Source organism: Oreochromis niloticus, linkage group LG4 (assembly GCF_001858045.2).
Source record: "Oreochromis niloticus isolate F11D_XX linkage group LG4, O_niloticus_UMD_NMBU, whole genome shotgun sequence".
NCBI lineage: Eukaryota > Metazoa > Chordata > Actinopteri > Cichliformes > Cichlidae > Oreochromis > Oreochromis niloticus.
The window spans coordinates 13,986,174-14,045,951 of NC_031969.2; the positions used below are offsets into that span (position 1 = coordinate 13,986,174).

At 41.3% G+C, this 59,778-nt stretch overlaps 6 protein-coding genes across 7 annotated transcripts; 4 read left to right on the forward strand and 2 right to left on the reverse strand.

The window, feature by feature from the left end:
- Window positions 1–504: 504 nt before the first annotated feature.
- Window positions 505–6,878, reverse strand: si:ch211-11k18.4 (uncharacterized). Its single transcript, XM_003453988.5, has 12 exons — window positions 6,593–6,878; window positions 5,802–5,913; window positions 4,620–4,713; window positions 4,317–4,371; window positions 3,959–4,099; window positions 3,353–3,513; window positions 2,400–2,498; window positions 2,129–2,274; window positions 1,623–1,794; window positions 1,425–1,537; window positions 1,172–1,256; window positions 505–964 (listed from the first exon to the last, which is right to left on the reverse strand). Exons 1-12 carry the CDS (start codon window positions 6,708–6,710, stop codon window positions 905–907), a joined length of 1,356 nt encoding a protein of 451 aa, XP_003454036.1. The 5' UTR covers window positions 6,711–6,878; the 3' UTR covers window positions 505–904.
- A 1,989-nt stretch (window positions 6,879–8,867) lies between these two features.
- nudt9 (nudix (nucleoside diphosphate linked moiety X)-type motif 9) lies at window positions 8,868–14,329 on the reverse strand. The gene is made up of 8 exons (XM_019358081.2): window positions 13,880–14,329; window positions 13,146–13,421; window positions 12,942–13,031; window positions 12,672–12,758; window positions 12,346–12,457; window positions 12,032–12,178; window positions 11,831–11,915; window positions 8,868–10,581 (listed from the first exon to the last, which is right to left on the reverse strand). The coding sequence occupies exons 1-8, from the start codon at window positions 13,975–13,977 to the stop codon at window positions 10,436–10,438; spliced, it is 1,041 nt and encodes a 346-aa protein (XP_019213626.1). The 5' UTR covers window positions 13,978–14,329; the 3' UTR covers window positions 8,868–10,435.
- Window positions 14,330–15,815: 1,486 nt separating this feature from the next.
- mapk3 (mitogen-activated protein kinase 3) lies at window positions 15,816–28,666 on the forward strand. The gene is made up of 9 exons (XM_003453986.5): window positions 15,816–16,236; window positions 17,440–17,622; window positions 19,895–20,084; window positions 21,495–21,611; window positions 21,738–21,852; window positions 21,938–22,069; window positions 23,866–23,975; window positions 24,423–24,558; window positions 26,232–28,666. The coding sequence occupies exons 1-8, from the start codon at window positions 16,019–16,021 to the stop codon at window positions 24,549–24,551; spliced, it is 1,194 nt and encodes a 397-aa protein (XP_003454034.2). The 5' UTR covers window positions 15,816–16,018; the 3' UTR covers window positions 24,552–24,558; window positions 26,232–28,666.
- Window positions 28,667–34,627: 5,961 nt separating this feature from the next.
- On the forward strand, window positions 34,628–42,355 carry gdpd3a (glycerophosphodiester phosphodiesterase domain containing 3a). Of its 2 annotated transcripts, none has more exons than XM_003454016.5 (10): window positions 34,628–35,190; window positions 35,730–35,772; window positions 35,992–36,127; window positions 37,269–37,314; window positions 38,170–38,288; window positions 38,655–38,744; window positions 38,983–39,116; window positions 39,294–39,353; window positions 39,571–39,622; window positions 41,858–42,355. In XM_003454016.5, the coding sequence occupies exons 1-10, from the start codon at window positions 35,034–35,036 to the stop codon at window positions 41,984–41,986; spliced, it is 966 nt and encodes a 321-aa protein (XP_003454064.1). In that variant the 5' UTR covers window positions 34,628–35,033; the 3' UTR covers window positions 41,987–42,355. The 2 variants fall into 2 exon arrangements, 1 of the variants encoding a protein (XP_003454064.1); XR_002061926.2 differs by having other exon boundaries at window positions 34,629–35,190; window positions 39,571–39,748; window positions 41,858–41,945.
- Window positions 42,356–44,078: 1,723 nt separating this feature from the next.
- ypel3 (yippee-like 3) lies at window positions 44,079–48,516 on the forward strand. The gene is made up of 5 exons (XM_003453985.5): window positions 44,079–44,511; window positions 45,785–45,903; window positions 46,054–46,097; window positions 46,611–46,719; window positions 47,508–48,516. Exons 2-5 carry the CDS (start codon window positions 45,787–45,789, stop codon window positions 47,595–47,597), a joined length of 360 nt encoding a protein of 119 aa, XP_003454033.1. The 5' UTR covers window positions 44,079–44,511; window positions 45,785–45,786; the 3' UTR covers window positions 47,598–48,516.
- A 4,730-nt stretch (window positions 48,517–53,246) lies between these two features.
- On the forward strand, window positions 53,247–59,147 carry atp6v0ca (ATPase H+ transporting V0 subunit ca). The gene is made up of 3 exons (XM_003454015.5): window positions 53,247–53,506; window positions 56,460–56,643; window positions 57,992–59,147. Exons 1-3 carry the CDS (start codon window positions 53,431–53,433, stop codon window positions 58,194–58,196), a joined length of 465 nt encoding a protein of 154 aa, XP_003454063.1. The 5' UTR covers window positions 53,247–53,430; the 3' UTR covers window positions 58,197–59,147.
- Window positions 59,148–59,778: the final 631 nt, after the last annotated feature.

The window sequence follows — 59,778 nt, forward strand, 5'->3', positions numbered from 1 at the left end:
GATGTTTTATAACTGGCACTGTTGTTCACATGCTGACACACAGGTTTTTACAAAAACAAAACATTCAAAACAGAGGCACGACATCATATCCTGACTTCCATCCAATAGAAACTGGGACTGTAAACAGACATCTTCTGTGTCCAAACTTCAAACGCACAAGGAAATACTCAAGTGCATTTTTAAAAAGCTTTAAAACACTGACATGTCACAATATTACATAAAATGCTTAAACCTTACGCTTAAGAAGAAAAGTAAAGAAAAAAAAAGTATAATCCATTACTGTATTTTTATTTATTCAAGTTTAAAACATGTTCACAATGTAGAAAGAAAATACAAAAGGTTTGATTGGTCACAGGTAACACTTCTTACTGCAGCAGCAAGATGCGTGCAGACAACTGGATATTCTACATGAGCCAACCTACACAACCTGCAGACATTCATGATGGGAAATGGATTCATTAATTAACGAGTCAAAAGCACTGTAAAAAACGCTGGTAAAGGTCCTCAGAAACAGTGTCTCATAGAAAGTGACTCACACAAAGCAGTGCTTTAGGTCTCATACAGAAATATTATAAATAGTCTGGAAATGTTTAAATATCTTAAAGTGGTATAAGCCTGAAATCATTTCAGAGAAGAGGCACTGATACATGTGTATAAAATGTTTACGAAGAAGTGATCAGTAACAAAAGCTCATTTCATCTGCAGGTAGTGTGTGGTTTAACCGCTTTTTTTAATATAACAGAGGTAACATCATCTAATGGGTAAAGTGGCTTCACAGTTCACAGCACCACAACTTGGATGGTTCACCACCAAGTGTTCTGCAGAGCACGGAGGCTGGTGTGGAATCTTGGAAAGTGATCGTCTAGTCCTTCGTGACAGTGAAGATATCTGCGTGCATGCGTCCCTACAAGCCCATGTCGTGATCGCTGACACTCTGGCGTAGGTAGTCTTCATACAGCTTTTTCTACAGGAAGAGAATCAACCATTAAAATCCCAAAATAATCCACTTCATGCCAGCAGAAGCAGTCACACTCATACAGGGATGCAAAGATCCAACTTTTTTTCAGTTCTGGCACCCGTACAGATATCTTGGCTTAGGCTTAGTGGGGTTGGAGCAGTCAGCAAACTGATATCTGATCAGTGCATCCTTAACCCCACACATACACACTACCTTTTTGGTCTTGACCACCTCCTGCACGTACTCCAGCTTCTCCTGTAGCTGCCTTTTCTGTTTGGTCGATAGAGTGGGTTGAGTTCTGCAAAGAATTAAAGGGAGGAGTGTGATGAGATTCGCAGTGAACACACATGGCATGCTGACGCTGGAAGAGCTGGGAACAAATAACATGAGGACATGCAAGTGCCTCAGGTGCTGATGGATGAAAATGAAGTCTAAAAGGCTGTGATGACACTGCGAAACTTCCTACCTGAAGGTGAAGCGTGCAATGATGAGCAGGAGGAAGGACAGAAGCACCAGCCCAGCGCAGCCATAAAGCTGCTGCTCCACAGACAGGGACTGAAATATTTTCACCGCGGGCATCTGCAGGACACAAGAGCAGCCTTATGTGAAGACCATATGCAACAGTTTCAACAGCTACGAGTGACGAGCGTGCTTGGCCACTGACCAGGTAGAGGGAGAGTGCCTCTGTACCCTCTTGGCCCAGAGCCGCATCCAGCAGGTCCTGGGACAGAACGCCCAGCAACAGAAACGCCATCAGAGCCAGAGGGACGCTGAAGCCCAGCAGAGTCAGGAAGCAGCTCTTGCAGCGTGCGCGTCGGTTCTCAACAGTGGTCTGCCTGCGTGAACAGATGGTCGAGTTATTCTCCGAAGACAATTCCAAACAAAAATATGACTCACACGTTCCTCTGAACACTCCTACTGAAGGATTCCCGTCAATCTTTATAGTTACACTTTACTTCCTGCTCAATGTATGGCTATTAAAAGTGGTCGTGAACGCACAAACTCTTAAATCAATGTTAAAATTATTGGCCAAAAGGGCACGTGTGCAAGAAAAACACTGTGTCAGGAACCTCCTGCTCTGGCCTTGTGAATAAGGGAGCAGCTGAAAGTAGCCTTTCAGAGGAGGCTGTCAGTGCAGTGTGAATTACAAAGTGAGTGTCACTGTGTTACCTGTCATTAATGAGCTTGTCTGTGACAGCCTCAACAATGAGCTCGCAGTCCCTCTCCAGGGAGTTGAGTGTGTTTTGGACCGTTTGGTTGATAGTTTTCTCGATGGTGCGACAAACCTCCTCGATCTGGTTGATGCAGCGGCTTGGCTGACAGCAGGAAGGCAAACAGAAGATTTTTTTTTTCTAAACAGTAGTCTATACCAACTGGTGACTTTTGTGTGTGCAGAAAGAGTAAGGACGGCAGAAAGATGAGATGAAAGAATCACTTTTACCTTATTTGGATTAGGAATGTAGATGGTGGGCATGTCAAACCCACACTTGTTCAGTCCCGGCCGCTTGCAGAGCTCCTGGACAATCTGCATCATCACCCTCTGAGAGAGCAGTAACAAAAGACACAGGAGTCAGGAGGAGACGGAACAAAGATGGCATTTTTCTGCTACTGATAGGGAGATTATCAACTGTATGTAGTGTTTTTCTGTTATTTAGTCATGTAAACAAAGTTTGAAATGCACCACTCACTTACTCGTGACTACTGTAATTGCACGATGTCGTGTTTAAACAAGTATTCTCTTACTGCAGAATAAGTTAGGAAATCCCTTTCGTTTATGGACAGATCAAAGTGAAATTATTTAGACTGATTCCTTTTTATTTTTGATGAATATTCTACAAATATACTCATCAAGTGCTCTAATTAGCTACAATTTCATCAGCGTAAAACAGACTTTGCAGCAGATGAGGATCAACCACAAAAAGATTTATCAATTTCCTTTTCTATGTAATGTATATAAGCTGGATGGATGTATTGATGGATATTAACAAACTTATTAAGATACAGCTGAACAGGCTGCGTACAGCAACAATTCCCTTTGGCAGAGAATCTGTGTCGCACTCACAGCATTCCCTTGGAAAAAGAAAATGTGGCACTATTACCATGCTGACCTAAACAGTTAAAAGAGCCACCTTTGTGACAAAGAGAATAACCTGAAAGTAATAAAATTGTGTGCTTCAATGCAAGATTAATGAGCGAAAGCATCGCTCAAAAATTTTTCTATACCCAGTGCAGGTATTTTTTTAATTTGCTAGACTGGCAAAACACACCGGGGCAGCATACTTAGAAACTACACTGCAGAGTGTGGGCAGGAATTATCTAATACAAAGAGAATGATGTAACTTTGTTTGTTCAGAGCGTTGACTCTCCTACAGTAGCTGCTGCTGGTATGTGTACCTGTCTGTCCGACTCTCCTCCGGCCTCGTCAGCCTTGCTCAGGTAAAACCGCAGCCGGTCTCCGTGCTTTTCATTCAGGCTCTCCACAATGTTGAGGGTGCGCTTGCACAGAGCCTGACCCATGGGGTCAAAGAAGACCAGAATTAGGTCACAAAGATCACCTGAGAGCGACAGTGAAAAGGAGCATTATTTACTACTGAGGAAACCCTGTGGGTTTATTCACATCGCATTATAAACTGGGTCGTAATCCGAGCAAGTGTGGAATTTCTTTCCACTTCCCTGTTATTTAGTTAAACTAAGAACTTAAACCGCTTAAAGATGTGTCGAAGCAAGCAAAGCTGGCTCACAAAGTTAACCCTACGTAGAGCTTCAGCTCACTATGGCAAATTAAAAGTACTAATAAAGAGATAAACACTTGACTGGTCATTCACTGTGATGGAGAAGCCCACAAACATCTAAATGACTCCAAATTGAATCTGGTTTTAGTTTTGTTTGTTTCAGGTATCTCTGGTTTCACAGAGCTACCGCTGTCCTTCTGCATTACCAAAGGAAGATTGCTTAAAACTACCACAAGACAGCGGCCAAGGTGGAACAGCAGAAACCCACCCAGCCACAGGATGACCTCGTCCACGTCAAATGGATACTTCATATCGCCGTCCACCAAGCCCGGCGAATCAACAAACGTCACCAAGCTGAACCGTTTCTGTCGAGATGTGCAGATCTCTGTGCTCAAGTACTCTGAGACACCTGGGAAAGAATTCAAAAACACAGTTACAGTGAGTGCCTAGCATTAAAAAAAGAAAAAAGCACAATAAGAACAAGGCCACACAGCTACTCTAAAAAGCTTTTTCTTCCCATTTATTCAACTGGGCGCTTTAATCACTGTAATTTGTTGCCACATACAAACGGCAAACTGCCAAAACACTGTCCATAGCAAATCTCTGGTCAATATTAAATCTCTCACCTTTAAACTCCTGCAGAGGTTTGAAGTGTGGATACAGATGAAGGGTGGCATTTCCCTAAAAAAATAAATGAATAAAGCAGAAGTAGATCTGTCACAGATAGTTTGTAAAAAGCATATCAGGTACTCCAAGAACACTGAAACCACCAAAGAGGAACTCATTTCGGTCCACAGTAATAAATCACTGTTACGAGGAGCAGACGGCTGACATTTTAAAGATGAAATGGCTCACGGTGGGAATGAGACGTGCCTTTTGAAAACACCCATAGCCTCGTTTAAAAAGAGAAAATGGACCGCAGCACTTACTGTGAGAGACTCTCTCTTGCGTCCACTTGTAACAAAGCTGAAGCCTTGGGTCTCAATAGCTACTCCAGTGCGCTGGATGTGCTCTTCCACGTACCTGAACAATAAAAACAGAAAGATCTTGATTATTGCTTATCTGAATAGTGTATAAAAAACCATGAATAAGGGGCTAAAGACACTGATAAAGATGGACAGGCTAATTTAGTCAACTCAGATTCAGACACGAGTCAAAAAAAGATCAGAGAACATTTAGAAGTAATCGTAACTCTTTAAATACTGGTAATTTCAGAGGATATACACATGCGCTTTATTCAGTCTGACTGCTGTGCAACTGGGCAATAAATTAAAGGAAAGCCAAAAGGCACCTTGGTCAGGTTTTAGTCTGATGTGGGCCTCCAGTCCCTGTTCCTTGGCATTGAGTTTACAAATCTCTGCAGCTCTGCTAAAGGAGCTCAATCACACTTCCAATAGATATTTCCTTTTGGTGTTTTCCTGATTACAGAGGAGATCAGGGACTTACACACTGATTCAGGTGTTTAACTGGGTCTGCTGACTGTGAAGGCGATAGCATATTATTCACTTCATTTTTGTACTAATCAAACCATTCAGTGTGCACCGATTCCCTGTACATGGGTACATGAAGCACAACATCCCCATCAGGAAAGAAATAGGATGAAGGTGATCGCTCACACCAAGTTCCCTCTAACAGCTGGTTTAAACTTCTGCAAGCCATTGCTGTCATTTCCAGCATTCATGCTTTTGCATAAATGCTGGCAATGATTGCAATGCTTTATATTTGGTTATGCGGTTATGTCCCAGTGTTTTATATGCAGTGGGTGCCACAACGGAAAGACCTGAGACTTTGTCCCTCCTGAGTCCCTACTTCCAATTTTCAGTTTTAAACATATTTGCCCCTCAAGTTCCTCCATTTCTTTTCACATTGCCTAATCTCTATTTTAATAGTTGGGACAATCTCCTTCCAGGAATTTGCTAACATCTATGAGTCCTGACGGTATAGGGTTTCGGAGGGAGTTTGCAGTTACCACGTACCTACGGCATAGATTTAACACAGAAGTATCCTCATCCCAGACACCAGATTTCCATTACTCTGTCAGTTGGATAAGTGGTTAATAATCTGCCACCTACTTGCACATATGCAAATATTTATCCATAACATATATTTACCAGTTGATGAAGGAGCTTTTCCCAGCAGAGTGGTTCCCCATCAGCAGCACAGTGATCTTTTTTCTGGGCGGCAGCAACTTCACACCAACAGATTCGGCCACTGGGATCAACCCTGAATATAACAGACAGCAGGACACAGATGGTTCATTAGCTTCTGTGGGAAAGGAGAAAAATCATGGTGCTGTGTTGGGATGAGCAGATCTAAATGTTAAGTGACATTTGGCATGTAAAGGACAATATCAAAGTTCTCAACTACTTAAAGGAAGCCATTTCGCTAAGTGACAGTCTTCTTTCTCTCACCATTCCCGTTTTTTCACTTGGCATAGTGTCTCGTCATTATCTGTGAGATATATCAGCGAGATGTGTGAGTCAACTGGCAGATCTGTTTTTAAGCTAAAATGTTGCACTTTCTCAATATATGGGATAACCCTGTGCTGCCAATACTGGAGGTACCAGATCCAGAGGTAAACTTATATTAGAAGTTACATCACAGCTATGCAGCTGACTTATTACTAACAAACAGAGTGCCACATCAGTGGGTGACTGATTTAACCAGCATTAACGTTGACAGTCGCATCGTCAGCAAATATCATAAAATCCTCACTAGCTAACTCAGCTAACGGTTAGCTCCCCGTGCTTTTGGAGAAGGCTAACGTTATGTACAAAGTTAGCTAGCTACCCCCCGGGGCAGCAAAGGGTTTGTTTTATCAACTTTAATACCAAACAGGTGAAAGGTGCAGGCATCAGGTGAGATGCTGTCAGTTCCACGAGTTGTACGTCAGCCAACTCACCGCTGTCAGGATCCGTGTACAGTTGATGACAATCCCGCAAGATGCGCTCATCGCAGGACACACCGCCGGTTATCGAGTCTGAGTTTGCAGCACTTCGGCTCTTGATTTTCCCGGACATCGTTACACTCAGTGATGAATTAAAAGTTTCACACAGACTTCAGCAAGCATATGAATTCCACCTCAATGAGCTAGCAACAAACAAAGCCGGTCTGCCTCGTTTGAATCGCCCCGGTCCGTACCTTGGCCACGTCGTCAGCTTGGGCGGCTTTTGTTGCACGGGATTATGGGTAATGAAGTTTGGAATATGGCTGAGGGGAAGAGCCAAACATTTCCTGGTTAGACAGACAGATGTGATATGTAGTTGTTTTTCAGTCAACTTAAATAAACAGCATGTCCACAAATAATAATAATAATAATAATAATAATAATGATTAGGGAAACTTTAAGAATTAAACTAGATTTCCTTGTGTTTAAAACTGCAGCAAGTCATATCTGCAATTTTAAAAACATAAGTAAACGAGTATTTCAAAGCCAAGGACATTTACATTCACACATGCTGCAAATTGAATGTAAAAATAATTAGTAAGCATAATGTAAGTAATGGCATAAAATGACTTTTAAGGAAACATGATCCCTATTTTGTGGGGCTCTCAGTGTGGTAATGTGCAAATTAATGCAGACATGTTAGTGTATTTATGGTCCACACATTTTGGTTGAATTTTTAAAAACACTGTCGACTCACACCAAGAAGGTCCCTGAATTCAATCAAACCATTGTCTTCCTGAACTATGCAAGGTCTTCTCTGAAAAAGACATCTGAGTGGGAGTACGTGTTACTCTAAAAAACTGTATGGGACCTTTCCAGTGTGAAAGCTGTCAGTTTCATGAGCAATTATGCACAAGCCAGATGGTACCTCTACTACTTTTAGTCCAAAGGATGCAGTTTCCATGTTTTCAAGGTGAATTTTAAACTGTAATTAGTCCGACCACAGAAGAGTTTTCCACTTTGCCCCAGTCCATTTTAAGTGAGAATTGGCCCAAAGAAGAAAGCAGTATTTCTGGATCATGTTCATATATGGCTTCTTTTTTGCATAATAGAGCTTTAACCTAAATTTTTGGATAGTCTGGTGAACCGTGTTCACAGACAATGATTTCTTTCTGAAAGAGTTCCTGAGCTCGTTTCATTCAAGAATTATTCAAGAATTATGTCTGTTTTAAATCTAGTGCACTGAAAATCACAGGCATCCAATATTGATTTTTGGCCTTGTCCCTTGCACACAGAGAATTCTCCAGATTTTCACAATCTTTCGATGATATCATGTACTGTCAATGATACAATATTAAAATAATTCACAATTGTACACTGAAGAACATTTTTCTGAATTTACTCCTTAATTTTGTAGATGCAGTTTTTATATAGATTGGTGAAACTTAAAGATGCTTTTCTTAATACAGTCTTTTTATATCCAATCACGACCTGTTGCCACTTAACCTAATTAAATGTTCCTCCAGCTGCTTCTTTTTAGTTCCTCTTACTTTTCCAGTCTTTTGTTGCCCCCATCCTGACTTATTCAGAGGCATGTTGCTACCATCAAATTCAAAACGAGCCAATATTTTACATGAAACAATAAAATGATTTGTTGATATGTTTTCTCTGTTCTGCAGTGAATGAAATACGGGCTTATAAGATTTGAAAATCATTGCATTCTGTTGTTATTTACATTTTATGCAGCATCCCATGTATTTTTTAGAATTGGGGTCATTATTTGGCTATAGAGTTCAGCTCTAGCGCCACCCCTGAACTGGATACGTGGTTATTAAAATGGTTGGAACGTTGCAGGCATTGTTATGCTGGTGGAAAAAGGGATCAGTGCGCATACAACATGGAGTGCACACAGCAATATAGTCTGAGTCAAACACATTTAACTTGTTTAATATATGTGGGAATTTATTTTCACATGAAAAGAATAAAAAGTAAACATGAAACATTGGTGTAAACAATGGCACAAACAAAAACATATGAGGATAACTGTTTCTGGTGTGACTGTGTGAGCTGAAACCAGCTGATGTTGCGCACACAATAGCTACTTTAAAATTGTGCATTAATGAGGAAACCCATACATACAATCAAACTCATGATTTCACAACGACGTACATTTTTAAGTAATGCAGACAAACATTTGAAAAATAATAACAATAATTTAAAAAAAAAAATCAGTGCAAGTTTAATAAGTAAACCCGTGTTAATTTTCCCATTACCCATTACAATAAATTACTTTACAGAACCTGTAACGCTTTAAGACGAGCAATTAATGATACCAATAATTAAAGTGATTGTGCAGAATTTTAGTGCCAAAGTTCTGTAATCCTGCCTTTTACTTACCACAAGACAAAACCAGAGCTTTAAAGCCAAAGACTGGGAGGAATGTCGCCACTTTTGAGAGAGCAACTGGGCAAATCAATATGAGAAATACTCTCCTTTACCACAACATCAAATGTAATTAGTGCTCCTGCTGTAAAAGCTCCTGTATTACTGGAAAGCGGCCTGTGTGCACTGTGAATCTTCTTGAACTGAACTTGCATTTCTATATAATTTTAGGCCTATAGTTCATCATATGCTCAGTAAAGTGAAATTTAAACAGCAGAATCGGCCCAGACATGGGTAAGGTTATGGTCGCAAAGCATATAAAACAGGTTTATAGGATTTGTGGTGCCTCCTGGAACTCTTGGGGCCCTAATTTGATTAAGGTTAAGGCTTGATAAGCCCAACTGATGTCCTCACCAGTTTTGGTACACAGAGGAAAAAGAAATCATATCATACCTTGTGAAATATGGAAAATCATTCTGAAGACAAAGCAGCTGCCACTCCTAACGGGATTTTATGAAACATTATTTTTGTTTGTTGAGAATAGAGGGCCATGAGGGCCAAAAAGAATGAGATAAATAAGATGATTAAATAATTAATGACATTTGTCATTAATTCATTGAAATTGAAAATAATAAAGTTATTACAAAATACTCATTTAAAAGACAGTTTCTTTCATTTAAAACATGTAATAAAAAGAATTAATGTATTTCCAATTTGAACCCATTGTTGACATAATTACTGATGTATTTATTTGATTCATTTTGGCACCCTCCATTCTTGAGTACCTTTAAATAACAGAGGTGTTAGTGTTTGTCTCACACAGATTTTTAAGTTCTTTCAATGCATAATTCATCACTGCCTCCCTGATAAGCATCCCGACCTGTCAGATGACACGTTTTGATGTCTACATTTGGAAAGGCAGCCTGCTGATTGCAAAATGCTGTTTTGCATCCACCGTCTGTTGCCACTCGAAACCATGTCTGCTCCTGCACATCACCATCATCATATCCTCTTCACATGTAAAGATCAAAGCCAGATTCCACTTCTTTATTCTGATTTCTCCCCTTGTCACACTTCCATTCATTTAGTGGCACTGTTATGTTCAGCAGATCATTGTGTTTGGTTAATGCGATACGTGTTAGCATTGAATACATTAGCATAATCTGTGCTTACTCTTGCTCTTACAGGCTTGTCTTTACTATCTTGCAAGCAGTCAGTCAAAGGGTTTAATCTAAATGTACAATAGTTCTCTTTTATTATCTCAAGCAGCATGCTTAGTAGGTTCTTTTAAACTGCAGAGTACATCTATATGAGTTTTAATATAAATTAATATGTGTTAGGGTTTCATTCATCAATCAGTGTGAATAGGTTTACATAAAATGCCATGCTACTTCAGCTGATGAGCCCTCTCAGCACACCAAGGGGCAGTAAGGCTCTTAAGTTTCCTTCTGTGTTAAAGCATTCTTTGGTTTTTGGCTACCAGTGTGCCTTCCTCTCTTTGGCAACAATCTCCAGGAAATGGGAGTGATTCGCATAGAGGGGGAAAGACGAGTCAAGGTCAACCCACTGGACTTGTCCGGCGTCATCACCGGCTTCCAGTGGCAGCTCGCTCACGCTGTTACCTGACGTAAAAACAAAGATATTTGACTTTTTCCCTGCAAAACACCTTGGAAACGTATTCAGAACATAGACTGCAATTAAATGCTGGATGTAACCAGTGTTGGAGTCGTTATTCAAAAAAAAGGAAAAAGAAGAGAGGAATGTATTACACATTACTCATTACTTTTCTTAAAAATAATTGCAGTGCATTACTTAATTACTGAAGAAAGTAATCTGTTACTCTACTTGTTACATTACTTTCACGTTACTCTGTGAAATGACCTGAAACACATCATCACATTATTACCAGCTATCAATATAAACCTTAGACTAAAGTCAACAACACAAATCTCTATGCTATTCAAGACACATGTATGATCTTTTCTAGTGTTTACATATGAACACAAAGCTGACAACAAACAGCAAAGACAGAAACCACCTCAAGAAGACTTCTGCGATTCTACTTTAGAAACATGTACAGGTAGAAATGGAGGTTACAGTGCTGACTGATCACTGCCTTTGTTACCTGTTGAAGTTCAGGGTCTGACTGCTGGGCTGGGGTCAGCATTCACTCAATTTTAACATAACTCTGGCTTTTTCACTAGCTTAGCATTAGCATGATGTATATGCAGATGCTTGCAACTTTACCAACATGCTCTTGTCCTTTTGTGCAATAAAAATAAAACTAATTTCCATATCTTCAATCCTCAAATAATGTGAGTAATAACAATTGAAAATTTAATATAATTACTGAATTTAATGCAGTAACATGTTCTATTATTGCATTACTGAAAAATGTAATGTCATTGTAGTTTTAAGTAACATATTACACCCAACACTGGGCGTAACCACCAAGTCTTAAAAGTGAATCCAATGTGGAAGTCCTTTAAAACCTCCATTTCTTGTTTTCTAATATACAGCAGGGGGCGACTCAAAAAGACGTTTTAGGTTGTTTTAGGTCTTTGCGCCACCTTGTGACTGACAGGTTGCTACTTTATGAATATGCAGTGTCTGAGGGTCAGGGTTCATCACATCTGGTTCCAGAAAACCAAGACAGTGACCGCCAAAATCTTGAGGATGAATCTTCAAAACACGACTTAACGAACCAATGTGTGACATTAAAAATGGCCACATTCATCTTTTATATACAGTATTACGGTACAGTATTTTATATTCATATACATTCATCAACTTTTTCTAATGCTAGAAAAATGCTGACAGGCAGAGATGAAAGAAAAAAGAAGGAATAGCATTCTTCATAATTAATGATACCTAAGTCATCGTGAAAGTTGACAGCAACCGTCTCCATCCAGGAATTGTCAGTGTTTCTGGGATCATCGACATAGCCCTTGTAGACCTGAAGGAGAAAGATCACATGCTGTCAGCCCTCAGAGAAAAAGCCAGATAGTTTTATATGATAGATCCACCTGGTGATTAAAATATGGCAGCAAACACATACGCCACTTTACGAACCATAAATCCTGACGATTTGAAGAGATTAGTGATGCGCTGATGGGTTTTCGCTCTCTCTGCCGGGGAACTAGAGAGCGAGTTCAATGCTTCTTCTGAGAACTCGCGCTGCAGTGTGAGAGAAACCTGCTCGCCTGGATCTACCATGCCCTGCAAAAACAACAGGGCTATAACTTCTTACCTATCTCCAAACCCCTCCCTTCCACGATAATGAAATCTTGTTTTTGCTGCCCTACAGCATTTTTGCAGACACCATATGGCAAGCAAGAATGGTGGGACACCCCTGTATAGACAAAAGAAACATAAAAAACACTTACCCCAGGGATGGCCCACTCCCCACAGTCCTTCCTCATGATTGACACAAACTGCAGAACAGGCTTTTTGGAGTCTGAGTGATGAACCTTTGCCCCTTTGACATCTACCTTCCATCTGTCAGATGGTGAAATGTACATAAATGCAGCCGGTTTTCTTTGAATTCATCAACTTTTAGCTATGATATGAAACTGTTTCAGTTTGAAGTCAGCTTTCAGATGGATATCAAATTACTTGGCACTAATGTGCACTGAGATTTCCACTTTTAAATTATTCATGTGCGCTGTGTGAGTGTGGATAATTGCACTGTGTAAAGCAAAAGAATAGGTACCTGGTGACTATTGGATCTGCTGCATGGTTGGGTCCCCATCGTCCTAGCAACCCTCTGCCTGCCAACCCTGTGCGTCCACAAGGATTTCTATGGGAGTAAAATTATTTATATGGAGTTCTGAGACTTGTAAAAAATGCCTTTAACAATAACAGCTAATGAAACATCTCTGCAGTGTGAACGGTTTGCTAACACTGCAGTTACCAGGGCAAATTCTACTAAACTGGATGTTTTATTAAATACAGGAAAAACCATCTTAGAGGTATAACTTACAGCGGTTTTCCATTTTCCACTTTGTAGCTTCCCTCAAAGCTCGTCCTGTCCACACCACCATCCACAGTGTTAAACTTTGGAGAGAAGGAGCTACAAAACAAGTGTAGAAAAAAATCTATAATGCTTCAAAGATCTGATAACATTACTCACATGGCGCTACCAGAATGTACTTGATAAGCATTAAGGGTGCCATTTGTTGCTCACCCAATATCAGGATCCGCCCAGGCTGGGTTATTTAAAACTGAAGGGGCCGTGTAGCTGACTGGCTCATACTCGGGCCACTTCTGAGTCCAGTCCACCTTGTCATCAGGCACAGACAAGCGCTTGATATTGGACCCTGGATACTGTGGGCATCTGGACTTTACATGAGGCCCTGCTGAAGATGGCATGGTCGAGGACCGGCGGCAGTAACTAGTGTTGACAGCGCTGATGGTTTTACTGGTTGGGAAGGGGTAAGAAGAAGGGCAGGAAACAGCTGGCCTAAAGGAGAGAGAGAAGATAATGTAAGTACTCCACATGCACTTCTTTCTCTCCACATTATGAAAATGCCACTGCCCCTCAATGATGACATGAAATATCTTCTGTCACACGCACATAGATTAAAGGAGTAGGCCGTGCAATCAGTGCAGAGCAGCGGGATTACAGCTGCTGTTACACAGCTGCTTCTGCCGTGTTGAAATCTGTACAGTGATCATTCTGTATAGCTGATCTTCAGTGGCCATGTCTACAATCTCGTGGATATTAACATCTATTTTGATATCAATTGTAAACAAATTGGATTGTGCATATAACCCAAGCCACTGTACAGTACTAAAATTACCTGGTGAGCACTCTTCAGTCTACCCTGAAACTGTAGAAGTAAGGACTTTCTATTTCATTGAGCTTATTAGCTTGATAGCTTCAAGGTAAAGGTTTATAAGTAATGTTCCCCTCCATACCTTACTCCGGAGGTCCAGACGGTATGCGGGAGTCCGAGAAGAGTAAACGCTAAACGAATCGGTCCGACCAAGTGTCGCCGCAGAGGTAAATGTATCATTCCTCTAATCAATCAGTAGCCTAGAAAGCACAACACAACGGAAACCAGGAAGTGCACCGCCCTGCAAGGTGACGTCCACAAAGGGGTGCGCCTACCACGGTGGCGCTCGTTTCCATAGTGATCGGTCGTTTAAAGTTGATTAAAAAAAAAAAAAAAAGATGACCGACAGGTAAATTAATGTCCTGTATTTGACATTTGCAGCTTAATGCAACATAAAAAAAATTAATGAAAATAGTGTTGTTGTTTTTTAATGTTTTGATCGATATCTGCATAATGTGCGAACGTTTGTAAGCTTTCAGAAAACATTTCCGTGTAAGTTCCGGTAAATTGTTAAAAACGCTGAAAGAGAAAAATTACAGAAGGAAGTCAGTTTGACCATACACCAACCTGATGACCCTCTCTGGGTGAGCACTTGGTGACAGTGAGTAGGAAAAATTCGCTTTCAACAGAAAGAAACCTCCTGTAGAGTCAGGCTCGGGGAGGACCAGTCTACTGTATACGACAGGTGTTGTGTCAAAGTAGTTACCCCCGGCAAAAATTGTTTCCCCATCCACGAGAGCGCGCAAAGTGGCTCCGCCACTGGCTCCTCCTACTTTGCGCGCTCTCGTGGATGGGGAAACAATTTTTGCTGGGGGTAACTTCTTTGACACAACACCGGCCAGGTGGTGAAGGGAAAGAGAAGAGAGCCAACACAGCCAAGGTTTAATAATTACTGATGAGTAAATCCAATAGCACAATGCGTCTTAGCGTAACTAAGGGGTGATTCAGGGTCACGTGATCCAGCTCTATAAGCTTTATCAAAAAGGAAGGCTTTTAGCTCTAATTTTGGAAGTAGATATGGTGTCTTTCTCCCAAATCCAAACTGGGTCCTGGTTCCACAGAAGAGAGAATGCTGAGGCTCTGCCTCCTATTCTACTTGTAAATACTCTGGGAACCACAATTAAGCCTAGAGTCTGCGTGCAAAGTGCTCTGTTAGGGTAATGTGGGCCTTTGGTCCTATGCACGATATGATGGGGCCTGACCATATAAGTGGTTGTATGTGAGTAGAAGGGTTTTAAATTCAATTCTGGATTTAACCGGGAGCCAATGAAGAGCAGCAACTCTATGGGAGAAATATGATCTCTTTTCCCCATCTCAGTTAGTACTCTCACTGCAGCAACAGTACTTGAAAGAGACATATGTTTATGATAGATAGATAGATAGATAGATAGATAGATAGATAGATAGATAGATAGATAGATAGATAGATAGATAGATAGATAGATAGATAGATAGATAGATAGAATCTTTTATGCTGTATATTTTTATTATTATTATTCTGGTGTATATGGAAGAAGAAACATCCTGACACTAACACTTGTATATGTTTAAATGTTTAATATTTACCAACAGTAGTTGCCAGCTATATACTGGTAGTATTATTGCTGTTGTAATGTATAAATAATAATGTGATATCTTATGTAATAAACCTGACATACAATAAAGTCTGTGTACATGTAAACAAAAAAGCCTCTCCTGTGACATTATCTTCCCACAGCGTGTTCAAACCACCATTTAAAACCATTTTTATTGTTCTAAAATGTTTAATATACAAAAACATCAAGCCAAAGTTCAAATTCATCAGAAACTATTTAATTTTTTTTCCATAACAGCCAGCATGCAACATATTTCGGCACGCCCACTCGCGGCTGCTGCAAGTTTAATTCTTGTATGGCCGCTTGTTTTGCCCCACTACAGCAGCGGAGTAGGCGGTGCCTGTCGTTTGAAACCAAATGACACGCCGCCGCCCAACGGAGCCATCCTTTTAAATAAATCTAACGCAACTCTTGCACGCGCATTTACGCTGACTGCCGAGACCAAATCCCCGCTCGCGCACGAAATCCATTTACGCTCTAGTAGTAGAGAGGGCCCAGTCGCTGCACCCCGTCAGCCACACAGTCCGTACGATTAAAGCCTCAGACGGCCGTTAAAGAGCAGCTGAAAGCGGCGGCGGGGCCTAGTGACACTCCCTGACAGTCTCGGAGCGGTTTGGAGAGGAAGAATGGCGGATACGAGCAGCACTGCGGCGGTCGCGGCCGAAGCCTCCGACAGCGCCGCCGTCGCTGCTGCTGCTGCTGCTGCGCCTGTTGCGCCCGATGCACCGCCCGTAGCTCCGGTGCCCAGGACTCCAGCCGAGTCCGTGAAGGGACAGATTTTTGACGTGGGCCCCCGCTACACGAACCTGTCGTACATCGGGGAGGGTGCTTACGGAATGGTGTGGTGAGTAGTAGCGCTTGTCATCTCTTGTCGGGCTACCGTAGCGCGAAGCGAACGCGCTAGCTAACATAATCTGTTTATTAGCGAACACTGTGAGCCAGCTCGCTTTAGCGGCTGTATTCTACAAGCGGGGTCGAGTTAATATGTGTTCAGTCACGATGATTGGCACTTAAGACACTGTTGAACCTCTTGAGCAGCCTAGCTTTACGGTGACTCGGGTTAGCCGAGCAGCCACAGGCGTGGCTATGAGCTTTACAGGAAACAAGGTTTGGGGAGTGTTTGCGCAGGACGTAGTTTGCTACTGCAATCAGATCTTCTTCTGCAGGCGGCGTTTGACCGCAGAGGAAAGTTGGTTATCGCTGTAGCCACGTCCGGAACCAGCCTCCACATCGCTCCGATCTCTGTTTTAATTCTGACAGAGCTGCTGCGGAGGATGCGAGTGACATTTGTGAGCCGTGCCGAGGCCTCTCCCTCGTGTTATCGACGTATGAGAGCTGCACCTTTTTGTGTGGACGTGTCGAACCATGTTAGATTCGTTTGATTATCAGTGTCATGTCGCTGCGTTCGCAGCTCGGCCTCATGAACAATCAGATGGCACAGCAGCGAGATGGATGTTGGGCCCACACATCCCACCTCAGCAGGGCGCACACACCGTGCGGCTCTCTGCCAGCTCTGATAGCATAGTGCTATATTGTTTGTGCCATCGTGGTCACGTGACTTTGCTGCTGCTTTCCCTGTTTGTAAACATTGACAGCAATAACTGTTTGGCACACTGACAGCGATCCAAGTGGTCTTGGAGTGTCTGTTAAGCATGCGAAAGCTCCAAAACTTACTTACATCCTCACAATATTTCACTGTGTTGTGCAACAAGAGAATGATCTTTCACTTAGTGTTCCTGATAAAGATGAGTGTCTTTTTTTTTTTTTAATGCAAAACTCACCACAGGAAAGAAACCATCCTCACCTTTTTTTTCCAGCCCTGCCTGCTCCTCATGCATCCTACACCTCCATCGTGCTGACACTGCGCCCACACGCCGGCCTACAGCTACAGTGCTTCTCAACATATTACAGCAAAAAAAAAAAAGCCCATTGCTTGTTGTTAGTAGTGACAGTTTGAAGCGCCCTTATGGAGCTCAGCGTCAGCCCAGTTTGTGATACCGTATCTATGCAGTGTGTAATCTGACCCCTGTCCTGTGCCTCTTCCCAGCTCTGCTCTGGACAACCTGACAAACCAGCGCGTAGCCATCAAGAAAATCAGCCCATTCGAGCACCAGACGTACTGCCAGCGCACGCTGAGGGAAATCAAGATCCTGCTGCGTTTCCACCATGAGAACATCATCGGCATCAACGACATCATCAGGGCACAGCAGCTCGACAACATGAGGGATGTGTATCCTGCTTTTTCCATACGTGTGCAATTTATGGTTAAAAAAAAAAATCAAGCAGGCAGTCTCACTGAGATTGAGATGTTACTTCAGGAGAGCCAAGAACATGGTTACATTAAAACTGGCTCAAGAGTCCATAAAAATCACAGTATTTCATTTGTTTTAAACAGAGTTTAATACCTGAAGCAAGTTCTGCGAGGTTGTTGTTGTTTCAGAGAATATGTGAGATCAAATTTTTACTGTGAAGGAAGTGAGCCATCTTTAAGATGCTGAGAACAATGACTAATATGAAATTTGTGAGTTTATTATGCAGATGCACTGTAGCACACTATTCTTTACTGGATTTAGCCAATGAAGAAGTGATGCAGCATCATGATGGTACAGATGCTGAAGTCAACTGCAGGTTTGTGTGTTTAAAAAGACAAAGTAGGGCTGTTTAATTACAGACGTTTTTTGGCTGTGGGGGGGTGGGGCTGAAGTACAGGTTTAGCCCTCACCTGTAACATTTGTGACTCTCACAGAACTTCAACTTTACTGCACCACCTCTGGTTTTTCTCTCTAAGCTTGTGGCTCGGATGATTCAGCTGTGACTACACGGTTATTAAAACTGTGTGGCTTGTGGTGAATTTAGACCAGACGAGCAAACACGAATTATTAATCCAGCTTTTACTTGCTCTGTGTGTGCAGAGAGTTCAAGTCAGTAGGATGGGTTAAGAAAGGAAACCTGGAAACATTAATGCTGTGGCTGGTAGAGATCAATCAAATCTATAATATCAGATTTGCTTCACAGAGCTAAACATTTTCACCAGATGGCCTCAAGAGTCGGTCATTTGATCACTTTACTCACACGGCTTGAGCTGCTGAATCATTGCTAAGATCTCTGTTATTCAGCCACATTGGGCAGCAGCGGACATCCCCGGGACTCGACACTGACTGAGAACAGTTGCATTGTCTTCTGAAAAAACAGAAAGGAAATGCATGAGTCGCATTTTTTGTGTATCCTGTTGTTTTATCTGCTTGGTTTGCTTTACTTAGTCACGTAGTGTTTATATGAACTCGTGAAAACTTGACTGAGTTTGCTAAGTATAATCAAATCTGTCCGCTGATGGCATCATCATTTAGTTACAATTTTTTGTGTGTAGCTCAGCTGGTTAGTGCACTGTGCACTGTGGGCCTCTTAACCCTTTAACACTCAAGTGTCATTCAGCTTAAGTGGACATATTTTGGACATTTAAATGTTCTCTAAAATGGTTGTGTAGTCACAGTAATGTTAATGAGAGCTGCACCTTATCGTAAAAATCTAGTTGGAAGTATTTTTCTGTCTGTGTTCAGATAGCAAATGATTTGTGTCACAATGATGCAGCAAATATTGCCGTAAAACTCGTCTTCTCTTCTTTCCAAAACAATTTTGTCTTTATCACAAACTGTAACGGAGTTGTGATCATTTTAGGAGCGTTTGTAAAATTCGCTCAATCAGGACTGTGCCCATATCCACCTGTCAGACTTTCCTCTATAAACCTACTGACTGTATATAAAAGAACGGCACCATGACTTCATCTGTTGTCCACATGTGGCCATAAAGCCTCGAGTTGAGCCTTTGTTGGTGAGGAATGCATCTACCTTAGAAACCAAGGGATGCTAACAAACTGCCAGTCACAGTGTAGCCCCGCCTTAAAGTACATCCCTGCTTTTGGGAACTATAATTTATAAAATGAGCATCACATTGTATTAAATAAGACTCAAAACTGAGACTGAGGACATAAACTAATAAGGAGAGTTTATTGTTTTTGGTTTGATTCATTTATGTCAAAGTTATCTGATTTTTTTGGGGGGGAAAAACACGACAGGAAGTCCAACTAGTGTTAATCATCAAAGTTATCCTCTGAAAAGCATAACTGTTTGTATAAACTTGCTGCTGCCCTGTTAATACTTGCCGATCTGGATCTAAAATAGTTGAATGATTAAAATATATATTTATGCAGTGCTGCAAAAGGATACCAAAGTATAATGATATTCAAAATTTTGTAAAGCCACCTGTAGGCTCTTTTGGGCTATGTGCACTCCTGCTAGAGTCTGTAGTCATTTAGGTTTTCTGTTGTTTGATTTGCACAACAAAATGACTCCCCTGACCTGAAAGGTTTACGAAGAAGGGTTCAGCTGATTTTCACTGGATTTGAACCATATTTAGCTGTAGAAAGCATCCACAAAGTGTCCCTGTCCTCCAGCATCAGTAGATACTAGCTGTTGTTGTCCTCCTTGACCCGTGCGTCCTTCCAGCTACATTGTGCAGACCCTGATGGAGACTGACCTGTACAAGCTGCTGAAGAGCCAAAGGCTAAGCAACGACCACGTCTGCTACTTCCTCTACCAGATCCTGCGAGGCCTCAAGTACATTCACTCCGCCAACGTGCTGCACCGGGATCTCAAGCCCTCCAACCTGCTCATCAACACCACCTGCGACCTCAAGGTTAGCTCACATGTGCATGCTGCAATCACCATTTAAAACAACAACAACACAAAATTTTTTCTTGGTGTGGGATAGTGGATTTTACATACTTGATACAGCATATGAAGGCTCTGAGTGTAAATTTGGTCATTTGACATTTATATGCTGCAAAGTCAGTGTTATGTGGCATTTAGGCCATTTATTTCCATGTAATTAAACATAAAAGTAGCATTGTGGGCAACAGCGGTTAAATCAGCCAGTTCTCAAGAAGATTAGAAAAAACTTTGAAGGAATGTTTGAAGGCTCTGCCAGGAAAACCAGGTTGCTACTGTTTTAATGATACAGACTTTGGGCCTTGTAATGTATGCTGTGTTTAGAGCTTAACTGACGGCTGTGTCGCTTCCCAGCTGCAGTGTGGTTTTGTTCCATCCAGGCCACGGCTTCAGACCACATCTGGGTGCTTTATTTTGAAAACTGACCAGATGCCCAAGGCCATTCTTCTCTCTGACTTCCTGTCCTGCTCAATCGGCTCTGTGCGGTGTGATGCGGCGCTCGTCAGAAATAGACCGGGCGCGTATTTTTAGCTAAGCAGAGAACATCTACCAGGAAGCTTCTGAAACGCACCGCAGCACATCTGATGAGAATAACAAGTGTTCACCTCAGGTGGCTTCAGTCAAATTTTGCACTTTAAATGAATTTTAGTATGAAATGACTAGGCTCTCAAGCTTATGCTTCTTATTTTATGGCAGAAAGCTATCCTAAACACACATCTGGTGGTGTCTAAAGTAAGTGAGGATGCAACCACACAGTGTAAACAGTGTTTCTGCGAGTGTATTGGGAATTACAGATAAATGATAGGAATATCTTATCTTTTAAGAATCATAAAGATTTTGAAAGTGCATAAAAAGTGGTGAAAAATAATTTTAAAAAATCAGTAAAACTTGAATACAAGGCAAACAAAATCTCATCCGCAATCTTTTTTTGTTGTTGTTGTTTTTTGTTTTTTTTTAGCCATTTGTTCCAATGTTGCACAGCCTTAGAGTAGTCCGGGTGAACTATGAACCTTCAGCCATCAATCCCTGGATTAGTTGGATCATGTGGGAGGAGTAAGGAACAAAGGCAGCTCGTGTTGCTGTGGTTTTCTGAAGCCTTCCCTTCCAGAGGAATAAATGCATCTAAATGAATGTTCCTGCAGCCAGATACTGCATCTGTTTCCCAACAATGTTACTTACTGTACGTTTCCATATAACAAGACCAAAAATCATTTAAAATAACTGTGTTGCATGCAAAATTAAACAGAGAAGAAAACTACATCTAAATCTAAAATAGCTTTCTGAACATGCTTCACTACTTTCAGACACTGTGGAGTTTTATTCTGGGCCAGCAGGCAGACTGCTGTTTTTGACCTCTGACCCTCTGTGTTGTTGTCAGATCTGTGACTTTGGCCTGGCGCGGATAGCTGACCCAGAGCACGACCACACTGGTTTTTTGACTGAGTATGTGGCTACTCGTTGGTACAGGGCTCCAGAAATCATGCTCAACTCCAAGGTAAGGCTGTGGGTAACTGATGAGGGTTTTTTTTTTTTTTTTTTTTTTTCTTTTTAATTTATTTTGTTTTCGATAAATAAAAGATGAACATTACAGATTAGCTAAGTGCGTGTGTTTGTGTCTCAGGGCTACTCAAAGTCCATTGACATCTGGTCGGTGGGCTGCATCCTGGCTGAGATGTTGTCCAACAAACCCATCTTCCCTGGGAAACACTACTTGGACCAACTCAACCACATACTCGGTGAGACATACTTCTCTCTTATTTCCACATTAGAGATCAGTGATGTTAATGAGCAGCCGTCTTGAGTCTCCTTGTGTTTTTACAGGCATTCTTGGCTCTCCATCTCAAGAAGATCTGAACTGCATCATTAACTTGAAGGCGAGGAACTACTTGCAGTCCCTGCCTGAAAAACCCAAGATCCCGTGGGAAAAGCTGTTCTACAAGGCAGACCCTAAAGGTACTGTGGCATGGTTTATTTGCAGTCCTGGAATACTAGCAAGGAGTAGACATTTATATACTTCAGCATAGCTAAAGATGCAGTGTTTCACTGAATTTATCAAGACATTACCCAACAGAAATGTACGTGAGAGTGTACTTTCTTTATGACACTAAGTCATGCTCGATTAGGCCCATGTGAGAATATAACTGGTAATTTCCCCATGAATTCACAGCTGCTGGGTTTTCTTCTCTGGATATAGTTTTGATTATCAAATAGATAAGGTTCCCCACAGTTTTTACTGATCTAGTAAAAACCTTGAACTAGTAATCAGTTGCTCTTTATGCTGCCTCAGGCAGCTTCCTCACCTAACTGTGTTTTCATTAGTGTGAGTGCATCTAGGGCAGACTATCTCCTGAGCCCTGTACTTCAAATCAAGTTCAGCATAGCCAGATTATCTTTCTATTATCTGGATTAACTTATGTCTGCTACTAAGTTGATGCCTAATTTATGATCTTGCAACTGTTTTGTTTGCGTATGGATTTCGAGAGAGAGAGAGAGAGAGAGGGGTTTGCACCCACCATAAATGTGCTCCAACATCCCAGCTGCACGTAGCTGGTCGGGGATGACCTATGTGTTAGTCGAATGCTGATTGGTTGACAAGAGGGTTGTCGAGGCATGGGATAAGTGTAGAGAAATCATCAAAAATCATAAAGTACAGCATGGAAAGCAACGTGCAGTGGACACATTTCATTGTTTGTAACACTCAGTTTCACTTCAGTTCTTTGTGGGTTAGAACTTCTCTCTTCCCCTTGGCTGGCTGTTGTACCAACAGCACCAGTAAGAATAACCCACAGACCTATTCTACCACATATTTCGTACACTGCCTCCACTGACAGCAGATGTCCTCTACAGGTAGATGGGCAGCCCACGCACTACCAGCGAACTGCCAGCTTGCTGCCGCCACTGAACTAAAGTTTCAGTTTCAACCGACATGCGTATCCAAGTTAACCCGGAGTTTTCCAATCGCAAACATGGTGTTTGTGCGCACCGGCCGATTTTTACAAACATAGATAAAACTGTTCCGTAGGAAAAGAGGTTGAAGACACGACAAATGAATTAATGTTTAAAATAAGGTTTTGTTTGTGCAGCTGAAACGATAATAACATTCTGTCATTTTTAAGTGTCCGAAAACAAGGCAGACCCTAACGCGACTGATGTGGTTTATTTGCGATCTTGGGGTATACAAATACAAACAGGTGTTCTGTTTTAGGATCCTATATTAATGCTCATAAAACACTAAAATAGTTGATTGGTTGCAGCCAGTCAGGAGAAAGTTGCCTCTAAGGTACACACTAGCTTTATAAGGGCACAGGGGTGTGAGGGATCTTCAACAGATATCTATGTAAATGAGTTCAATTGTAAATCAGGATTGCTGTGAGCAACAGATTTCCTGTTAGTGAGCAATTAAACGGCAGCATGAGGAAATGATTCACACGATAAAAACCTGTACCGACGGCTTTAAAAATCTGTGATATGTTGGATAGAGAAATTGCCATATTATTATAATGCATTTTTCTCAACTAATATTTAAAAAAATGGCTCATATTGTGTGTTTGTGTGTTCTGAGTGAGTGGCATCGCAGGATTTAAGAAACTGTAGGAAACTGAAACCCATCAAACTTATGGAAATGTTTTTAAAAGCTTTCACGTGATGTTTGCTCGGGTTATCGGGTGAAAATTAAAGAAAAGCTGTAGGTTATATTTTTGCATAACCTGGCGAGTGAACTAACTAAGCTCCTCGTGACTTTAATGCAGCTCTCGATCTGCTGGGCCGCATGTTGACCTTTAACCCCATCAAGCGCATCACCGTCGAGGAGGCCCTGGCTCACCCTTACCTGGAGCAGTACTACGATCCTTCAGATGAGGTAAAATACAAAGAGCAAAGTGTTAAATTTGTGTGGTAAAGAGTTTTACACAACATGGAAGCTGCATAAGGAAGCTGGGTTTAGCCATTTTTCTCCTGTAAGCTAAGATTTGATTTGCAGCTATATTGGACTGTGCTGTGAAGCCTCTTAGCAGTGTTTGGATTAAGTATTAAGTTTCCTCTTAGTTTGTGTAACCATAAGAGATTCAGTGCAGTAAACACATGTTCATTGTACTGTAGACTTTATTCTACCTGTGAGATTACTGCTGCTTTCAAGTGTAATAATCGTGGTTATGTTGTGTGGTGTCGCAATAGTGTGAAACTCATGCAAGCCACTGCCACACTGCACTTCTCACTTTGTGCAAATGCAGAGCAGCGTTTTCACGAAATGACTCGTAACATTCTGCTGCTGTCTGTGCGTGTGTGTGTGTGTGTGTGAAACGTGTAGCCTGTAGCAGAGGAGCCCTTCACTTTCACCATGGAACTGGACGACCTTCCCAAAGAGAGGCTGAAGGAGCTGATCTTTGAGGAAACGGCTCGTTTCCAGGACAACTACCAGCCGCCAGTTCGCTCCTGAGACACAGGTACACAAGAAAGGCTGTTCTCTTTGCACCCAAACTCAAAGCAGCAACACAAGGTTAAAAACATAAAGTATATTATGGAAGAAAACACACACTTTTCCCCACATATTTAGCTAGATTTAGTACTTTTTCATCACACCTCTACATTAAGTTCTTTTAGAAATCTTTCTTCCTCACCTCATTGGACTACACAGCTACAACTTGAGCTAGTCTTTCTAGTTTGAAGTCTTTTCTGCATTATTTGAGGCTAAAGTCAGTGGGGGGGGGGGGGTTGGTATTGCTTGACCTAATCTTGCACCATCTTAGTGATGATTACAAACATGCCTTGCATTGAGAAATCCTTTCAGATCAGGCTGAGATGAGCCAAAGAAAATCAAGAAAGTAAGATTTTTCAGATCTAGTCAAAAAGCTGTAAGAGCTCTGGATAGATTTAGTTGTGGTGTGCATCCACTAGATGTCAGTGGAGCCAAGTGCTGCTCATGCAGACACTTAGACAAACCACAGCCTGGAGTGCATACAGATCTAAAAAACTACAGTAAATGCACAGATAAACAATCTGGAAGCAGTTTGCCAAAAAAAAAAAACGTGGTGTGTGTTCTCAGAGATGACTTTAATAACATCTGTTATATTGGAATAAAATCTTTTTCATGGCATGTTAATCTGGGTGATACGTTTCACTAAAAAATATATCATCCAAACAATTTACATGGTTTATATAGATGTAGAAAGAAATTGTGAAAGTCAGAAAACTACACTCACTGGCCACTTCTTTAGGTATGCCTTTCTAGTACCACGTTGAACTGCCCTCTTCCTTGAAAAACTGTCTTAATTCTCATGAAATGGATTCAGCAAGGTGCTGAAAACACCTCGGGAATTTTGGTATACATTGACAGGACCTCACAAAGTAGCTGCTGATTTGTCGGCTGCACATCCACGATGTGAATCTCCCGTTTGATGATGATTTAACTTTGAGTACAGTTTGAGGTTTCTGACATTGTGCGTTACAGCACCACCACAAGCCTCAACCATGATATGAGGCAGGAAGGATCTAGTTTACCTTAAATTCTTACCCTACCAAATGTCACGGCTGAAATAAAAACAGTTGTTTTTTTGTTTGTTTTTTTTAAGCCTCGGGTTCCTCTTCTTACCAGGAAATTAAAGAGATGCTCTTCTGCATATCTGTCTTGTAAGGAGTGGTTACTTGAGTTACTGTTGCCTTCCAATCAATTTGAAGCAGTCGGGCTATTCTCCTCCAACGTTAATAAGGAATTTTCACCCAGAAAACTGCCGCTCATTAGACATTTTCTCTCTTTCAGACCATTCTCTGTAAACTTTAGAGATGATTTTGTGGGAAAATCCCAGTAGATCAGCCCTTACCCGCTGTCATGTGATTTGTTGGGTAGATATTTGAATTAATAAGCAGATGAACAGATGTACCTAACAACAAAGTGGCCGGTGAGTGCAAGTGTCCACTGAAAAACGTCTGTCCTTGATCTAAAATATTTAATAAAGTAGACAGTTTTATTCTACATATTAGGACACATTTGGTTTCAGCTGCACTACATCCTGACATGCAATCGGTGGTCAAATGTTACTTGGCAGGATTCTAATAATAGGATTAAATGACGTCTTGGAAATGTCATTATTAAAGTCTTCTGTTTCTGTTTTTTCTTTAGTCCTGAGGAGTGACAAAGAAGCGCAGAGGCTCGGAACAACTTGCTAAAAATAAAAGAAAAATGCATCATCAAGAAACCAACAAAAAGATAAAACCAAGAAATACAAGCATTAAATTGCTAATCTTTCCATTTCTACTGCAAAGAGAGAGCTAAGTTTAAATTTGATTTCTGTGCTTGGGTGGGATGGTAGGGTCTGTCGTACTGTTTTAGTTCTTTTTTTTCATCATTTCACTTTTTTCTTTCTTCATTTTTATGCCTCATCTACAGCAACACGCTGTCCCTTTCCACTCCTCATCAAACCTTTTCTTTCACGTCGCTAACCTGTCTGAGCTTCTCCTGTTTCTCCTCTTTGTGTAGCCTCCTCTCATGTATACACACATACTACTGTATTAACCAACACCATAACTTTCTTGTCTTGATCCATGTAAATTACGACCTTGTAAAACTGAGGGCTAAAAGAACGGGGTATGTTAAATCGGGTGTGTATGTACATACAAAAAAAATTTTTTTTTCTTTTTTTTCTTTTTTTTTTTGTATTGCGCTTGTTGCAGTTTTCGTTTGTACAACATTGTTTAAGGGTTTTTGGTTGAGTTTGGTCTTATGTGTATGTTTTTTGGGATTTGTACTTGCAAGTCTTTTTTTTTTTTTTTTTTTCTTTTTCTGAACACTTGATTTTGAAACAAACCATTCGATGTTTTTACTGGCATGTTGGCAGGATTTCTTCTGTTATCGCTCTTTTTCTTATAAAAGTGTATGATGTTCATATGAATGCATGCATTCCTGAAAACTTACCAAAGTGGCCGAGAGATGCAAGGGACTTGGCTGGCGAGCAACATGGGAATAGAAATAACCGGCAGACTTTTCCCTCCTTCTTATATGTGGACGGTCGATTGTATCCAGGAGGCCGTGCATGACTTGGGCTAAAAGCATAAAATAGTTTCTCTTAGTATGTGTTTGTGCAGTCATAGTGTTCATACTAACGCCCATGGTGCATTGTGCTGGGTCAAAAACACCAGATTATCGCCACTCTAGGAGAACTGCACGTAAAACATCAGCCTAACCGAGTTGAAACGTTTTCCTGTATTAAATGTAAAACAGTGGGCTCGCTGAACCAGCTCTCAATTGTTATTTTTCTAAAAACAATTTTGGTGAACACGCATCCTAGAAAATTAGGGTCTGGTTTTGTTTGACCCAGGGTACCTGTTGTTACTGAGGCCTAACTGAGAGTGAAGACTCAAATCTAGCCACCCATTAACAGAGTGGTATCTCCTCACATTAAACCACTGGGGGGGACGAGTGCAAGATCATTGAAACTATTAATTTTACTAGTAAAACCTGCTTTTGGTTAATGTGAGACCTGATTGCAGGTGGCAATGAATATCTTGTTTTTGGGTTTGTCTGTTTTTTATGACCCCTGTTGAAACCAATTAATCGTAAATAAAACAGTCAAGCCCCGGAATGTCAGCTCAGCGCACAGCCAAGCACCCATCATCGCTCTATGGTTGTACTGTATATATTATATTTCCAATTACTCTTTTCTTTTTGTTTTGTTTTTTTGGGCCAGTGTATATTTTTCCCAGCTTCCTTTACTGGATGTTTCCTCTTCAGTGTGGGTGGCACTCACTTTTCTAGTTTCTCCAGAGTGTTTTTCTTTAGCTGTGTCCTTCCGTCTGTTTGGTGTCTGCTCCCTCCTGTCTTTGCTCTGGATGTGACTGTATTAACTGTTGTTTGGTGGATCACATACCTGGGAACAGTATCGTATGCCCCTCCCCCTCCAGAAACGGACCAACCCATGCCCTGGGTCATCCTCTCATGCGGAGCTGTGATGCACCTGCGCCTCGTGGCTTTTTTTTGTTTCTTTTTTTTCCTTTCTTATGTTGCAGCAAACATCAGATTTGTGTCGCTCTCTGAAGCCATAGCCAGCACTCTGGGATCAGTGTGAGGCTTTTTGGTGCATGTGTTCATGCTCATTCTGGTTGTTCAGCCACCCAACTCTCACCACGCTTTTCTCAAAGGGCTGCCTTCCTCTCCTTGCTTTTTTTTTTTGTTTTCTTTTTATGTACCCGCCTCTTTTCCGCTTACCCACAGCTGGATTGGTGAACACTGCTGCCGCTTTCTGCCGCCCTCCTCTGGTAATCATGTGTCCGTCTCACCCAGATCATGGACAAGGGAGAAACTCGCTCCAATCACACGACTCAATCAGCACGTCTGCACTTTGTCTTTCCGGCCTTGCCCCCGTTTTGTTTTTCTTTCCCCGCCCTGTCTAGCATCCTGCTTGTTGAGCTTTAAGTTTAAAGTGTTGCGTGTTTTCAGACTCATGGATGGTCGTCAGTGATTTGTCTGCGTACAAGTGTTTGTGTATCTGCTCATCAGTAATGTAAAGCCAGGGCGCCTCTCGTCCTGTGTGTGTGTGTGTGTGTGTGTGTGTGTGTGTGTGTGTGTGTGTGTGTGTGTGTGAGTGAGTGAGTGAAAAGTTGTTTCTTTGCCGCTTGGGCCGTCTCCCTGCAGTTACCTGTGGTTTCAGATCCGTGAGATGTTGTGTAGTTTTTTTTGTTTTTGCCCCCCCCCCCTTATAGACAACACAAAAACGGTCACGCAGATGCTTTGTTTCATATGTACATTTGGTCTGTCCCTCTTATTTATATATATATATATATATATATATATATATATATATATTTTTTTTTTTCTTTCCTTTTTGTGGTTCGGCCATCAAATCAAACATCTCACTGGGTAATCATGGGAACAACCCAAGAGGACCATGTTTTGCTATAATCCTGACACACACAGACCCTCCCCCCCTCGATCTCTATCTTACGGTGGTGTATCTGTGTGTTTGTGAAAAGTTGCACTTAAACACACCATCTACATTCACACAAGTTTAAAGGCCCGTCTGTCACAGGGCCTGTTTCCATTTATTGATTTTAAATGGGTGTTCTTATTATTGCTGTTGTTATATTGGTGAGCTATTGTTTGGGGTTGTTTTTTTTTTTTTTGTTTTTTGTTTGTTTTTTGTTGTTGTGTTTTGTTTTGTTCTTTTGTTTTTACATAAAAGGGAGTTATAGTTGGGTTTTTTTGTTTGTTTTTTTTAGTATGTTTTTAATTTGTATTTTTCTTATTTCTTTTATGGGCGTGATTATTATTGGCAGTGTTTTCAGTCAGGAAACTGTTTTGAGTTTTTTTTTGTTTTGTTTGTTTTTTTTTTCCCCTTAAAAGATCTTAAGGAATTATTTTAAAAGAACATATAAGTAGACTGTCAAAGAGATATGAGTTATTGAGGGTTATAGTCTGTATATTCTATGGGTATTATGAATTAAACGATTAACAAAAACAGATTATATACATACAATTGAATAAAATTTCCTGATACTGTTGAAATTGTGTTGTGGTCTCATTCTTTCTTTTTGTTTTTTATTAGCTAATAAAAAACAAAAACTTCAAAAGATACTTTATATTCAAAGGTCAATATTATTTAGTGTTATAGGTGGATTAATGAAATTCATCGCCAATATATTGTAACCTTTGAGGAGGCACCTGACAACAGTGAAAGCCAAGAAGAGATGTCTGGCGTAATCAGGCTCAGACAGGATGGTTATCACTTTCCAAAGGTTTGAGGATTAGGGGGGAAGAAGTGATGGTAACAAAAGTCAGTAAGAATACGAAGTGACAGCAACAAAAAGAAGTCGAACTACAGCGTGGGGGAAAGTTTACCAGTGTTCAATAATGGAATATAAATTGTGTTCCATATTTTGTAAGGGAAGAGTGTATATCAAAGTCAAAGTCAAAGTCAAAGTCAACTTTATTTGTCAATTCTGCCACATGTACAGGACATACAGAGAATAGAAATTTCGTTACTCTCAAACCCAAATGAACATTTAAATATAAGAGAGATTAAAAATGCAAGTAAAATAATTAAAAAGTAAAAATTTAAATAAATACAGTACAATATTACATATAACAAAAAAAGCTATACAATATACAATATACAATATTCAGGTAAAAAATGACATTGAGTGTAAACCAGGCAAGGTAGTGCAAATAGGCAAATAGTGCAAATGGAGATTTGGTAATGTACGGTAGGAGATAGTGTAACAACAAAGTCTTATGAGGTAATGGCAGTCCAATGCTCCACAAAGTGACTAATAACTAGTGCAGGCCAGTGAGTGAGTCAGAGAGTGTGTGTGTGTGTGTGACAGAGTTCAGTGAGACCGTGGAGGAGAGAGGGGAGAGGGGGCAGAATCGGGAGGGAGTTAAGCTTCCTGACAGCCTGATGGATGAAGCTGTCCTTCAGTCTGCTGGTCCTGGCCTGGAGACTCCGCAGTCTCCTCCCTGACGGCAGCAGCTTGAAGAAGCTTTGCATTGGGTGCGTGGGATCAGCCGCTATGCAAAGGGCTTTTTTAGTGAGACGGGTGCTGTAAATGTCCTGGAGGGAGGGGAGAGAGACACCAATGATCCTCTCTGCAGCTCTCACTATGCGTTGGAGGGTTCTATGACAGGACGCATTGCAGGCTCCAAACCACACAGTGATGCAGCTCGACAGGATGCTCTCGATGGTGCCTCTGTAGAAAGAGTACATGATGGGGGCTGGTGCTCCTGCTCTTCTTAGTTTGCGGAGAAAGAAGAGACGCTGCTGTGATTTCTTGGCCAGTGCTGTGGTGTTGTGCGTCCAGGAGAGATCCTCTGTGATGTGCACACCCAAGAACTTAGTGCTGCTCACTCTCTCCACAGACGCTCCGTCAATGGTCAGAGGAGCATGTTGGGTGTGCATTCTCCTGAAGTCCACAACAATCTCCTTCGTCTTCTCCACATTCAGAGAGAGATTGTTGTCAACACACCACGTGGCCAGGCGTCTCACCTCACTTCTGTAGTCGGTCTCATCCCTGTTGCTAATGAGACCCACCACCGTTGTGTCGTCCGCAAACTTGATGAAGAGGTTGGAGCTGTATGATGGAGTGCAGTCATGGGTCAGCAGAGTGAAGAGGAGGGGGCTCAGCACACATCCCTGCGGGGCCCCGTGTTTAAAATGATGGTGCTGGATGTGTTACTGCCGACCCGTACTGCTTGAGGTCTTCCGGTGAGGAAATCCAACAGCCAGTTGCACAGAGAGGTGTTAAGCCCCAACTGGACCAGTTTTTGAGTGAGCTGTTGGGGGATTATAGTGTTGAATGCTGAACTGAAATCTATGAACAGCATTCGAACATATGAGTCTTTTTTGTCCAGGTGTGTGAGTGCTGAGTGGAGTGCAGTGGAGATAGCATCATCGGTTGAGCGGTTGGGCCGATACGCAAACTGGAAGGGATCCAGGGAGGGGGGCAGGACAGTCTTGATGTGTTGCATGACTAGTCGTTCGAAGCACTTCATCAGGATGGGAGTAAGTGCAACAGGACGGTAGTCATTAAAGCAGGAGGGAGATGACTTTTTTGGAACCGGAATGATTGTGGTGGCTTTAAAACATGTGGGGACGACAGCCTGGATAAGTGATATATTGAAGATGTCTGTGAAGACATCAGTGAGTTCCACTGCACAGTCTCTCAGTGCACGACCAGGAATGTTGTCAGGACCCGGAGCTTTACGTGCATTGATCCTGCTGAGGGATCTCCTCACGCTGTCCGGGGACAGAGTCATCACCTGGTCACCAGGAGGGGGTGGGGTCTTCTGTGCAGTGGTGCTGTTTTGGACTTCAAAGCGAGCAAAGAAAGTGTTCAGCTCGTTCAGCAGGGGGATAGTGCTATCACAGGTCTGTGGTGGGGGCTTGTAATCTGTGATGGTCTGAATGCCCCGCCACAGGCTCCGTGAGTCTCTGCTGTCTTTGAAGTGGTGAGATATTTTCCTGGAGTACTGTCTCTTAGCTTCTCTGATACCACGGGAAAGGTTGGCCCTAGCTGTCCTCAGGCTCGCCTCGTCTCCATCTCTGAAGGCAACATTCCGAGCTTTCAGCAGCCTGTAGACCTCTCCTGTCATCCATGGTTTTTGATTGGCCCGGACAGTTATGGTTTTCGTGACTGTTACATCCTCAATACACTTGTTGATGTAGGCAGTAACAGTCTCTGCGTACTCCTGGAGGTCAGTGGTGTTGTTATAGGTGGCAGCCTGCTTAAACATGTTCCAGTCTGTGATGTTAAAACAGTCCTGTAGAGCCTCTGAAGCCCCTTCTGGCCACACTTGTATCCGCTTACGAACCGGTTTGGTGACTTTAACGAGCGGTCTGTAAGCAGGCATTAGCATGACAGTGATATGGTCTGAGGCGCCGAGGTGGGGGAGGGGAAAAGCTTTGTAAGCTCCTCTCCGGGTGGTGTAAACAAAGTCCAGTGTGTTATTTCCCCTTGTTGGAAAGTCTATGTGTTGTTGTATTTTTGGAAACACGCACTTTAAGTCTGCATGATTGAAATCCCCAGCCAGGATGAGAAAAGCATCAGGATGGGCTGTCTGCTGCTCACTGATGTGCTGGTACAGTTCATTCAGTGCCTCGTTCCTGTTGTTGACATTGGAGGAGGGAGGGATGTACACAGCGCACAGTAGTATGGCTGTATATTCCCTCGGTAGATAGAATGGCCGGCACTTAATAACCATAAGCTCCAGCACTGGTGAGCAGTGTTTGCAGACCGCAACAGCATCGCGACACCAGGCATCATTGATGTAAACACAAAGTCCTCCCCCGCGGGTCTTACCTCCCGCGACGATGACTCTGTCAGCACGGTAGCATGTTAGCTGGTCGAGCTGAATGGCACGGTCCGGGACACTGTCGCTGAGCCATGTTTCCGTGAACACAAAAGCACAGCAGTCCTTTACATTCCTTTGAGATGAACGTAGCAGTCGGATGTCGTCCAGTTTATTTTCTAGCGAGCGCACGTTGGCCAGAACGATAGAGGGGATGGCGGGTTTGTGTGGGCTAGCCGCTAGCCTAGCTCGGATGCCACCGCGCTTACCCCTCTTCTGCTTCCTCTCACACCGCTTGAGGCGCTTCCAATGTGGGCGAAGTGCAGGAGTGGGGGTCGGTGATTGAGTAGGCCTTCGGAGCAGACCCAGATCTTCCAGCTTCTCAGTGTCCACAGAGTTTAACTTAAAAAGTTTGGTTCTGCCGATGTCGAGAAGAAGTGTTCGGGCATATCTTCGCTTGCACACAGATAGACGCGACGAGGACTTACAAAAACATTGCAACTTACAGGACTTATACACTTATATGTGTGTATATAATGTGAAAATTATGGGATCTAGCACAGAACCATGTGGAACCATGTGGAACTCCATAATCAAGACTTGTGCCATTTCTTGTGGATTTTTATGTGATGAGTCCAAATGCATCATGTCAGTAGAACTCTCCCAGCAAAGTCTCAGAAGCACAGAGGAGATACCAGGAGACAGGGCTAAAGACCAATCAGCAGTGAATGAAATTTTGGCCTGCCACATCATTTTTTTAACTTTGATTTTTGGGAGTATCTTTGAATGGAGCTCTGTTTTTTCATTTCCATGAAATGGTGTAGCAACCTTTTTTCCTAACGTGCTACCCAGTCCGTATCAACATATTTTTCCCATTGAGATCTAATGTGTTCTCAAAGTGTTCCTTTAAAATTTTTTTGAGCAGTGTAAAAGCAGCTGTAACACTGACCTGCATTTATAAGCTGTTTTGGAAGTCAGCTTCATGCTAAATAATTCCTGGGATATTTTCATTCAAGTCGTCTGTCTTTTGTCTGTCTGCATAGCATGTCTCAGCATGACTATAGTTTTAATATGCACACATGTATGTATCTAAATATCTATACCAGATGTGACAGCAGGAAAACAGAAAAGTGGCAAACAGTGTGGTGAGATCTGTCTTCTGTGTGATTTGCACGTCAAAAAGAGACACCTGTAAATGTGTGAAAATGCTGGAAGCTCTGATTTGCCCTGCAGTGAATGGATTTCTCTGTTCTCGTGAAAACCAGGCTTGTTGTAACACATCACTGCAGGCTCGACCCGTCACACAATTGTTTGTCACATTCCAGCTTTGCCATTCAAGTTGAACAATATGCTGCTGCTTATCCTGCTGACTTTGGACTGTACATGGCATGTTGTGGTGAGCACTGCCTTCAGATAAGTGGTTTTCATATTTCTGGCCTGGTCAAAGCAAAGTTTACATACTCTGCATGCCACATCCCCTTTGTCAAATACAGGATAACAAACCTCCCAGACTGCCTGTGATGCATTTGTGTTTCCTAAGTTATCAGCTCATGTTTAAGCCCAGCGGGACAATAAATGTGGAAAAAGCAATAGATGGCTAATTACACTCATTTGGCAGGTAGTTTATTATCATATGCTATTTTAGGATATTCTGCATTATAATAGCAATACTCCAGCAGTGTAGCAGAATAAAAGTAATCCTTAGAAAAGTGTTGCAAGACTGGCACAGGTATGACACAGAAACCTGAACAAAAGCATAAAAACGGCATTACCACTGGAAGGGGAGAGGCCAGAGCGAGAGCCCTGTGGGGTTGTGAGCTGGTGCTTCATTAACTGACTTGTACAGCTCTGAGGGTTCAGCTGTACCTGCTAAGAGCAAGACTCTGAAATTCAAGGGTGGGACTTTCTTTTTTCTCTTTTCTCTGTCATACCAGTCTGTCTGGATTTTTCTTATCTTCCTACAACAAGCTGCTGGTTCTTCAGAAAAGCTTTTGGATTTGGCCACTTCTGATTGGAAGGAGACAGAGTTGTCATTTTGAGGTTGTTTTGCTGAGCAGGTTTTTTTAAAAAAAAAAAATTCTTTTGCTGGTGCTTCTGGTCAACCTGCTCTGTGAGATCTTGCAGAGACTCTCAGGGACTCGCTGGATGTGCATGCAGGAAAGGATGATCAGCTTTTTATATTTTTTCCTCCCGGTGTTGGGAGGATACACCCTCACCTCGGTTTACCTGCTAAAGAATCCGCAGATTCTCCACAGGAAGAAACGCCCTGCTTTCTACTGCAAAAAGATCTCACACAGAGGAGGTAAGGATCTGCAGTCAATGTGTGGGACTCAAAGATCATCATGTGTGGGGGTGCTCACTGGACTGCCATGAGGTCTGGGTTTTAATCTGCCCCAAGTCCATCTATAAAGCAGCTGCATGTCAGTCAGCATCCAATTTAACTGGAGAGGAGCCAAAAACACTGATGCTATTAAATGTTATAGAATCCTTTTGCTTCACTTTCCAACATTTTAAAGGCTCATTTCTTTCAGCAGCTGCACATTTTAGTCCTGTGGGTTAAAGATTTATGAATGAAGCTTTCCCATGGGGTGCCCCTGATGTTTTTACTGATTTAGAGATGAAGTCTTTGAACAAAAGGCCTGTTTTTATATCTAAATCTTATTTTATTGTGCAGATACTTTTTTCTGTTCTACCACAAGGCTCAAGCTGAAAACTTAATGTGCAATTCTAACTGACCATGTGATTTGCTGTAATATTTAGTAGGACCGGTTTAACGGCTCTCTGAGACATTTTGAGTACTTTGTATTTTCTGACTACTGGCATCATTTCAATGAATTTTAGGATCTGGAGAGAGGATAGAGAGCACCATGGAGGCATTCACACAGTGAGTACCACACTGCCCTCTCTGAAGTGCTGTGAAAGAAGAATGCATCAATTATTACATGAGGGCAGACTTTTTAGACTCCCCACCCCACCCCCGACCCACCCCTTCCCAAAAAAGGAAAAAAAGGTGTATTGTTAAACATGTGAAAATGACACACCCCTGACAAACGGTGGAGTCATCATTTTACATCATTTATTCTTCTTTTTTCTCTGTTGTCAGTGCGGCGGAGCAGGGCACTGAGATGCTGGAGATGGACTGTCATTTGACACATGATGGCTATGTGGTGGTATCACATGATGAGAATTTGCTTAGGCAGACTGGCCATGATGTCACCATCTCCTCGCTCAATCTGCAGGTAGGAAGCCAGATCCTGCTCGATGGGGACAAAAGTCACAAGGCTGTACTGAGATAGGAAGTGGTAATCTTTCAGAGACACACCTGCTCTGTTTCTGTTTCATAGATGAGTGTTGTTACACATGAGACTAAGTCTCAAATATACACTTGGTACTTCCAAGTTGGCCTTAATTTTGTGGCACAGATTCAAAAAGATACTGGAAACATTACTCAGGGATTTTAGTTCATGTTGACATGATGGCACGACACAGATGCTGCAGACTTGTTGCCTGTACATCCCAAATGTGCTCTACTGGATTGGGATCTGGTGAGTGTGGAGGCCATTTGAGTACAGGGAACTCCATTTTTATTTTCTAGATGTTTGAGCTTTGTGACATGGTGTGCTTATCCTGCTGGAACCAGTTATGAAAAGATAGGTACACAGTTCATAAAGGGATGGATATGTCAGCAACAATACTTGGGTAAGATATTTTCTTGGCCCCAAAGTGTGCTAAGAAAATATAGACGTCTTGACCATGTCTGCATACCTAAATGCGATTCCTGCCATGTGATTGGCCGATTAGATAGATGCATTTATGAGAAGCTGAACAAGTGTGAGTGTATAATGCCCTAGAGTTCAATTTAGTTTTATTGTAAAATGCAGAATAACTGCTTAAAAATCAGTTTTTCTCTTTCAAACAATCTGGTATTTCCTTAAACTCACATGAGACTACAAGATTTGGTTGTAATCCAGACGTAATGCTACTGTGAGCTATCGGGGCTTTACATGGGGGTTTACATGTTGTTACATGTTTTTCCATCCAGATTTAACAGCACACTTATTTGCTGTATCAACATTACTTACTGAGCTGCATCAAGGCATCTTTTAATTCTTTTAAATTCACCATAATCTTCAAAAAGGGCATGCTGCTTGCATTACTCTTGAGTTTTCCTCGGAAACAAAGCTGTAATTTCTCAGTAAGAGTTCAAGCATCAGATTACCATCAAGTGAATGTTTGCATCCGGCTTTGTTGCCGGACCAACTCAGCTGGGACAACAATACTAAGAATATCTGATGGTGTACACAAATTCTTTTCACCTTAATCACATCACAGTAAAGTCACCTTATATCTCTCTGTTCTACTCTGTTTTTAAACTTTTAGGATTTGCCTTTGTATAAGGAGAGACTGGAGGTAACATTTTATGAAGGTGAGTTCCTCCTGTTATATATAATTGTTCATTTTTAATGAAAAGACATTTGAAGAAGAAATGCATCTATAATAATAATCATCATAATCATAAATCAAACACTGTATGTGGAAAAAAAGTATAGAAAAACAACTACCGTTTAAAAGTGACGGAATAAAAAAATTAGCTTCCCTAATTTCCTTCAGCAGGACATCAGTATTAATACTCTGGATGTGGTCATCAAAGATATTTCTAATATTTCTGAAAGAGTTGGGTAGTGATATTGAATTCATATCCAAGAGAGGGGGGCAAGGTTAGAGGAAATGGATGTCTGGGACTCTGAGGAGTAACCTTAAAGCCTGAACCATTTAAAAATTGCCAGACTATAAAAATTCTAATTAAAAATGAAATTAATAAATATTACTTTGTATCATATTTGCTACATCCAGCAATTTTCTTGCAATTTATTGCTTGATTCACTGTAAAGGTTGTTGCCATAAGGAGAAATACAATTGTGTATCATCTGCAAAGAAATCATAGCTCACACTGTATTTGTTAATTACATAGCCAAATCATAAGATATCAGTTAGAAACAGCAGGAGGCCAACAATGAAACCTTGTGGAACACCCGTTTCTTAGCATTACTATAGCTGACTGCACAGAATTATCAGAACACGTGTAGACACAAATGAAACTAATATAAAAGCAAACCTGAAACCCAGGCACTATATTAAAACAGCAATAAAAGCAGCAGACAGATCCCAGATGAGTAAAGCATTGTGGTGCACCACAGTCAGCTGCCATAAGAAGTTAATTTCTTTCTAATATGCTCATGCATGTAATGTGACTTTACTTTTCACCCCTCCTTTTCTTTAGGTCGTTACAGCACTGGCAAAGACAGGAAGTTTGCTCTGCTGGAGGATGTGTTCAAGAAGTTCCCTGAGATGCCGATCAGCATTGAGATCAAAGAGAACAACCACCAGCTGATTAAAAAGGTACGCATTAATACACCCCAAAAAACCAACACCAAACTTCTACCAGAGTTTCCCGATATATGAAAAAGCTTTTTTTCAGCTTTCCAGGATTGAATCGGGCCTCTTTTGAAGTGGATACATCATCTAAATTCCAGTCAAGGTGGACAAATTATGAATGATTTTCTAACTACAAGGCTAGGGAGCTTTTCCCTGTGCAATTCTAAATATGTTGTCCACCTTATAAACAGTGTCCACAGTTTACTGGCCAAATCTAGCACGGCAGCCTCTGTGATGTCTGTGTCTGCAGCACCACTTACACTCTTACACCTTCATGCCATCATCTCCTGAACGCTAATATTTGTTTCCCACTTGATTTTATGTCTTTAGGTGTCTGATCTGGTTAAACGCTACAACAGGGAGGGGATCACTGTGTGGGCTTCCACGGACTCCACGATCATGAAGGAATGCTGGAAAATGGTACATTAACCAGCTGGAGGAGACGAGTTACCTGTATAGCGTTAACACACCTTACTCATTATAACATTTTATTTACCTGCAGGAAATGCGTGAAATGAAGTTATATGATGGCATTACAGGGTTTCCTTAGCGTTTCAGTATGGTTTTCAGCATGACTCGAGTGATTCATAAACACCGCCTCTGTACCAGTGTTGTCACCCAGCATGTCTGTGTCTCTCTGTTCTCTCCTTCCTCGTAGAACGGCTCCATGCCCTACAGTTTCAGTATGAGCCGAGGCCTGCTGCTTCTGCTGCTCTTCTACACGGGGCTGCTGCCCTTTGTGCCAATAGGAGAGAGTTTGCTGCAGTTCTACCTGATGAGCATCTTCAACAGGTGTGACTGCAGGAGTGTGTTCAGTGCATGCTGAGTAAACTGTGTCCATTCATGTGCATGCATGTCATTTCACATGAAGGGTCTTTTTTTCTGTTAAGACTGTGAAGCTTCATGTTATTGCTATCTATGCTCATAAAAGTGTAACTGTGTCTTTCTTTGTCTCTGCGTGTGTTGAAGGACATTCATTCCTGATCAAGCTCTCCTGAGGAACAAGCTCGTTGTGTCTTTGATAGAAAAGTAAGTGAAGTATTAAAAAGGACTATGGCAGTTGTGCCTACATCTCACTTATTTATTGGTCTTGAAGTCTAAATTATAAATGCCAAAAATCGACAAAACATTCAGTCCTCACTACACTGAAAGACTGTTTACACTGCTAGCTTAAATCTAGTATTTTAAGCACAGTGTGCAGTTTGTGTTTTATTTTAAATTTGCTTCTTTCATGCTGTAATTGCAGAATAACTATGAGGAAGAGTCTTTTTAGGCATCTCGCTGCCCGTGGAATTCAGGTATGAAACCACAATTTTAAGTCTTTACAGCACTGTGGCTGAAAGAAGAGTTAAAGAAATGCAAAGAAAGCCAGAACTGTGGAATATAAACATATCAGAGTAAAAGAAAACACTAAATACTGAGAGGTAAATATGAAAACTATCACAAATGTTTGTTTACCTTATCAAAGGCTCTTTGTCTTATCACAGTTTTGTTTGCTCATTCTCATTTAGAAACAGTACAGGGACCACAACTGTGCTCAGAAACTTTCCTGGAACATTTTTACTTCACTATTACTTTGCTCTTGTGTCTTCCATGAAAAGATGCACAGGGAATCCCCAAAATATAATTCCTGTTAAAGTCAATGGATTTGATTTTTCTCCTACTAGTCACTGCATGGTCAGCTGCAGGATGCTATTCAAACTCAACAGGTTATGATCTAACACAGAAAGCACTTCAGCATGACAAATAGTTGACCTCACACAACCACTATGACTGTCCTGAATGCATCATCTCTATCCTGATGTGATGAGATCAACCCTGTTGTCAGGACATGACTCCACTTAATAGCTGGAGAAAGTAACACTCTTCAAGCTATGTGATATTTATATTTTGTGCTTGTTGTATTTCAACACTTTTAAATAATGCCAAAGTAGTAACCAGGAAATGTTCCTTTCTATATCATCTACATGTTGTTTTTGGTGTTTTGGGTAGAATTTGTGGGCATGTTAAAATCCAAGTATTCTAATCAGTGATTCAGTAACATGTCCACACGATTTACAGGCTATCAGTCCACTGAATGTCCTAATCAGTCCTACTGATATTCCCTCACTAGACTCTTTAGTAGGTAATTGATGCCGACTACCAGGTTTGTGTCCTTTTGCCTTCAAAACTGCCTTAATTCTTCATGGCACAGATTCAACAAGGTGCTGAAAACATTCTTCAGATATTTTGGTCCATATTGACATGATGGCATCACACAGTTGCCGCAGATTTGTCAGCTGCACATCAGTAATGTGAATCTCCTGTTCCACCACATCCCAAAGGTGCTCTGTTGGATTGAGATCTGGTAACCTTGGAGTCTATTTAAGTACAATGAACTCATTGTCATGTTAAAGAAACCAGTTTAAGATGAGTTGAGCTTTGTGACTCAGTGTATTATCCTGCTGGAAAGAACTAGTGAACAAAAGGATGGGTACACTGGTCATAAAGGGATGGTCAGCAACAATACTTGGGTAGACTGTGGTGTTTAACTGATGGTCAGTTTGTACTAAAATGCCTAAAGTGTGCCAAGAAAATATCACCCTCACCATTACACCACCAATAGTCTGAACCATTGATACAAGGCGGGTTCAATCCATGTTTTCATGATGTTTATACCAAATTCAGACCCTACTATCTAAATCTTGCAAATCTTGCAGAATTCAATATTCATAAGATCAGGCAACGTTTTTCCAGTCTTCTGTTGCCAAATTTTGGTGAGTCTGTGGGAACTGTAGCTTCAGTTTCCTGGTTGTAGCTGACATGAATGGCACCCAGTGTGGTCGTCTGCTTCTGTAACCCATCTGCTTCAAGGTTCAACATTTTTTGGATGTAACGAATAGTTGAGTTACAGTTAGCGTCCTGTCAGCAAAGCAGCCTGGCCGCTCTCCTCTGACCAGAGAACTACTGGGTATTTTCTTCCTTGGACCGTCCTTTGTAAAGCCTGGAGATGGTTCTGTGGGAAAATGCCAGGAGATCAGCAGTTTTGTTCTTTTGGGGGTTTTTTTTAAAGACTCATACCAGCCGTTTGGCACCAATAGCCACTTTCAAAGTCATTTCAGTCACATTTCTTCCCCACTCTGATGCCCGGTTGAACTTCAGCAGGTCATCTTGACCACGTCTATAGGCAGCCATTCGACTGGCTGATTAGATATTTGTGTCAACGAGCAACTGAACAGGTGTCCCTAACAAAATAGCCAGTGAGTGTAGGTGCTCGCCTATCAGCTAATAAGATTAGCTTTGCAACATGCTCCATGAAAATCTTTTTTCCCTGTTTTCTCTATTTCTTAGTATACATATTATTTTAATCAAGATGAATGTGACACTTTTGTTGCCATTGCATTGATTATCAACATCATGACATCATTTTGTAATAGTTATTTATCTACGCTGTAGCCTGAACAACTGGTGCTTCAGGTTTTCAGCTGCCATACAAGGAGAAACAAAACAGTGAAATGTCAGTTTTTAACTGAAGATAACTGTTGCAATTGCAGGTGCATTTATTTGTTTGCAACACAGAAGAAGACATAGAGGCGGCATTTGAAGTAGGAGCCACTGGAGTAATGAGCGACTATCCAACTCTTCTGTCCAGCTACTTCTGCAAAAACAGAAGTCAGGACTGAATCCAAACACACCATCACATGATGGCAACAATGACACTGATAAAAACGGCTATTGCAACATTTGTTGAAGAATCTTTGGTCTACATAATAATCACCGTGCAGTGGGAACACAACTATCATTAATCTCTTTGGTGCTGACCTTTAATCGCTGCTGACAGAATGACTTGTTTGTCGTGGGATCATTTCTACAGCCTCCACCCACAAACAAACCACGGCATTGATTTGGTCTGCAGCACATCTAACGAGTGAATCTTTAACTAGCTGGACTGTGTCATCTGATTAAATGTGACTTTATTTTGAATGTCTCTAATGTTACTTTCTGCCACTTTTAAGATAGGACTTGAGAAATAAATGGTTATGAATAAATCACTTGCATTTTGATTTTTATATTCTTTTGGGCCATTAGAAGATTAGAAGGTAATTACTGGCAATACAAACATGAATACAGTACAGTGTGTTACGGAGCTATCTGCATAGTGCAAATCTCTTTGACTGATTTTTTTGACCTAAAAGAGACTGTAGAGAGTGTACACATGCTGTAAACCTCACCTGTGTCCTTGTTTTCCCAAGCAACTATGGTCAAAGTCCATCCACCCTGCTATGATAATAATCAACCAGTTTGTTGGTGAAACAAAGACTGTATTTTTCTGTGTAGACTGGCGATGAGCAAGTTAATGGGATATACCTGGATTTATGCAAAAAAATAATAACAGTAGGCACCGAGAGCAAAGTAGCAATAAAATAAGAAGATGTCTTAGTAATATTGAGACACTTGAGACAATTTTCCATGCAGTTCAACTCAGTTTTATTTATATAGCATCAAATCACAACGAAAGCTGCTTCAAGGAACTTTACATGTAAGGTAGAGACCCTACAACAATACAGAGAAAGCCATAACAATCAAACAGCCCAGTATGAGCAAGCAGTTGGTGAGAGTGGGAAGGAAAAACTCAGTTTTAACAGGAAAAACCCCCCAAAGAGAACCAGACTCAAGGAGGGGCAGTCATCCACCATGGCTCGTTGGACGTGATGGTAGGGAGACTAAAACACTGTGCACTTTGCACTTTTCTAAACTCTGGCTTTAACCCAGTGTGAAGGGAAGGCCTTTTATTATAGTGAGAAGAAGCTTAGCCATTTTAACGCCATAATCATCAGGGAAAGCTACAAGTCAACAAGTTGCACACTTTGCAGATTTTGGAAACTGTGAGAAAGAAAATGAAGTTCCAGTATATTCTGAATAATAGGGTGTAAAGTGATAACACAATATATGTGTTATAATTAAATAAAATTGCCGAACTTTTCAGATGTGGCAAAAGAAAGCTATGCAAATCTATGGATAGATTCAAACTGAAGGCCCCAAAATGCAGAAATCACAGTGAAAGTACATAAAGACTTTCCATATGCATGACTATAACAACAAACTTCAGTTTCCTTTTATCTTTACTGTATTTGCTTAGCAAGACAGTTTGAAATATTGTTTAATTAGCCTGTACGTGCCTAGTTTATTGTTTGTTTGTTTTTATTTTTAATTCATCATTGCTGACATGTCCCACTTTCTCCCACACAGATACCACGTATGCCCTACATTTAGTTCGTTGGGATCTGCTCACCCTAGGCCTAGGTCTTTGATCAACATTTAATGTTACATGTTGTTGTACCACAAAGCAAGGAAACTGCAGGAATTCTAACCAAACTTTTCAAAACTAAACCAGAGATCAATGTGAGATATTATGGACCGCCTGCCTGTGTGTCATAAAAATACACACACACACACACACACACACACACACACACAGAAGAAAGGCAAACACACAGCAAAGGACATGCAAAGGAGCAGTCAAGAAACCGCAACAAATAAAACCCTTCCCTCAGGCTCATATTCCAAGAATTCCTGGAAACTGTCACAGTAGCAGGTTAGCATGTTGTTCTTGCTCTTATTGGTCTGATCTCTACAGAAGCACTATGCTTGTTTTTTGAAATTATTTTTAATCCCAGTCCAACAGGCCGGAGATGATAACACACTTTCAGCATTTATGAAACGCTACCAAACAGCAACCAAACCGATAGCCATAAAAGGCCCCGGTAAGGTGGAATCTGATTGGTTGACCCACATTCTCACGTCACTCGGAGGCTCTGATTGGTCAGCGGGGATTTGTTTTGCACTACCCAGACTTCCTCTTATGCGTGTTTTCATAAACAAATCGCATTTTTCCTCCCGCCGAGGTCGCTGCTTTCGCTCCTTGTCAGCCTGCCAGCTTTGTCGGCGTCCAGCTCCACTTTTAAAGAAGGTCGTTGCGGAACTTTGAGCGCTGGTTCTGGTTCAAAAAAACAAAAGAGAGACGCGGGTAAACGGGCTCCGCTTCAACAGCCAGGGCTGTCTGTCCTTTTTTGTGTGTCCGAACCGCCAGCGCGTGGTCGATCGTTTCTCACCAAACTGACTGTTTTTCTGCCTTTTACCTGAAGTTTTTCAGCTGCTGGTCACACCAGTCCGCTGTCTAGACTGTGAGGAGCTTCGGTGTTTTTAGGTGAGTGGACGGACGCCGAGAAATGTCCTGCAATGCGCATCTGCGCTGCTGCCGCTGCTGTTGTGTGTTGACAGTGCGGAGCTAGCGGGCTAGCTAACACACAAAGCTAGGTCAAACGGAGCTAGTGGCCCGGTTTACTCCTGCAGCTGGCGGATGCACCATCAGTCCGTTTAGGGGCTCAGATGGTTCACTGGCAGACGGACAGTGCCTGTACAGTCCTTGAATTTGGGTTAACTGCTGCATTTATCTAAGCAAGGGTTATTTGTGCCAACTGTTAGAAACCAGGAAGCAAGCTGCCTGCTTAACTAACCTGTTATGTTTGACTGGTCTCAGCTAATAATGCATCCATACCTTGTAAAGTCACCCTCTGCCATTATACATTTAATCATTGACAAGAAGATGCATGATTGAAGCTGACAAAGAGTCCAACCCAGGTAGCGTCATTAAGGATGAATGACCTTAAAACCTTGCTATTAGATAGCTCAAACTGTTAGTTACAAACTCCAAATTGTTAAATACTAATGCAAAGGCTTGAGGGAGTAAGTCACACCTTTATGGTGCTGACTTTCAATTTTCACTTGGTGTGTCAGTATAACAGAAGGACTTTGGTCATAGATTTTTCTGGACCACATCTGATCAGGTGATTAACAGATTTTCTCTGGGTCCAGCCTCACTGCAGTTTGACAGTGCTCAGTTTTAGTTTAGTTTTCTTTGTGGTTATTATAATACTGGGGCTACTTATCAGGGGCCTGGTTTACGAGATTACAGTAGTAGCACTTTGTGAAGGCCGTTCAAAGTCATGTAGGCATCCTAAGTCTCAATACAAAAAACCTCATCAGGCTGGTTGTGTTGACAATGGGCTTTTTATAAGATAGACTTTTACCCCCAAGTGAAAAAAATCACGTTAATACATTATTATAGCAGCAAAATGAATAGAACAGGAACAAAATAAGTAGATTCAGCATTATAACCTCTATTAATAATGCTCTACAACAATAGAGAAAAATGTGCACTATATATATAGGAATATATATGGCATGGGATATTGCATAGTGCAGTGGTTAACAGCAAGATGGAATGTAGACTATTGCACACAGTCTGGTTAGGGTGAAGCTTTATAGTCTTGTGATGGGGCTATGGTTAATTCAAATGAAGAAGGAAATCATCCTGTTTATGGTTAGTCAGATGGAAGAACTGTGTGCCTAGATCATTAACCCATCGTACAAACAATAATAAAAAACTTGTCTCTCTCTGTGTTTTTGGTCCCGCTCAGACATGGTGAAGCTGACAAAAGCCAAGACGTTCCAGGCCTATCTGGACTCCTGCCACCGCCGTTACAGTTGTGTGCACTGTCGCGCCCATCTGGCCAATCATGACGATCTTATCTCCAAGGTCTGTATGCTGCCTGTCTTTGTTGTTGATAATCATGTCAGATGGCATGCACATTTGCTTCATGGTTATTTTAGAAAGTTGCATCTGAGACATATCAGAGTTGGATTTGCAGTCTGTTTCTAATTTATATTTTTCCTCCTTGTCTCCTAGTCTTTCCAAGGCAGCCAGGGCCGAGCCTACCTCTTCAACTCTGTGTAAGTATCAACTGTTAAAAAGCAGTTTGTCCTGTTTTAGGTTTCCAGTCTCACTTCTCCTGTAGACAGGAGAAGAGGGAACTGTTGTTTTTTTTTCACATCTCGTTTGTATTCACAACAACTTTAAAGCCACTTTGTGTAAAAATGTTATTTTTTCATGTAAATAATTTTATAAAAAGTCTATTTCTCGGTGAAAGCACATTCCTAGTATCGCGCTTGTTTAATCAAACCACACTGAACAGCAACTTGATTTGCTCTAGTTTGGATTTTGAAGGTGTGTGAGCTCACGTTCTTCCGGGGTTAGTGGGTCAGGAGTACACACTGTTCGCGTCTTAAATATTAACCTACCAGCTGTTTAAATCTTAATTTGTTCAGGTGAAGCCCTTTTTTGAATAGTAGGGTTTCATTAACATTTTCTCCTAAAGGAGGTTGTAGCTGTGCAGGAGAGGCTCTCCTTGAGTGATTACTGAGGAGAACAGTTTAATCACAATGCGTCCATGCTTTTGTCTTCAGGGTCAATGTCGGCTGTGGCCCTGCTGAGGAAAGACTGCTGCTCACGGGACTTCATGCAGTGGCCGACATCTACTGCGAAAACTGTCACACCACGTTGGGCTGGAAATATGTACGTATATCTCCAACAAATACAGTGCAGAATTATTTATCATTAAATCACTTAAAGGCATTTTGGTTTTTAATTCACTGAGACATCCACACATACTTTTCTGTTGCCATGACAAATTTTTATATATATAAAAATTGTCAAAAAATTCATCTCAGTGAAATAAAAATAGATATATATAGATATAGCTCTTCTCCCACAAGTGTATGCTGTAATGTTTTTGCAGAAAAATCAAATTGTATTATAGTTGAAATAAATGAAAAGGCCAAAAAGTTCATTGGAGTTTAAAGAGTATAATAAGGCTTCACACACAAATCACTTGGGACATTTTCGTAAGACGCAGAATGTGCACAAAAACAGCAAAGCAATGATGTAATCAAGAACAACTGGAGTTTCCAGTGATTGTTATGTCAATGTCAATGTCTGCATTAACGCATGAACTGCAAAAAAAACCCCAATCCGCTGTTTTGTCCCAAATACATCCAGCTCCGAGGGGACCCCCCCTCCCCCCCCAAAAAAAGTAGTGTGATTGTAAAGAAATACATGAGAAAATGACCCAGTTTCTCTCTTGATTTATTACTTCTGTAAACTTTTCCCTGATGACTTTATGGTCTCTGTCACTGTTTTAAAGCCTTCATTAAGACAGCATGCTGTTCATTTAGTGAATTATTATCTCCATTAGGAGTAAACAGCAAAGTGGGGTATGTTTCGGGGTGTGGCTGCCCTCAGATTGACAAACTCCCACTGTTTGTTTGTCTTTCTAACAAGTCCCTTTCACCTTCCTCCTGCAGGAACAAGCCTTTGAACTGAGTCAGAAGTACAAGGAGGGGAAGTACATCATCGAGCTGTCCCACATGATAAAGGACAACGGTTGGGACTGAGAGGGAAATCTTCGTCTTTCGTCATGACTTTTTCACAAGTTGTGAAAACGGTTCCAGTGTAGCTTCTTCATCCCACGTTCGAGCCATCGCTGTGCCACACTTTCACTTCATACAGCTTTGCCAAGAATAGCATGTGATGCCTTATCTTTATCTGTTCTTCGTGTTTTGTTTCGTTTTTTTTCAGCAACCACGACAACACATTTGCTGATAATGCTGTCCTAAGTGCTAGTTGTGCAGGAGGACATGGACTGAATGAGTGCGGGGTTTGCGTGTGAAAACTTGGAGATGTAGTCACACGGGGCACCAGCTGGTGTTACGTTTTGAGCACGCGTATTAGTGATTAAACCACTGAGACGGCCTCGCCCCGTGGTGGGCAGGCCCGTGCAAGTCAAATAATCTGATCTTCTTAAACACTGGATGCAGGTATTTGGGTTTTCCTTTTGACTTTAAGGTGCATATTTAGATGTAAATGACCCAAATTGAGTGAATTATTTAGGCTTGTTTAATCCAGAGATCCCTTCTTTTTTGATGTGAGGGTATGGGAACGCTTAGAGAAGCGAGATGGGCTTTTTTATGAGTTAATGTTTTTAAGATTAGTAAAACTTTTTCATATTTTGCCCAAAAAGCCCACAAAAGTCTTGTAATTCGTAACCTGGGGTAAGTCTTCCGCTTGAAGGTATACCTTTTAGTGTGTTCGGGTGAGAGTGTGTATGAGTGCAGTGTTTGCTCATAAGTCTTAAGCTGGATAGTGTTGAGAAGCATTAATCTGGAGTTGATTCACATTTAGATTTTCCACTGCACATTCGGGATATCTTCACTCTTAATGCGGATCCTTCATATGTTTGTGTATGACCTAACACTAAAGCAGCCCTTAGATTTCCTAGATTGTGCTAGAGCAGAGTGTGATTTGGGTAATGTAGCATATTTATGGTGATTTTTTTTTTTTTTAATGTCTGCTTCTTTTATTAAAGTGTTTTTTATTTTAACCTGATATTTCATTAAAATACAGAATGCCAGTAAGACTTTTGTTTGTGCTGTGGTGTTTCATCTTATCTCACTTCTGGTTTTCTCATCAAGCTTATTTCTTCTTTGTGGTCAAATACACATAAAACGCAGGCTGAGAAAGTTTCTGTTCAAAGTGAGAGACAACACAAAAGTGTGAGGGCCACATTCATAAAACAGCCAAAGGTAAAAGTAGCTTTTGATTGTCCGTTTTGGGGGAAAACTAATAAAAAGGAAAAATTAAAGTACTCACTTTGGCATATTCTGTAGGTCACACATCTCCTTGTATCAGTGTCATTTTATATTATTATATTGATGGTAGCGAGAGTCAGATCAATCCTATACAACACCAGGGATTAGTTTACACTGAGTAGCTCGTGACTCTTTAGTCCATCTCAAGTGCCTCCCTGTGGATGTAAGAACAAACTAGATGAATATGGTTATTTATTTATCATCTTCATTAGTGATTCTTTACAAACTTTGCCATAAAAAGTAAGTAAATTTGTGTTTGCTCCATTATTTCTCTGTTGTAACAATGCTCTGCAATAAATCTTATATTGTTTGCAAGCCTGTTTGTTGCCCCTTAAATGGTGCCACATTTGTGAGTTGTTTCCATTATAAAATCGTCAAAGCCAAACAGCTTTTTCTGCTATTGAGCTGCGGGTACCGGCAGGTGCCTGATTGCTGTTTTGCTAGGAGCACCTGTAAGCAGTCAGTTGGTGTCTGCTCCAAGCATGGCATGTTTGACTGATCTGGATAGGACTGTGCCATAGGACAACTTCAAGTGGGTGTAGCAGCATTATTTGGACTGAGCCCTAGTATCATCTCCAAATTGAAAGCCAAGATCCATAAATGTCAGAGAAAGGCTGCAAACTAGGCATCCCAAGAACACCTCAAACTGTCAGCAAGCACAGAAACGGTAAGCATTTATATATCCAGTCAAGGTTTGCAGGATGATATGGCCGATGGCTGTTTACCCATACAACCTGGAACAGACTTCACACAGCCAGTCTCTGGTCTCATAGTGCTGCGAGGAGGCCTGCCGTGATTGCCCTTCGCCATCAGGTCCATTTGCACTGGTGTCGGCAAGATGTGCACTGGAACCTGAACATGTGGAGAATCATTAGCAATGTTGAGCAATGACAGTGTAGTTTGACTGAAACCAACCCCACTGAACACTTGTTTGATCAGTTTGGGCATGCTGTTCATGCCATAGTGGCACAACCACACTGGTTGACTTCTTAACGCTGGTTGAAGAATGGGATGCCAACACAGCAGTTTGTGACCAACACGAGGAGGAGGTGCCAGACTCTTTTGCCAATTAATACTTCTTCCCCCATTTGTTAAATGAATAAATTGTTAAATTGCTAACATGTCTTGTTCCTTCAGACTTCAAATATCCAAACCAATAAATAACACCAAACCAGAATCAGTAGCAGAATGAGCTGTTTGGCATTGGCAGAGAAGATTTAGCAGGCTTTTTATTGGTCCAACTCACATACTCACCTCTGCTGCTTAACCCACAAACAAATGTTGCACCATTTATGGACAAGAAAATAGGTTTTCCAGCAGGCTTATTATCAAAGCAGACCACTTTAAATCTGATTTATTTGCATAAAAGCAGGTAGGGCTCAGATTGGCCTGCATAGCTTTAAAGCTACATTTTAAATGTAGTATGTAGTATGTAAATGTAGTAAATAAGTGATCAGTTTTCATTACTTTAACTCTAATTTCATAAATAGTGATATTAAAATGAAAATGCAAATTTAAAAGACTTTAAATATTTGCACCTATTAGTGATGCTGATAGGCTGAATTAAACCTAATAGTTGTTGCCTTTATTTAAGGCTCAAATTCGTTTGTGTTCAGAAACTGTTCAGATGTGGCTGTATTGATAGTATTGATAGCCCATTCATCTTCTCCTTAGCCCCCGCTGGTTTATATGGCATAACAGCAGCTTTTTAATAAAATGTCTTTTTACGCATGTCAGCGGAGCTCTTGCTGCCTGTGGAACAAATCCGATTCTGTGCCAACAGATGGTGCTGGAAGTCAGCCAGCAGGTGGTGCTGTAGTGTAGTCATGTTTAGACACCAGTGCTGTGCAGAGATTTTATCACCTTTAATTCTTACGGCTCTCATTTCAGTGCCATCTGATCAGACCCAGATTTATTTTACAGCATGACAGCGAGTCCAAAAATACAGCCAGAGGCATAAAGCACCGTGTTCAGCTGTGAGGAGGAACAAGTAGCTTCATCCTGCAACAGATGGCTTGGCCTCCACAGAGCCCTGATCTCTGGGATTACATGAAGACACAAAAGACGCTGAGACAGAGTAAATCCACGGCAGAACTGTGGCGAGCTCACAGAGGTGTTTGGAACAACCAGCGCCTGTCTCAAAAAAACCAAAAATATACCTCTATGAGAGCTGGTGACATAAAATATCAGCTGGATTTATTCACTAACCTTTGTGCGAAGGGGATTCATAAAGAAACACAATGAAAAGAAGTACTCCTAAGAGCATTATCACTGTATTTATGTGCCTTTAACTTCTAACCTTTAAGGCATGTTATAGCTCTGGAATAAATCTATTTGTCAAGACTACTGGTTTTGTAGTTTAAAATGTTAAAAAAAATTATTTTTTTTTTTATTTTTTTTTTTTTGCTGCAGAATTTAGACATCTTTTCCATAAAGGCAGATTTAGAATATGTAAAAAATATTTTTTAGACATTTACACATTTCTGTGGGCTAATTAAGTGGAGTAATTGCTGTGGTAGCACACTGTTTACTTGCAGATCTCAAAATAGAATACAAATGAGCAGATGAACTGAAATTAAGACAAAAAAACAGTGTAATTAGGGACTGTGTACAAAAGACCTGATGGACTACACAAATAAGCATTAAAATGAAATCTACTCTATCAACGAGCTAGCACTGGACCTGCCAGGGAGATCACATTTCCCTGAAGAGAATAAAAATGTAAAGAGGCGGTGATCATATGTTAAACACACACGAGTCATATGAATGGGCTCCAACAGCTAATCCTTTGCTGGAGAGGCTGCTGACAGTCATGTGTGTGCAGTACATTTTCAGCTGCTATGTGTTCACCTTTTAATGCTTGTGAGTGTTTTGTTATTTGATTCATGTGAGAAAAGTGAACAAATTCAAGGATCTCCTAAATTCTCAGTTATGTTGCATTATACAAGTTTCCATAAAGAAAAGCTATCCACTGGGAGGTAAGCCCACATGTAAATCCACTCACCTATCTGGAAATAATACAGGAAATAAAATACATTCTTTGGGAAAGTAAATACGTTAAATCTACTTAGCAAAGTCGCAGTGGAGCTGGAAGGTGCCAGACTTGTGTGATAGCTTTACAAGTTGTGCACTTCTTCTTCTTTTTTTTAGCAACATAACTTACAAAAGGTATCTAAAGGGCATTTTAGTTGGTGCTGAATGCTGCTTGAGTCATACATCTCTTGTAGATAAGAAGGAAAAGAAAATGAAACACCATGGGTTAAAATTTTGATTTTGACCATTTAAACAGACGAATGTGTTTTTACTTAAAAAAAAAAACAAAAAAAAAAACAAAAACAAAAGTTAAACCAAAAGTGTCAGAAGAAACTTTTAATGCCTGGCTTTCAAGAGACTGAAATTCATGTGGATTTAAACTGAGCTTCAAATATGTGAACATTAACTAGTGATCGACACAGATTCATCTCTGAGCCTTCAGTGGAATACAGCAGTAAAATCAGTAAAACAAGCTACTGCGATTAAGCTGATTTGATTTGGCTTAAACTTTATTATTCATCCTACTAGTAACAAAAGTAGCAAAATATTCTGCAAAACAATCTCTCTTTAATTACAGCAAACATACACTTAATCACGATCTGATCAAATTTAAAGATGACTAAAATCAAAGTTTAAGCAAGTCTAAATTTTGGGGTGGAAGAGCCCTTTAGCTGACACCAGAAACACCCATTTTCATGTTGGTGTCACCTTGAAATGACGACTCGGGGTGCATCTTCAGGCTTTGCTCAGTTTCTTGAGTAGTTATTTGATATTTGGTCTCCTAAAGAGTTTCTTCTCTTATTTTAAGTCCGAATTTCCCCGAAAGGTATTGCCCTGCAGAAAACAGCACACCACAGACATGCCCTGTAGGCTCCTGTGCTGGAGGGTGGATGGATGGCTGAATGCTTAATATGGACTCAGGGTTGCTGTGTTTTCTCGCTGTGTCTACATTAAACTGTTTATTTGTTGTTGTATTTTAAAATTATAGGGTGCAGACGCCGCTTATGGTGGAGTCTGCTGTTTATTTTAAACCTAATAATTAATACGCCAGCTTGCAGTGACGACTAGCGTTTCAACCGCAGTAAGTGCAGCTTGCAGCAGCAGCAGAGCGTACCATAATTCATGGACGGGGCAAAAAAACTCATAGCATGTTTTAATAATAAATGCATTATGTGACGTACAATCAATTTGAAATTCCCTTTCAAATGCCTTTAATTTAGAAACGATATTTTAATATGTAATATGTTTCAAGGTGTATGTAATAATCAGCAGTTGTAGGTTATATTAATGTCTGTTTGTGTCGAGCACCCCACTCCCTTACCCCCCGGGAAAATCCCTAAATGGAACCTTCCTGGATGGTTGGCCACGTGACTTTTTCCGTTTCGCCATTTTCCCCTCTTCTACACCGGTCCTCTTGCTGCCCGCTACGTTATCGCCCCCCTCCCAGTGTTTTAAGCTGCCCGAAAGCCCAAGGTGGGATAGGGGAAGCCCTGACGAGAAGTCCGTCTGCTCCGTAGCCGTATCGCCCTGAGGAAATAGTGCGAGAATGTCTTCTGAGGAGAGCCCCGAGTACTCGCCTTTCTTCGCCGTGATGGGTGCCTCTGCGGCCATGGTCTTCAGCGGTAACTACACCAGCTTCTTCATCTTGGCATCCTCGTTTTCGCTGTCATAACGCTAACGGCGGGTTAGCTCGGCCAGGTGTTGACTTCGTGGGGCGATGTTAAAGACCAACCAGCGGCGGGGTTTGTGCGGAGAGAAGCCCCGGCGCTTTCTCGGCTCGCACACCTGCCAGGGGATGCGTTGCGAAGGAGAGGCGAGGGCAAGGGGGAGGGATTCCATCGACATCAAGCTGCTGTCCTCACCTTGCTCTTGCAGGCTGCAACGATGTGTCCCGGTTGCTGCTGGTTGGTGACGCACACCCATCAACGGAGGTGGCAGCTGACCTGGTCAGGCCATCTGTAATCTGCCATAATGGGGTTATTTCACGGAAACAGGAAGGCCAGAGATCTTGATGGAGGAAACATGGCATCCTCGTTAAAGGTTGCCGAGGTTTTATTAGTTTAAATGAGCTCCTGTGTTACTGGAGAGGAGGCAGCATCGAAGGCCTAAAGATCAGCGGGAGAAATTAAAAGGGGGAAATCCACCCATTCATTTGCACCGCCTGTCGTGCAGTGTGGAGCACACCCACTGAAAGGTTCACAGTGTGCTCGTGGTGGGAGACATTTTTTGGCCAAGTTAAGCCAATCAAGTGATGGTAATTCTTGCTGATGCAAGCAACTGTGTTCGTGACAGGCCGGGCTCATTTTTGCACCGATGAAACAGCAACATATATTCAACATTAGGCCAGAAATAGCTGTAGCATTTAAACTGTGTTGTTTGGCCCTGGAAATGTGGACGCTTATATATTTTAAAAAAAATCTCACCCACCAAATAGGGTTTTCAGGACTCTGATTTTTTTACATTTTTAAATATAGGGTGTTATGTCCTAAAATAACAGGAGAAAGGATACACCCCTGTTTTGTAAAGTAACAAAGACTCTTTATCTTAATTGTATGCAAACAAATCCTGCTTATCTTCATAATCACCCCACCAAAAGGATCATTTGGAGCATGAACAGCCTTTTTTAATTCCTGATGTAAGCATTGAATTTTACATTGATATTTAGAAGGCAACAACATGAATGTGGACTGGTGAAGTTGTGGCCAACACCCAGTTGGATCAGTGTATCCTAATAAGATCTAAATTAGTTTAAAGACTTTCTCACACATTGAGGTGTGCCTGCTGCTTAAGTTGTGCATACCTGTGTGACCTTTGCTCTCCTTCAGGCTTTCATGTTTTCTGCAGGTGGCATAAAGACAATTTGGAGCAGTATGAGGAAAATTATTAATTAAATAATATTTGTTATAAATATTAGCTCTTAAACCTTTCATGCTTTTTGGCCTGCTTTTAATCACAACACGGTTTAATGAGGTTGACATCAAGTTTAATATTAACTCTTCCACAGTGACCCTTAAATTATTTAAAAGCATGACATTTTGGGAGGAAAAAATAACCTTGGGTGTCCTCTAACTTCAGCACAAACTGTGCATTGGTTGCACTTCAGTAACCCATCATTTTATACACCACAGCATTTAGGAGCCCCTTCATACAGCTGCATTATTTAAATTTGCTGTCACTCTCAGTAAAACTGGCCAACTTGAGATGTATGATTATTCTCCGTTTATCCAGTCCATGATTTATAGACATTAACCATTTAATGAAACCGAAGCCCCGATGTTACTTTTAAGAAAATGGTTCGCCTGTGTAGCTGAACACCCTCGTCATAGCCAACACTTCTCACTGCGAAAGGCGTGTGAATATTTTAGCTTTTGGACCCTTATGGTTTGAAAAGTTGCACAAAATGCAGACTAATAACAACTATTCCAGACTCCCAGACTACAGAGAAGTCCATTGCCTGTAAATGTGACTGCACAGCCAAGCAAGTGGGAAGTGAGGAAAGCTGTGTGTTATTGTACCATTATTATTTATTCATCCACCCCAGTGAGTGAGCCTTCTTTGCAAACATGCCGTGTTCACAGCTGCTCTCTGCTCGCAGCCAGCAAAGTCACATGTAATGATGAGGAATCGCCTGGCACCGATCTGCGCTCTCCAGGTGTTGAAGAATAGCGCCTGAATGCTCTGCATCAAAGACATTTACAATGTGAACGCCACCGCTCGGTGGCAGAACCTCTGCCTTCTTCTGATCAGAGGGGCTGACCTGCAAGTGATCCACTCTGTATTTAATAATAATGTTCATGCAGCTGTTTAAGTGCATGTGATGGGATTGTAAAAATCATACTGAGCACAGTATAAATATACACATGAATCCCCTTTAGTTTAAAGATACAACCTACTGAAATACAGTACAGCTCTGTCACTAGTTACAGCCCATTCATCACTTCTCAATCATCACAAGTAAGCATAATTTTTAGATGATGCTGCTCACTTTTCTGATCTTCATTTGCACAGTACACATTTACTGTGAACACAGAGGGTTTTCTAATGCAAAACAAATGAAATCGCATGCAAATAGGAGACAGTGATAAAGAAGCAGAGGCAGTTTGTGATCAACAGCAGGAGGAAATGCAGATAAAATAACAGGTTGAGATTCCTGCAAATGCCTGGGTTTATTGCAGAGTTGTTGTGGACGTATAAACTGTAATATTTTGGTATGTGCAGCATTCATGGCAGTGTGACGAGCCAAGCGGGCATCAGTGAAATGTGAGGTGACAGCAGAGCGGAGGGAAAAATTGCTGGACGAGCGCCCATCGGTGGCATTATTAGTCATGAAAAGAGTCATATAAAGTACTCAAGTGGGCGGTGTTGCGTTGCGTAGCGAGACTTCACAGTCTAACAACTTATAACATTTTTCATGCAATTTTTCCGAGATGGTTTGTGAGGAAAGCTAAAATGTAGGTGAAATGCAAGAAAGAACTGGCAGTCGAATTTCTCATCCTGTCTTTCAGCATCTTGCCTCAGAAGATAAAACTCTGAGCTTTGCTTCATTAACGCAGATTTATCATTTCTCTTTCTCAGCGTTAGGAGCAGCATATGGGACGGCAAAGAGCGGCACAGGCATCGCTGCCATGTCTGTGATGCGGCCAGAGCTCATCATGAAGTCCATCATCCCTGTGGTCATGGCAGGTATCATCGCCATCTACGGGCTGGTGGTGGCTGTGCTGATAGCAAACAACATATCTGAGAGAGTCTCTCTTTACAAGTAAGATAAACTTCTCATACAAAGGACCTTTGTTTGTTTGTCATATAGTGATGTTACAGTAAAATTGCAATCTCAATTTCATTGTCTGTGTCTGACGTGTTATTCAAGATTATGTTGAGTCGGGTTTCTATAGTTACTGTTTACATACACAACTTAATTTTAAGCAACGCAAAAACAAAGATTTAAGCTCACAAACAGGCTAAAAATGATCAGATTATAGCAACATTTTAAAAAGAGCAATCATCTCTGGCCTTTGAGCTCTATTATAATCTCTGCCATCTCCTTAAAGAAATAAACCTGTTGGACCTGAGCTTACTGTTTAACCTCCTTCATGGTCCACTTGTTTCATCTGGCTCTTCGTTGTTTTGCTGGGCGGGTCTCAGTCAGTTAACATGAATTGTTTCCCGGTGGCAGTTTTGTGATATAGCTGAGACCCAACAGCACAGTGTTTGTGGGCAGGAAAACCAAACTAGCGTTGTGCTGTCAAGGTGTACTATTTCACTGTAAACACAGCGCCATGCTCGTAAACAGGTGTTCACTTTGCTGTATGAAAGCACTTTAAATGGTCTTCTGACATTATTTATGTAGCAGCCCTGATGAGCACGTTTCTCTGGGGAGACCAGCCAGGGTTGAATTTTATTTGTTCCGGTTGTTTTTAAAAACTGTGGGCATGCATATTAACCACTAGGCGAGTCCTTAACATGCCACTTTCTGTAAAGACTTGAGCAATTTGATCTAGTCCAGTTATTATTAATAATGCATAAAGAGATTGCAGATTTGAAACTGGGCTTGTTCTTTTCAGAATTCAGCACTTTTATTCAGACCTTTTGGATAGAATTGCTGAAAAGCAGTAAATACAACAACACAAACATGTAGAGTGAAACTGCTGATCTCTGCACACTGCTTCCTATTTTTTCATGCAAGTTTAGAAGGAGGAACAAGAGAGAGGAGCGAACATAGCACGCCACAGTTTTGTAAACAAAATTTTGTGCTCACACACACTTAACACAACACATGCTCACACTAGATGAGGACGTTTCAGTGCACAATTTGATGCTACATATAAAACTCACAGAGTATTTCCAACCTATGGACGAAAAAGATATTTCAGTTCAATTCTATAGCACCAAATCACAAAACGGTCGCCTCAAGGCCCTTTATATTCTAAGGTGAAGACCCTACAATAATACAGAGAAAACCCCAACAATCAAACAACTGCCATGAGCAAGCACTGGGCAACAGAGGGAAGGGGAAAAATTCTCTTTTAACAGGAAGAAACCTGTGGCAGAACCAGGCTGTGAATGCTCCCAACTTCACAAAAGTATTTTCTACTGCTTCTCTTCAACAGGAGTTTCCTGCATCTCGGTGCCGGTCTGAGCGTGGGCCTGAGCGGCCTGGCGGCCGGGTTCGCCATCGGCATCGTGGGTGACGCCGGCGTGAGAGGGACCGCTCAGCAGCCTCGGCTGTTCGTGGGCATGATCCTGATCCTGATCTTCGCCGAGGTGCTGGGTCTTTACGGCCTCATCGTGGCCCTCATCCTATCTACAAAATAAGTGTCTCCATCATGCCACCATCTCATTCATTCCACATCAGAGCAGCAAGAACAAATAGGAGATTTTCACCTACTTCCATTACACCCGGTGGGTCTGACAGGACGGGATGGCGACAGAAACACATTCGACTTTGACAGCTCTGTCCTCAGATAGGTGTCTATCCATATTGTTGAAAGCCATCCAGTTGTGTCAGGTCTTGTGCGTACAGAACGGGCATGAACATGTACTGTGTGTTGTGGGATGATGTGTGGACAGTCTGCCTGATTTATTGTCTGATCTTAAACTGTACAGTGATCCAGAGCCCCCCTGCCCCCCAGTAAATGTAGTAACCAGTCTGTGCTGTGAGTGTGAGTATCAACGTTTACCCCCCTCTGCCCATTCCCCTCCTTTGGTTTATTTATGTATTTATTTATTTATTTATTTGTTTGTTTGTTTTTTGTTGGTGGTTTATATTGTCAACCTCTGTTTAAGACTGCTGAAGATATCGTGAACACTAGTATTTTATTTTTTTCATGTTCTTTTCTGGGACCATTTTTGAAACTTTTTTTTTCACTATTTATGGACAGCTATAAAGATTTTGAAGCTATCTAAATGGAGTACTGTTTATTGAATACCCTATATACATAAAAAATATATAAATTATCTGTGTATAGTTAGATTAATTGCACTGTGGGTAATTGTTATAAGTGCTTGGAATTCCTCTGGATGTAGTGTGAATATTAATGGAGGATGTCCACATGTTCATATGGAGTTGACAGTGTGTGTGCGTGAATGATCTGAGTGCATAATGTATGCAAGTGGATTTATGTTTAATATGACCTCCTCAGACACTTGTATCGTTTACCTGTAGTGCTGCTGTCTTGATTTGTTTGTTTTATTTTGTTGAAGGTGAGAGCTCACTGTTCAGCCATGCCTGTCAGATTTCCAAATAAAACTCAACCTCCTCCAGAATCTCACTGTCCAGTATTTATTTTTAAAGTATATCTGTTAATGAAATAACCAAACACTGCAAAAGGAAAGCAGACAGCAGATATCTGGCCAATATGTTGGGTATTTTAAACCCATAAGTTCATGGATTGAAAGTCTTCCAAACAGGTTAAATGAACAGTCCTGACCCCAAAAAAGTTTCATCTACAAGTTCTCATAAAATCTGAATACTGCAGAAACTTTATTTATTTACTTTTAGTCTTGACAGAGAATGGCCGGCAGCTGTCTGGTTAAAAACATTACCTGGTTTCGTGAGTCTTGACATTCAGATGGTGATATCAGAATTTGGCATAAATAACATGAAAGCAGATCCATCCGGCATTGTATCAACAATTCAGGCTGCTGGTGGTGGTGTAATGGTGTGGGCGATATTTTATTGGCACACTTTAGGTCTTTCAGTACCAACTGAACATCATGTAAAACGCCTACCTGAGCACTGTTGCTGGCCAGATTCATCCCTGCATGACCACCGTGTACCCATCTTCTGACTCCAGCAGGATGTTATGTCACAAAGCTCAAATCATCAGAAACTGTTTTGTTTTTTTCAAACAAGATACTGAATTAATTATACTCAAATGAACTCCACAGTCACCTC

Excerpts from the sequence above, each read along its gene's own strand:
- si:ch211-11k18.4 (XM_003453988.5), bottom strand. The coding sequence starts at position 6,710 with ATGTCCGGGAAAATCAAGAGCCGAAGTGCTGCAAACTCAGACTCGATA. Across the intron at positions 3,514-3,958 it reads CGAGGTCATCCTGTGGCTGG|GTGATCTTTGTGACCTAATT; the intron begins GTGGGTTTCTGC and ends TGTCGCTCTCAG. Across the intron at positions 2,275-2,399 it reads ACATTCCTAATCCAAATAAG|CCAAGCCGCTGCATCAACCA; the intron begins GTAAAAGTGATT and ends TCCTGCTGTCAG.
- nudt9 (XM_019358081.2), bottom strand. The coding sequence starts at position 13,977 with ATGATACATTTACCTCTGCGGCGACACTTGGTCGGACCGATTCGTTTA. Across the intron at positions 12,759-12,941 it reads GTGGAAAATGGAAAACCGCT|AAATCCTTGTGGACGCACAG; the intron begins GTAAGTTATACC and ends TTACTCCCATAG. Across the intron at positions 10,582-11,830 it reads CAACTTTCACGATGACTTAG|GTAACAGCGTGAGCGAGCTG; the intron begins GTATCATTAATT and ends TTTTTACGTCAG.
- mapk3 (XM_003453986.5), top strand. The coding sequence starts at position 16,019 with ATGGCGGATACGAGCAGCACTGCGGCGGTCGCGGCCGAAGCCTCCGAC. Across the intron at positions 16,237-17,439 it reads GGTGCTTACGGAATGGTGTG|CTCTGCTCTGGACAACCTGA; the intron begins GTGAGTAGTAGC and ends GCCTCTTCCCAG. Across the intron at positions 17,623-19,894 it reads CTCGACAACATGAGGGATGT|CTACATTGTGCAGACCCTGA; the intron begins GTATCCTGCTTT and ends GCGTCCTTCCAG.
- gdpd3a (XM_003454016.5), top strand. The coding sequence starts at position 35,034 with ATGTGCATGCAGGAAAGGATGATCAGCTTTTTATATTTTTTCCTCCCG. Across the intron at positions 35,773-35,991 it reads ACCATGGAGGCATTCACACA|TGCGGCGGAGCAGGGCACTG; the intron begins GTGAGTACCACA and ends CTCTGTTGTCAG. Across the intron at positions 39,354-39,570 it reads GTTGTGTCTTTGATAGAAAA|AATAACTATGAGGAAGAGTC; the intron begins GTAAGTGAAGTA and ends CTGTAATTGCAG.
- ypel3 (XM_003453985.5), top strand. The coding sequence starts at position 45,787 with ATGGTGAAGCTGACAAAAGCCAAGACGTTCCAGGCCTATCTGGACTCC. Across the intron at positions 45,904-46,053 it reads ATGACGATCTTATCTCCAAG|TCTTTCCAAGGCAGCCAGGG; the intron begins GTCTGTATGCTG and ends CTTGTCTCCTAG. Across the intron at positions 46,098-46,610 it reads GCCTACCTCTTCAACTCTGT|GGTCAATGTCGGCTGTGGCC; the intron begins GTAAGTATCAAC and ends TTTTGTCTTCAG.
- atp6v0ca (XM_003454015.5), top strand. The coding sequence starts at position 53,431 with ATGTCTTCTGAGGAGAGCCCCGAGTACTCGCCTTTCTTCGCCGTGATG. Across the intron at positions 53,507-56,459 it reads TGCGGCCATGGTCTTCAGCG|CGTTAGGAGCAGCATATGGG; the intron begins GTAACTACACCA and ends TCTCTTTCTCAG. Across the intron at positions 56,644-57,991 it reads GAGAGAGTCTCTCTTTACAA|GAGTTTCCTGCATCTCGGTG; the intron begins GTAAGATAAACT and ends TCTCTTCAACAG.